Below are 72089 nucleotides of genomic sequence, written 5' to 3' on the forward strand. Positions count from 1 at the left end.
GAACGTGACTTGCCGGTGCCGAGTATTGCCTGGCTGTGAACTTTGTTGGTTCGAAATCACTATAAGAATGCTAACGCCCTCACTTTATTTCAGGCATGCAAGCAAACGCTGTTATGTTTCCTTCTTATGTTTACTGCTTACTTTTATTTCGACTGATCCGTGCTCTCGTGTAAAAACCTCCACTTGTTAAAACGAGCGGCAGCGTACGCATTTGCATTTTGCCGATTTATGAAAAGCGTAGGATCTTTATTGAAGTGAATCTTAGTCAGCGATAATTTTTAGAGTCGTTTCCGGAAGTCCACAGACGTGATGTCCCGCTAGTGACCAGAGCGTTCCTCGTCCTTCTCTGCTAATTCCGACGATTCGGTTCTGTCTCTAACCCTTAGCCCTTGAATCTCACAATTTAGGATAAGGTTGCCTATAAAAAAAAGATAAAAAGATGTCTACACGGGCTGCTGCATCGCTCAGCTAACAAAAATAATGAGATCCCAATCATATAGAGACACGTAAAAGTGAAGCTAATCAAGAATTTGACAGAGCAGGTCAATCACCAATATAAAGAGCGAAGAAAATGAAAAATTAACGACGTTTAGGGTCCTGCACAGATTCGGTTGAAGAAAGCGGGATCGATCTGGCGCAGCACGTTGAACACGAAGACCGGTGGAGGTTGGGCCAAAGCGATTGCCGGTGCAGTGTGCAACGTCCAGCTTCGGATTTCCAGGTTTGAAAGGCATCCCGCACCTCCACCACTTTGATAAGTTGATTTATTAGACGCGAAGTGTGCGGCGAGAAATCTGCCCAACGTCAGCGGAACACCGGTCTTGGCAGCAACAGCTCGTTATCGGCCCTCGCGCCCCATGTCGACGACAGTGCCCCAGTGCAGTTTGCTTGCTTCGGTCTGCTATTCTTCACAACGTACCGAACTATGCAGAAAAGCTTATTTTCAAAACATGCACAATATTACCGAAATCATTAAAAATTTGTGAACATGGCACGTTCACATTGACGACAATATGTGCCCCAATATATTACCAGACATGGAAAAGGCACAAAATTTCCAACGACAGAACTACCCGTAAATATCAACCGGATAATAAGTTGAAAACAAACACTTCGCTTGGGACTCCTTGCCGAATGAATTTTTTTCAGTATTGCTAATTTTCAAACGACATAATGCTGTAAAAAACAATTTAATTTAGCGATAGTTCATTTGCCCTCTCACCTAAAGCCTAACCATTGCGAACAGGCCAGCAGAAAGCAAGGCTAGCTTGAATGTCCAGCTTTTCGCGGTTGGCGTATGCTCTCGAAAGATTCGCGCAGTTACGCGTCCCACGGAAGATTAACGAGCGAACCAGCCGTGACATTTCCCGCAGATCAGATCCCTTACATGCCATTCTGTATGTCGAGCACGCCATTGCGCACATTATCAATTATTCCTTTATATGGTGGAGTTCTTACGCTCCCCGACTAATGACGTAGTGAAATACATGCCTAAATAATCTATGCTAATGCGAATGATATCGATTTCCCATAAATAGACACTCGCGTTGTAGTAAGCCCTGTCTTTTTCAACCGATTGTGTCGCATGACTGAGGGGCGCCTTTTACTCAAGTACTCTAAAATTTCCATTGAATTCGTTATCAGTGCAGTAGGACGACAGGTTAGCGTCGCATGCCACTTTTACCTTAACGTTCACTGAATATATAATGGTCTTGTTAGTTGCGAAGTGTCATCTAGTACCTTCCCACAGAGGCGTTTCCACATGTTTGCCTGAAATTTGTCTTCCAACTACATTTGCTCGAAAAGCCACTTAGGTAAACTTGATTCCCGGGTTGCACTGAGCACCTATCTGAATACATGTTAGCCTCCTCCTGCCGGCCGTCACCCACAGCGTCATTATATTTAAGGAGGCAACACGGACGAAAGTCGCTTTGTGAATCGTTGCCTATCGGAGCGCCAATGAATTGCATTTTGCTAACTCCCCCTCGGGGAAGCACGTACAAAAGCAGGCACTTTCCGATCGTCCTACTAAGATGTAACGAGCTTAGGTGCTACGATGGACTTTCACGCGAGCTACTGGACATTGCAAAGCCGCGCCTAAATCGATGGTACAACGCAGGGAGAAGGACTGGACTTATAGAGAATGATGTAGCACGCGGAAAACGAAAACAGCTGTGTACAGCGGCTGTTGGAGAATGGTTTTCTCCTTATCAGCCTGCAACAGGCGGGCGCGTACTCCCAAAGGAGGATGCGTTAGGACAGCGCAACGCTGATCCTGCCGAAAAGGTTGTCGGCCATTTGTGCGAAGACGTCGGCGTATACATTCGTCGCGCTAGTGGAACCGGTCTTTTGGAACCACTCAAGGCAGTCAGGCCAGGGCCCTCGAAAACGTGACTAATTTTCGCATTGGAAAAACGTACGGATTGTGGAAAAAACTAACCAACAAAGCTAGAAAAGCTTATAACAAGTCGAAGCCACTCTCACCATTAAACTATTGGAGCTGCTCAACGGTGCTAAACATGCATACTGCGTCGGCTGCGTAAAGATTTCCCGTGGGTATGCTTCACGCACACTGCAATTGTCATTGTGTTTGTGCGCAAATATGCATCCGCAGCGAGAGGTTAAAAGCAAATAGATATATAATTTCTTGACTGCACAATTAGGTGTGCTGTTTGAATGTTAAGTGCGCTAGTGTTGCTAAGTGTTCTAAATGAAAATCAACTTGGGTGTCGTACACACTCAGTATTCAAGAGAACATCATAATGTGTTTATTATTACAGCATGCCGCAATTTTTGTTGATGTGAGTCAATAAAAATTAGAGAGAGGACAAGAATAAATGAAAGGCAGCAAGCTTAACCAGGACTGAGCCCGGTTAGATACCCTCTACTTCAGAAATTGGTGGAAAATATTAGGAGCCGTATAGAAGCCCTACGACGTAGTAACAGCTCTGTGCTCTATATTGCAGGCAATGTTTTTTTCTAATAATGCCATGTGGAATGTTTCACGTGTAAATTTTAAGGGAATGTTCCTTTCTTTCTTACACAGTGCATGCACAAAGAATTACTGATATCGATACTTCAGCAGCAGCCGTATCGTAACCTCCCTCTTCGTGCTATGGATGGCTCAAAGTGTGATTTTGTACTTTTGGAACAAGCGCGTTTGAATATCGTTAGCAGATTCAGCCTAAATATTTACACTGATGCAGGCTGCATATCCTGAACAAACAGTCAAGTTTCTCTCCTAAGGAACGCTTTCATCATGGTGACATTTTTAAATAAAACCATACATTTCGCAACGAGAATGAATATGTTTCCAGGTTTCGTATGAAAACGAAGCCTTTCTAGCCTCTTTCTGCATTTTGGAGGTACAATATAACCACTGTCGGCTGCGGAACTGTACACTGCCAACAAAACATGGCGCTTCTAATCGATCAGGTGCCGCACCAATGTCCTGCCCATCGACTTATTTCCTCCTCCTCCAACCAGCCGGTGACACTCCAGCACCCTCTCTACTCCGACGGTGTTCTTCATTGCACAACGCGCATTCACCGTCCTTTCCAGTATACTGCTGTGGGGAAGGATTTTCTCGAAACACCGAAATCGCAAAGCACCATCACTTTTTCCATAGAATGATTTCGCATTAGAAAACTTGCCGCCGGTATCGTTCCTACTCAGAGTCTGCGCAAGACGTGTGCTGAGGCTCCATGAATTAATGTTGGACAATGACTGCTCCCCCCTTCCGATTGCACGCATACATACTGGCGCACGTTCTTACTGCTTTCTGGGCACGTGCAGGTAACCATCTAGTGTGAGTGTCCAGCTGCGCCAGTCACTCGCATGTGGATGAAGGGGACAAAAAACATGGACAGGTTGCCCATGTTTTAATGCTATGTTTCAATGCTATGTCAACGCCATTTCAATGCAATGTTTCAATATCCCACGAAAACGTAAAAGCATTGACAGCGATAGCAAGCTTTACGATTGCGTTTGAACTCCTGGGACGTTGTTTAACTAAACGTGTGTACGAAATGTTGGCTTGATGCAGTACGTAAGAGCACTCCTGCCGGGCTGAAGGAACAGCGCCCTGGCAGCTGACAGGTGTCTGACAATGCAGGCGGGATGAACGCCGCCAGTGGCATTGGAGGCGTCGCACCTTGGTAGTGCACGGCATGAGACGGTTGTGAAAACGTCAGCGTTAGCTAGCGGCCAGCAAATTATTAGATAACGTTAGCTTGGCGGTTACTGCCTAGACTAGAGCATACGCGCAGCCACTGAGTTTCGTATAACAGTTATGGGAGTGGACTCTGGCGCTATTCTCTACGGGAGCTGCAAGCCAGCTGGTTCAGCCAGCGTGAGAATGATGGCTAGTACATAGATTTGCCTAAACTTCGTGCTTCCGGCTTCAAACGCCTTCGTTACTTTGTAATCTCATCACTTTAAAAAAAGCACCGTGTTATAAATAATTTAATTAAAGCGTTGAAATGGTGCGAGGGCAGGATTCGAATGCAGGACGTCTAGTACAGAATCACCATATTGAAACCGTTGCGTCACAGACGCATTGATCGATAAGTGGCATAGAACACTCTTATGAATATTTCGTGGGTGAGCACCCGCGTTGAGACGCTCGGCGCGTTTCGATTTGACCACCTGGATAGACTGAACTAGTGCAATTAGTAGCGATGATGAGTGATCATAGGGTCTTCTGCACTTGTAAAGTGTAGATTGCTTTGAAATTAAGGGCATTGCAGGCACAGGAAACGTAATAAACAAAGCTACAAGAACGTCTAAAGCCACAAGCACTGAAATCAGGGAAAATGCACGTGCTAACCATTGTTGCCATAGTGACTGAACAATCGCAGCGCCATTGTTCCCTCTAGTAATTAAGGACTAAATAAGGACCGACGGAGCGTGAGTGCGCATGCATGTTACGTCACATTGGCAAGAACAAAAGCGCCTATAGTTGTACCGGTGGTTCGACGCACTCACCCACCCAACGTAACCACCTGCGGCCAATGCACTCCGACGCGCCTGGCGTCATGCGACATTTGCCCGCGCGCCGATAGCGTCAGATTATAAACTCGCCTTTAAAGTAGTACGAAACTCTACGCAAGCAAAAGTTCAGCAGGAACGTGCTTTTAAGGTGCCTGCGCACAACGCTCATGCAGGCACTGTAACGCAGAACGTTGCCCTTGCCCGGCCACCGAGGTGACTGAGCGTAGCCTTGACAGCGCGTCCACTTCGCTTCGTCGTTTTTGCAGCCGAACACACTTCCCGTCTCTGCGAACCTTCTAATCGTCTGCGCATGAATAGTGCGTGAACCGCACATGCGCCGTCATTTAGACAGCACGACGACCGCGAAACTTACTGAATCATGGCTACGGGATTCATAAAATCAGTCTAAAAGCAATCTTCAGAGGGGGTACACTACGAAGAAAAAAATAATGAGCCCTTCCACTCTGTGGTTAAGGACGAGCAGGGAAGTTTTGTGTTCTATCTCTACCGATGCCCAAAGCGATAAAAAAGGGTAATAATTGCGCCGCTTTGCAGAAAGACATTGCGAATTTTGGGTCATCATGCGCTGGAAAGAAGCTGGTCATAAACACATCAAAAAGGAAAATTGTAAGCTGCACGAGGAGGACTAAACGGGCCTTATTTTTCTCTAGCTCCCCAATCACATTCCACCTGCTTTGATTAAGACCTACGAGGTCTTCCTTGTTTCAGTGCTTGATAGTATTCTTAATTTTCCTTGAAAGACGAACACATACCGAAAGGCTATCAAAACAGCGCGGGTCGTTCCTGTCTTTAAGTCAGGGGTAAAAACCACTGCGTATAACTACAGGCCTCTTTCTCTCCTATGCGCAGCATCTAAATTATTCGAGTCAACTCTGTACTCAATAATTTCATCCTCTATTATAAATACTGTCATTTCTCCGCAACATAGTTTAGTATCGGGACGCTTCACCACTACCAACCTCGTTAGCTTCATGATGCATGCCTCTCAAGCAATGTTTAAGAAAGCACAGCTGGATATCTTTTATTTTGACCTCAGCAAGGCGTTTGGTGTTGTATTCCACAAAATACTTCTTCAAAAGTTGAACCCACTTGATTTGCGACACTCTATCGCAGTGCTGATATGAAGCTACCTGCGCGACCAGTACTGCTACGTTAGCGCAAATGGTCAGTCGTCAGCACTTTATGCGGTTCGAAGTGGAGTTCCTCAAGGGTCTGTCCTGGGTCCTCTTGTTTTCTCGCTGTTTACTAACGATGGTTCGGCAGTCATTCAAAACTCTTCAGTTTTGTTATATGCTGATGAGGCGAAACTTTTCAAAGTGGTAAAAAATGTTAACGATTGCGTCGGTCTTCAAGAGGACATTGCAAATTTTGAGTCATGGCGCGCTGGAAACAAGCTGGTCATAAATACATGAAAAACGAAAATTGGAAGCTTCACGCGGCAGACTAACAGGACCTTGTTTCCCTATAGCCGTAAAGACGTTCTCCTGCTAAGAGCTCAGGGAACAAAGGACCTTGGAGTGCACCTTGATAGCTCCCCGAGTTTCTCGCCCCACGTCGAACAGACCAGGCAGCGCGCACTTCGAACGCTCTGGAGTGTACGTCGAGTGACGAGAAACTTCAAACAACGTGGACCATTTGTAACTTTACATAAAAGCGCGTGCCTTCCACTTCTGGAGTACGCCACCGCCGTTTGAGGCGGCACTTGTAGGTCAAATTGTGAACTTCTTGAATGTGTGCAAAAAAAGGTTCACATCTGTATTTAAACATTGATTCTGTCAAAAGCCTCCCGTCTCTATAGAGCTAGCACAGACATTCACGTTACCTACCCTCACCTCTAGGCGCAACAAATTGGATGTTCTTTTTCTCCACACATTAATACATGGAAAAACTTGCTGCTTGCACTTGGTTTTCAATATGCGCTTTTACATTCCGCAAGAAAAGCACAAGAAAACAGCGCGCCTTTCAGCGTTCCGATTTCTGTGACCCTCTACCTAGAGTGCAGGTGATATATAACACCCATTAAGAGTGTCTGAATATATGCATACCTAACTTTAATATTTTCTTGAAAGGAGTTGCAGAGGACTTTCAGTAACTGAACTCATATTCCTCTCATATCTGTTGTGTGTTCCGTGATTCTGCAATCCTTTTCGGTTTCTCGACTTCTGCTTTGCATTCTCTTCAAGTACAGATCTTATGCTCTATTAAAATCTGTATTCACGAATTTATTAATTTTATTTGTGTGTGAGCGCGCGTGTGTATGTGTATGCGCGGGCGTGCACTGTTATTCCCGTGCAATGTTTTGCCGAGTGCGCAAGCACCAAGACGCTCGTGCCCAATGTGCAACTCCTAGAGGTGCGAGGAAACCATCGAGCATCTATTGTATACCTGCCCCCTCGGTACGACGTACGCCTCTCTCTGCGGAAAACTTTAAATAGACTGGACTGGGACCATGGCCACGCCCGTCACTTGCACGAAAAGTGATTCGTGCACTAGTGCGCTACTTGAAGTGCACCGGCTTAAGAGACCACTTATAGTGTCCCTGTGCGTCCCCCCACACGCCATCTGTGCTCACTCTCTCCTTCTTTTCCTCTTTCTTATTCCCCTTTCCCTCACCCCCAGTGTAGGCTAACAAACCGGCTGCTTGTCTGGTTGACCTCCGTCTCTTTACTGTCCTTGCTCTCTTTCTCTCTCTGATTATTATTATTTTTATTATTACAAACATGGCGCCATCTGTTTGCCTCCCGCAGAAACCCATATATTGACAGCAGACAGGAATTCGACTACATGTGTAACTTCAATGTGAACTACGTAAGTATGAAATAGTAGATGAAACTCTGCATAATTTTAGAGTCGTCTTAGCGGCTAATTGTCATTCAATTTGTTTCGGGATATTTTTGATAAAACAAGAGTTAGAGGCGTTATGTGTAACCGTACTCCATTCGTAGACGGTCATGCATTGACAGCAGACGGGAATTCAGTAACGTTTACAACTTCACTCTGAACTAACTAATGATCAAAAGCAAATGAAACTCGGCGTAATGATATAATCGTCTTAGCAGCCAATTTTAGTATAATTTTTTTGAAGATGCCTCATTAGATTGAGTGCTACAGAGAATTTTCGAGAAACTGGAGACGAAAACTTTTTTCGTGTCGACGCGACGCGTAGACGGACGGACATCGACAACCGTCCGGAGGGTAGCGATATACAGCTTCGCTGTAGAAATACTTGAGTGTATTTGACGCAGCAGAAGTCTTTGGCGGCGAGCGATTGCTTGTTTCAAGATAAATGTTACCTAATTCGTACGTTATCTCACCATTAACGTGTGTCGATCGTTATGCGTCGAAGGCTGCAACATGAAGATATTGTGATTTGTGACACTTGCTTGCTGTCCTGAACAATATATACGCGCACTGTCAAGGCAATGTTTATGCTTCATTGCAACGTTTCCTCATCCCGGTTTATTATTCGTAAGGAAACAAAATGGCGTTTGCATTTCATTAAAAGCTCAGCTGCGCTTCCAAGCAACTATTGGGTCATTTTCCTCTCTCTTTGTTCACTCGAAAGAAACCAAACAATAAATAAATAACGTGAAATAATCTACACTTTTTTTAAATTGTGAGCCTGAAGCTAGGGGTGCCGAGAAAGGACGAATAGATATTGCGCTTGTCCTAAATGCTGCTTAAGGATCTTGAAATATAACTTTAGGAAAGGCTAAGCAATTCTTCAACGGTGGTTTTGTGTGTGTGCGAGTAATAACATCAAACGTCCCCCAGGGGCAAGATAGGTATTAGCATCTGGTTACCGGAGCAAGTAGCAGTCATAAGCACAATATACCGAAGCACCGCTACACAATGTGAACCCGACTACTAAATCATAAAACCGACAATAATTACAAAATTGCATCTGCAAATGAACGTTTGGAGTCCCCAAATGTTGCTCTTTTTATAGAAACGGCTATATTGCAGATCCGGCCATTCACAAGGAAATAATAAAGTTGAAGCACTCACATGATCGAAGACATTATTAAATAGTGATAGGCTCTGTATTAATATAACTCTTGTGTTCTTTTTTTCAAACAATGCATTTAGTTGAACAGGCGCAAATGAGACCTAATCAGTGAGATTGTCAGCTGTCAAAATTATTGCCTTTTTAATCTGACTCGGCCGAGCAGTTCGTAATAAGTTATGAGTATAAATTGGTGTTTGTCAATCGATTGAAACTACTGTGTTAATGTACTTGCGGTATTTTTTAGCTGTGCCTCATAGCTGCCGAATATCTTAGCTTGTATTGATCGCTTCGTTTTTCATCTGTTTTATCAAAGATCTTGATTTCTTTGTAACGCTTCTTCTTTATCGGCGTTGATTTTTGCATAATTTAAAATTTTCTAAGGGGAGGTAGTTCTATTAGGGCCATGTGTTTTCACAAGCGCTGTGAGTTGCTTGAAGTAACCTTAAGGTTAGGTCGCCTTAACAACCCTTGACACCAAGGACGTTGCTCAGTGATGCAACTAAACTAAGTAGGAATGATGACAAAATAACTATTATTTTGTCTATGGCTTCTCACATTGGTGTGCATTTTGGTACCATTAATATCGCAAACAGCCTCCCATCCACATTCTAACTACTCCGCAGATTACTACTGTGTTGCGCGCTACCAGATAGCCTCATGCTATGTGCTGGAAATAAAAGCTCAATTCATTTGTTCATCTCCTGTAAAGGGTGCTCTGTTGTAAGGCAATTCGAAGAGAGGCAAAGCATCACTTGCAACTTACGAAGTTTTTCTACATATGACTACATATGTACCTTCTTATCCAACCGTACCGCAACGATACACATAGGCACAGAGCAATCCCTTTCATACGCTTTAGGTAGCTACGGCACGCCCCAAGGCTCAGTGCTGTCCCCTTTTCTTTTTAATCTTTCTATGATGCCGATGGCGCAAGCATTGCGGTCTATTCCGGATCTCAAGTTTTCACTCTACGCCGATGACATCACTCTTTGGACGACTGGCGGCTCCGACGGAGAGATTCAAGACACTCTACAAGCGCAGCAGACGCCGTCGTGGCTCATGCCGGGGCTATGAATCTCCCATGCTCCCCTCAAAAATCCGAGCTGCTACTTCTGCCATCCCACCGGGGGGCCGGAAAACACATGTCTAGCATAGAGGTAATCCTAAACCACATCCCCGTTACTAGAGTGGACAGGCTCCGGGTGCTCGGTTTACACATTCAAAGCAACCGGCTCAACACATATACCTTACATACACTCCAGATCACAGTCGATCACACCCTGCGTCTTCTAGGGCGAGTCTCCAATAAACATGGCGGACTAAAGGAGGCCGAACTTCTCCGCTTGATTCAGGCCTTCGTTATCAGTAAAATTACATTCGCAACACCATATCTACATTTCCTTAAATCAGAATCAGATAAGATCGACACTCTTTTACGCAAAATATATAAATTCGCTCTCGGGGTCCCCATACGTACCTCCACTGAAAGGCTAATGCTTACTGGAACTTTCAACACACTTTCTGAACTCACAGAAGCCCACCTCACATCCCAATATAGCAGACTGTCTAACACCGCAACAGGTCGACACATTCTACAAACTCTTTCTATCACTCCGGCAGCCATCATCAAGACTAAATACACCATTCCACATCACATACACGAGAACCTCTGCATCCCCCCACTTCCTAAAAACATGCACCCTGTGCATCACAAACAGCGCAGGAGGCAGCGAGCAAAGGCTCTCCAAAAACAATTCTCCACCTCTAAAGACGTGCTCTATGTTGATGCCGCCGAATATGCGAACAGAAATCATTACGCAATATCAGTCATTAACTCTCACGGGCAGGTCGCGGCGGCCGCCTCCATTCCTGGCTCTTCCTCGGAGGAGGCGGAGGAAGCGGCCATAGCCCTGGCCCTCACAATTCCAAATTCATCAGTTATCGTTAGTGACTCCAAAGCAGCCATACATAACTTCGGAGCGGGTAGGGTCTCTAAGCCAGCTTTTTCTCTACTCTTGGCTCATCCTTTCAATCAAACTGTGGCATTAATCTGGACTCCCGCGCATGCGGGCCTTGCCGGAAACGAGGCGGCTCATGCCAGTGCCCGAGGATTTACAGTCCGGGCTCAGGCATCAGATGCGTCGGACCTCGCCACGGAGGAGGCGCCGTTTACAGCGCGGGATCGACTTATTACTTACCACGAAATCTGCACACACTACCGATTAGACCGCTTAACCTTTCCGCCACTCATGGGCAAATCCCCGCGTAGGTGTGAAGTTCTGTGGCGACAGCTGCAGACTCGCACCTTTCCGTCCCCTTACCTCCTCCACCGCATTCATCCCGCCATTTACCTTTCTCCCTCTTGTAAATTCTGTGTCTCTCCCAGAGCAGACTTAAACCACATCATGTGGGGGTGCCCTAAGCACCCCCTTCCCCCTTTCCTCAAGCAATTAATATCTAGTGAGGAGCAGTGGGAGGCTGCCTTGCGCAGCTCCAGGCCCGAACTTCAGGAGGCCATCCTGGAGTGGGCTGAGAGGATAAAGGAGGCCTACTTCAAGTAGTTCCTCCCCCCACCCTCTATTCCATTGCCCCCTTCCCTTTAAAGAGGGATAAATAAAGTTTTTCATCATCATCATCATCTCCATGACCCAAAAATGCTGATTATGAAAACAATAATACAAAGTTTCTGCGTTCAATATATGCAATATTTTGTTTATATGATATAATTCGGGGCCACTGTCGGTATTCCTTCCCACGCATTCTATTCCAGGCAGCGTAAGTGCATGAAAGCGCCTTTCTATAATACAGATCCTCAACAATACGAAGGCCTATCCAAGGCAATATAAATTACTTTGGAAATAGTATTCTACACATCCGAAAGACTGACCAGGAAGGCGTTGGAAAAATTTTCATAGGTGACTTTATGTTATGAAAGTGATAGTCCAGGTGACAGAGCTTGTACATTTCGTGTGGCAGTTTTGTTTTTTTTTTGTAAATTTTTGGCATGTGTCGGAGGGAGAAAACATGCCTTAGCTAAAGATGCAAGTTTTATCTTTCATTATAGGCTACGTAAAAAAAATTAAGAGTTTCGCACAATAGCCATAAATCGCATATATTGCTCCGTCTGCTGTGAACTCTATTCAGGGACAATTTCTATGCAATCGTTCTTTCATGTAATATGCGTGCTTAGTGCGTTCACGCACAACGTGATATAGAAAAAAAGAACTCGCGCGAACCTTTCTTTCGCTGTTCGCATTGTCACGGTGTAGTTAGAGCGAAGAAGCAAACATTGAAAAAATTAAGCTCTTTATTATGCGAATTTGTGCCAAGAAGAATATGAGAAAAGTTTTAAGACAAACTACCGGCATGAGTACAGTCGTGGGTCATCAAATTCCAAGCTCATGGGTCAAGTGCATTGTATAAATAATTTATACATGAATCGTCGAACATTCCAGAGAAATTTTGCTTCTCGTGTGTATTTGAGAATGCACAACACGATTTGCGACGCGCGCACAATGTCATTATTCACTCCTATTTGCAATAGAATTTGCTACAAGCTTCAAGAAACATGACACTCTTTTTGGCCATCGTTGTCGCTTAAGCGATAAAGCACCATATATTGTTAAGAAGCTTCAAGAAATTTTGGATTCTTTAGTGCGTTGAGTGACAACATGATAAGACCAATAATTCTGTGAGAACGAAAACCACCAAGAAAAAAAAAGAATGTGAAGTAAAAAAATTGTGGGGTTTGACGTGCCAAAACCACTTTGTGATTATGAGGCACGCCGTAGTGGAGGACTCTGGAAATTTCGACCACCTGGGGTTCTTTAACGTGCACCTAAATCTAAGTACACCGGTGTTTTCGCATTTCGCCCCCATCGAAATGCGGAGAATGTAAAGTAATGACGCGGGGTAATACTGTAATATCTACCATGATTAAAACCGAAAAAAATGAAATAGATAAACATTTGTTTATATGAAGCTACGAAATCTGTTTGTGCCTTTAATCTCCGAGGAAAGCTGATAGAGCTAAGGAGTTTGTAGTAGTGTGGCTGTCACGCGAATTTGAAATTTTCGTGGTGAATAACCTGTTAGAAGTATTTGTTCAAAAAATGGCAGGGTACCAAATTTTAACTGACCGAACAGGAGGAGAAATAAAAATTCCACTTATCCATAAAGAGGTAAATTGGCAAGACGAACACAGGACTGAAATATTCGAACTACGCAACGATGTACAAACTTCCGAAACCTGTATCCTGCTGTATATCAAGTTCACCTGGATCTTGCCCTCAATGTAGTGCAAGTGTTAATGAGCACACGCGCGCATTCCTTTTCATATCAACACTTGAACGCACATTTGCGTGTGCAGAGTTGCGGCTGAATAATTTACGAGATGATGAAAGCTTTAAAATCAAATACAGTATGCATGCATGGAATAGACCTCGTAAAATCTTCCCACGGGCGATTCGACATGTCGTAACAATTCCAAGAATCAAACGCGCATTGCACTCTGTACAGAACAAAATAATGTACAGCTATTTCTAATCTGTTTCTATTCCATTTCCGCAATAAGCCCTTTGCGATTGGTCAAAAATGTTTTAGGGCTACTCCCATTTCGCCTGTCTTTCACACCGCCTCATGAAAACCGCGAGAGCTCCCAATCTGATAGGATGTGTACACACTGGTTATGCATGAGGAGGCTTTCTCGTTCCGAAAGTCATGGAAAGTCAGTCAGTCCCAATCACTCTGGAACTGACTGCTCGGAGCTGCCGGGAAGAACAAATTTCTTTTCGCATAATAAATCTTTTTACGTGGCAATTTTATGTTGTCGACCTTTCTCAGCACATATACGACATCGCTCTGCCAACTCTTCTCCGCTGAGCATCCGTGTTAGCGGTATATTTAACCTGCCGTTGCATGCCCTAGCGATTTTCGACCAGCCACCGCAAACTAAGCGAAGGGAACCGGGCCAGTCGCAGATACTGGTAGCGCACTTCTCATGCAGTTATGTACTTTCACTGCGATAGCTAAGCCCCACCGAAGCCCTCTGCATTTCTCCGTACTCCTCGCCTTTTGTCCTCTAATGAGAGAAAAATATTGTCAAGGTACACAATGCTATTTGCTTTGAAAGTAAACAAGTGACCTCCTTTGATTGGGTGGTTCATGCAACACTGTGGGTCATCACCCGATGCTTGCGCGGCAGTTATGTGTATGTTTCGCGTCAGGAGATTGGAATAAAAACAGATTAGTATAGCTTTGCGTCATAAGGTCCTGAAATCATAACTGCGGCAAATCCTAGAAATTTCTCAGCAGCCGAAATTCTTATGTATCTCCGAAATAAGCCAACAGCTTTCTTTCTCCTTTCTTTATATTTCTCAATTTGCGTCGCATCATGATCCAACGCTTTAATGGCCCTTCCTTGCATCTCCATCTTTCATGTCCAACATACATTGTTTATAATGTGCCCACTACGGACGCGAACGGGAAAGGAGTGACCTGGTCTTTCTCCAATAGCATTTCAGGCGAACCGCTTTCTCCGCAATCGATTTCATTGATCGACCAAATCAATTTTTTACCTCAACTGACAGGGAAGAGTTCAAGTGGGCGGGGACAGAGGATTTAAACGGCGAAAATATGACGATTGTAGGCTTCCACCTCCTGAACTGCCAATATAGGGAGTTGCGTGTAATACATTACGCTGAGGCATTCTACACGAAATACAAGATAAATTTGTTGAAGGATCTTAAGTCGTCTTTGTCGTTCTTTGTTTTCTTTAACCTGAACGAGACTGCATGAGCATTTCTCCTATGCGGAAATCTGGAAACATGCCTTTCTTTAGCGACACTAGGGCTATTTTTTACCTAGACTTCATGCAGGCTCGTACAGATCAGTGCAGTGTCGGGCAAAGGTTATGACGTCGTGTGCTGCATTTGGCTGACGGGACTGTAGCCAATCAGGACAGGTTGTGTGTCGCCTTCTGCATGAGCAGATGAAGAGTACCTGATATCACACTTTGCTTTGCTTTGCAACCACTATCTGCGTATTTGCTCTTGCCTGAGCACAAAAACGCGACGTAGCAGTTTTTTTCAGCAACATATATAGACCAAATGCAGCTAAATACGTAGCGAATGGGCAGCGCTTGATGACACCTTCTCTATGCATGTAATGCAGTGAGGAGTCTGAATACGCATCATGCGTGAGTATGACGATTTTAACTGCTTGAAACACTAGCTCACCTTCCCCTGTGAAACACGATCACTTCAACACTTCGCTGTCGTTCGTGCAGCGAACTTAACTATAGTCGTCACATATGTATACAGACAGCACTAACAGTCGCAGACGAAATGGTGCCACGCGTTTGCAACGATAGGCTGTTTGTTTGTTATTCACTGACCGCAATCACCAAACTTTGGTATTGAAAGGATACTTTTCATGCCCTTTGATTATAAAAAATGACGCCGTAGTGGGCTAGTCAGGAAATTTTAACCACCTTGGTTTTTTTAACGTGCACATAAATCTAAGAACATGGGCATTTTCGCACTTCACACCCATCGAAATGAGGTCGCCGTGGCCGTGATGCGATCCGGCGACCTCGTGCTTAGGAGCTCAACACTATAGCCACTAAGCAACCACACGGGCTCACAAGCACGTAGATAGAGCTATAGGTGCTGTCAATACAAACTTGATGATAAACGTGCTGGTTACTCAAGCTAAGACAAAAAGTCGCAGCTTCGCCCGAAAGGCGAAACATCGATTGCGACAACCAATTAGTGCACAGCTATACGACTATACGACTTGCCTTTGTGGCTTAGATGCTTTGGTGTGGCGCTGCTAAGCACGAGGTCCCCGGAATGAATTCCGGTCGTGGCCACCGCATCTTGATGGGGGCGAAGTGCAAAAACGAACGTGTCCAGTGCATTGAGGGCGTGTTAAGGATCCCCAGGCGGTCAAAATTTATCCGGAGTCCCCCACTACGGCATGCCTCATAATCATGTCGAGGTTTTGGCACGTAAAACCCTAGAATTCATTCACAGCTCCACGATGTACGGTTCTTAGTTTTATCAGATGTATGAACTTGTAAACATAGGCACACTTACACACTGGTGTCATGAAGCAAACATGAACACATCTGACTCGAAGACGGCGGAATGTCGCTGTCAAAACGCTGGCGGGAGGAAACGCGGCGGCATCTGCAGCGAGCGAAGTGACATTCGTGTTGTCTATCGCTTGAAGGAAGAGTGAGCGCCGAGAACACACAGCTCGCACAAAGCTAAGAGCCGCCGATGCACCCATAGCTTATGATCTTCGTGACAGGTTATTTCTTTAAAGCGTTTTAGTTAAAGAATCACTAATATAGGCAATAATAATTTTCTAACACAAGATAAATTAAGAAAAGTAAGAAGAATGAATAAGAAAGCTTGGAATACTTGCGAGTACGTATGTTTTATCGAGCAAGCGAGCCCTTGCCAGGATACATTTTTCAACGAATAACACTTTTCTTGAAATATTTACAAGATTACCACCAGTCATCAACAAGAGAAACCAGAAGAAAGACTGCACTGAAGGTTCGGTCTTCGTCTGCTGGTGTAAGAGGTATAATGCATGTTTACCATGCAGTCATAAGGGGCAGGATGGAACACGACATAACACGTGGAACCTAATCACGAGTAGCATGCACTTCTACGTTCGTGTGGACATTTCGTCCCAATTACTGGGCAGATGAATTAAATTTTACACTCCACAATTAGAAACTACAATATTTGCCACCACTTGCGTTGTCCCGTTGTCAAAACCTTTGGTTCAAGCCTAAAGCATTTCTTGCTCGACCGCTGTCGATTGCCGTGTCTTCATCTCCTTGCAGAAATTTGTCTTGGTTCAAGGAGCAAATTACGTCACCCATCATATCTTCCGGCTACTTGCTAGACACTCGGCAGAACCTGCAAGGCGCACTCCTTTCGGAAGTGCGCATTTAAGCTGCTATATGTAAATGCGTGCGCGCGCACGCATTTGTGTGTGTGTGTGTACGTGTGAGTGAACGCTGTCATACGCACAGAAGCTGCATACCTGCTTTATATATATATATATATATATATATATCATATTCCACTGTTTTTAGAGGGTGTCCCACGTATACTTGAGCCAAACATTAAAAATTTGCAAATGGCCCGTAGATGGACAGAACTAAGTTAATGTTGTTCGCCGTCACTTGCAGATACTCAGATGATATCTTCATTCCGCCTAATCAGATCATTAGGTTGAATCAATTAACCAACTTCTCGAATATTATAATTAAATTAAAAGTGTTAATGACAAAATTGTAGAGCAACATGAAAAATTCCCGATACAGCTTTCAGTTGCTCGATACGGGCTACATAAAAGTGTTTTTGCGAGCGTGAAAGAAGCCCGCGCATACTCGCAAAGTGCCTCGAGCGGCTAGTCACGCGACAATTCTGCGTCTATTCGCGGGCGCCATTCTTTTTTTGTTAGCGTACGAAAGGTTGCTGCCACGACAAGAAAAACACAGAAATATAAACGGAACAATTTGTCGCATTCAGTGCACTGATAAAGAGGAGCGAATGTAAGACGTTCTTGGGTAAACTGTGACATAAAAAACGTGCATATTACATTTCGTGGTGTCACCATGAAAGATGGGGTTACTACCCATCCAAGTACGTTAATAGGAGCCGTCTAGCGTCCATTCGTTCGCACTTACTTCAACCAATATATTCGTCGACGCCGATACTATGACTATTCAAGCATGTCAGAATTGACTGAGGTATAGGCTTTGTTTAAGCGACAGGAGACTCACGTATGACCAGAAATTCTTGCGACAAGTGGCACTTGGACTTATTGATTTTCATATGGCACTAGCATCGTTGCAACTTAGCGTTCTGTCACTGAAAACAAGCAGGACTTTTGACGTGTTTTACCCTAATCTGTCTGTAACTTGCTCCATAACACGGCCGCAGAAGGCGTACAATGCCAGGTTATCTGACATGAATGTTTTCGATTGAGTATCTGTGCAAAGTTGGTGCACACGATGCTCGACGTAATTGAGTTCGGCAAGCACATCTGTTTAAACGAGCCCTGAAGCACCAATCGGGCTTGGCGAAATATTGTTGGCGATAGTAGTTCCCGAATGTCAGCTCTGCCTAGCCTCGGTGGCACCGGTTAAATTTCAAGTGAGGAAAGCCTAATTACTTGCCACCTCGAGATGGAAGCATTACTTCGTATTATTTTTTTGTTTATCGCTTGAATTCTCGGTGTATTCAGAATAGCTTTCGCTTGATGGCGCGGGTTGCTGATCCAAATGATCCAACATACATGTCACGCTCGTAATGCTGCATCGGCACTGTCCCCATCAATATAGCGACGAAATCCCTTGAACGCCACCCTAAGACACCGTGTACGAAAGGTCCACAGTTTGGGCAGACGAAGGCACACTGCCGAATTAGATGTCAGGTGGTTAAGTTGAAGATGCGCCAACGCATTAGGAAAAATGCGTCCCATCACCAACAAGAGAAGCGATACTGACTCTCGCACCTCCTTCTTCCTTCACGAAGATGGGTAGTTGTCTCTTCGTGTGGTATTGTTTAACCCAGACATATAGCGTAAGGAAAGAACATACGAGACATGGCGTTTTGCACCCCGACGACAAGCGCCATCATTACACAGAAATATGGGAAACGTGGCTGTTTCCGTGAACGAGCGTCAGCGTCACTGGCATTTGGCGCTAAAAACACTTCATCGCAGATTGGGTCGAGTGCGAATGGTGCTTTGCTTGCTGTAATTACGTATGCATCAGTGAGCGCCATCCCTAATGCAGACTAATGTGGCTGTGGCGTCAGCAGCAGCTAAAGTAGAAACTGCGGCAGACGGGGCGTCAGTGTCTGCTCGCCGGCTGCGTAACTCGTCGATATAAGCGGATGAGCAGCGGGTCCCAGTTGGCATGCATGCGTTCCCAATGCATGAGGAACAGGCGCTTTAGTCTGCTAGCTTTGCTTCCTATGCTCTTATGCAAGCAACCCACGGCCTTGACCTTCCTTTCGACGTGTTGGTTAACTTTACAAAGCTAATTTTTTGTCACAGCGTCAACACTGAGAAGCATCGTTCTGTGACCTTGTAGAAGGCCTGTCACGTACTTAACGAATCTATTGAAAGTTCGATTGATGCCGCAAAACGTTCCATTTAGCCAGAAGCCTCTAAAACGCGTAAATGAGGAAGGAAAAAATAAAACTATACATTCTAGTTTCTCGGCACTCATTACAGTAAATTCTTGCCCTTCTCGTGCTTTAACCACAATGCCCTGACACAGTTGAAGTTCCGCTGCCCTGATTGCAACTTCTTGTGTGTTATAAAAAAATAATATATTATGCTTTTTAAGGAGTATGTTCCGGTGCATCTGTTATAATCATCAAATGGAACACGTGACGGAAAAGGAAATTAACCGAGGAAATGTCCAGTAGTTACGTCATTGCACGCCCTATTTTCTTACGCCATTTTTTTGTTAGCGTACGAAATATTGCTGCCACGATGAGAAAGACACAGAAAAATAATCGGAACAATTTTTTGCAATCACTGCACTGATAAATAGGAGCGATTGTAAGGCGTTTTTGGGAAAACTTTCACACAAAAAATGTGCTTATTAGATTTCTTGGGGTCACCATGAAACGTGTGATTAGTACTCATCAAATTAAGTTCGTAGGAGTCGTCTACCGCCCATCGATATACTCGACCGAACTTGCTCTTGTTGCTCTAACCGATCAAGTAAAACTCGCTATCGATGGACGCAATTATACAGCTTCAGGATTTGTAGATTTAAGCAAAGCGTTTGAGAAAAGAAATCATCACATCTTATTTCGTAAGCTTGAATCATTAGGAATTACTGGCCCAGCACTTTTGTTACTACAAAATTACTTAACAGACAGAATGCAGGTAGCAACTATTTCAGGCGTTCATTCTAAAACCATGTTCACTAATACTGGCGTACCCTAGAGTTCCATATTGGGTCCGCTTTTATTTTTATTATACGTCAATGCTCTGCCTAACTGCCTCCGTTATTTGAAATGTATACATCATGCAGATGATACTACTACCATTAACTCCGATAAATGTCTTACAACCTTAGTATCTAACTTTAATGGCGATTTACACAGCCTGCTGGAGTGGTGCCATACTAACCAGCTATAGATAAAGCCATCGAAAATTTGTTGCATTCACTTAACACCGACGAACACTTCGCTCCATTCCTCTTATTTTTCTGGGTGCAGGTCCTATCCTTGCAAGTTTTTCAAGTAATTGTCTTGGCATAGAAGTAGACAGGAATTTTAAATTTATTGAACACTTAACTAAAGTAAAACAGAAGATTACCTAGGGGATTAGGGTACTTCTAAAAGCATGAAACATATTTAACCATCAAATGTTACCATTATTATACTTTTCTTTTATTAACTCCCATATTAATTACTACGTTACTTGCTGGGGAAACACTTATGTAACCCATTTTGCTCATTGCAATTCATACAGAATTAGGCTAATAAGGATAATTACATATAGCCCTTATAACAACAACGCCTCATATCTTTTACGAACTAATCACATTCTTTCAGTCACACAACTCGTCAAATATAACCTAGGTACCTTTTTGTTCCGTCAAATCAATTACACACAATGCGACAGCTTGATACCACAATCTTCTCTCATAAATACTAATACTAGCAGGTTTGCAGTAAATAGGAACTTTATTTTACCCAAAATACATACTAATTATGGCAAACAGAGCGTCCATTTTTCATCTATTGCATTCTGGAACACTATACCATTACATATAAAACACTTAATATTCACGAATTCCAGAAACAACTAAAAGATTACATTCTGTCAAATGCTGATGCCTAGTTCGTACTCAACCATTCTTTCAGGGTGCCTTCATTTCATTTTTATTGCCATACCATTAGGTTTCTGCTTGTGCCTTACGTATACATTCGAGTTAGCAAATTATACTGTGTTCGTCACATCGCCTACGCTGTTACGTTATTAGTTGACAACGAGATTATGTTACAGTGCTTTTTTTCATGACATTTATGCACACGTAATTCTTCAGTCATGCTATTCATACTAATACCTGTAATTCTTCCATGTTAACGATTTGTTGAAACTGCTGTAATTTCTGTTTTATTACGTTTACTTTGCAAAGGAGGTCCCATTGCAATCTTTGACTTCGGGACCTCCTTCAGCATATTAACATCTTGTAATCTTTCTAATCATCTCAATAAAAACCGATTCTGATTCTGATTCGTTCGCACTTACTTCGACAGATATATTCGTCGACGCCGATACTATGACTATTCAAGCATGTCAGTTGATTTAGGTAGGTTTTGTTTGAGTGACAGCATACTCGCGCATGACAAGAAATTCTTCCGACAAGTGGCACTTGGACTGATTGATATTCATATGGTACTAGCATCGTTGCAGCTTTGGGTTCTGTCACTGAAAATAAGCAGGTCTTTTGACCTGTTTTACTCTAACCTGTCTGTAACTTGCCCCATGAAACGGCCGCAGCAGGCGCACAATGTCAGTTTATCTGTCATGACTATTTTCAATTATCTGTGCAAAGTTGGCGCACATGATGCTCGACGTAATTGAGTTCGGCAAGCACATCTGTTTAAACGAGCCCTGAACCACCAATCGGGCTTGGCGAAATACCATAGTCCGCGGGTAGCATACGCCGCTGTGAACTGTGAACTCCTCGGCCAAGTTTTGCTGTCGTACGGGGTGCGTGGAGCTCGCAAGCGGATCGTGAAGTCACTGTTCTCTCAAAACGCTCTCTCTTCAAGAAAAGCCTGCATCCTTACTCTATTAACGAGTCAGGCTTACGCTTTATTTCGTAATAAAGCGCATTCCCATACGCGACTGCTATTGGTAGCTGCGGTCGACTACATTGTGTAGATACCGCGGCCGCCGTAGGGTGCCGCCACGGGTCCACTGGCTAATCGCACGGCGGCTCGCTGAGTAAAACAGCGTTTGGCGTATGTTTATAGCGCGTTGTAGGCACCAAAGGTGGAAGTCGTGGCATCTACGTTAACATCCAAAATGAAATTTGAACTGCGCGCCACGGTGACAATTAGAAGGCGGGGCGTTGTGAGCATGCCCCAAAGTGCCGTAGCCTTCGCAGTGCAAGAAGGCATTGAAGAATGAACGGGAGCTCAACGGAGGCCGTGTTCGATTGCCAACAACTACGCATCTGTTTAACGCATGGAAGTACTTTTTTGCGGCAAAGTATTTCTCAAATAGCCCATTTTGAATTCAAATGCCTTTCTCCACTTCGATCAAAAGTGGTTCAGGGCCCCTTTGAGCTTGTTATACAAACTATTCCTTGTATATTTACTTTAGCATGCGATATTGAGGGAAATGTTGTATGTTTTCATAGTTTAATATTTTCTTGCTCGTGTATGCAGTAGTGACTTGTAACTAAGGATTTCACAGCTTTTGGCAGAGAGTGAAATTAAAGAAAAAGCAATAAACACTAAACAAAAGCCGTATTCAATAAATATTAATGTACAAATAAGTTTAATATCTTTCTATGATAAATTATACAATCATTGACATAACTTCTAGCACATACTTAGGATGGTATATAATATATCGGAAGCTTAATGCATCAGTTCTTTGTTCGTTATGGAATTAACTTTGCCACCAGTGTTTGGCATTACATGTTATTGGTCTTATTGCGCATCGCTTAGTAGATACCTGCATCCTGTGCGCCTTAAGGGCTATGCTGTACAAGCGCCCTTGTTTCCGCAGTACATTTGACTTTCCTTAGTATTATTATTATCATCTTTATTAAGAAGGATAATATCTTTCTTTAGAATTTGACAGCACCTACACACCTGCAACGTATGTGACGCTTGCCGTCAACTGCACTGCTAAATGTGAGGGAATTTATTTTATTTCTGTTGGTGCTTTTCGCAATTATGAATTTAGTCGATGGTTCTTTCCGCACCTTCGTAAAAAAATTACGACAAGCCATGTGAATATCAGTCACAAACTACTGTGCGATATCGTTTGGATTTATAGCGTTTTCCGGGAATAATGTTTTTGTCTTTATACGTTATTTAAATGTTACTTGTTTCCTAGATTCTCTTGCCGTTCAGCTTATTGCTAAGTAATAGAAAGCGAGTTCAAAGAGAAATAAGTGGCAGTCGCACATTTTTAAAATTAAGGTATAGTAGAGATATGCGCCTCTGTTTGTAGCGCTTCCCTGCTAGTTATCCTAAACGAAGTTTGCAAAGTGTTAATTATGTCTGACGTAATTTCCTTCCCACCTAATTGAAACCTGAGCTAGAAGCATAATTTCAGCTGCAAGTTGTACTTAAAGAGACGTGCTCTTCTTTTCCGAAATCTGAAATGTTTTCTTGATTCAGCAGCAAATAATTTCTTAAAACGATAAATTTGCCAGTATTGTTTCTAAGCTGTGTAACCAATTAAAATTTTGCAAAGGGCGTTCAGCTAAAGAGGGATCACAGTTTTTATCATATTTTCTGTTTTGTCGCATGAGCTAACTTTAGTTGATGCCAGCATGGCACAAATGGGCAACTGTGTTATGTCATTATCTAAGCATAAAGTAGTGTGGAAATGGGCTCGTACTTGACGATGCTGTCAACTTCTCCGTGAACAGCCCGATGTCTACGAATACCTTCAGTGCCAATAAAATTAATACCATCGTCCGACAAGTTCATCGGATGTATGGAGTAGCAAAATCTTGGTTCTCTATTTTACCTGTATATATAAGGGCTTTTCTTCTGGAAAGTGAAAGGCTGTTTAGGTAATTTTTTCAAATAATTTCTTTACACATTGCGATTGTTCATAAAGGTCGCACTGCAACGCGTGGCTTTGCACCAGATGTGTTGATCAGAAAATTCACATACGCTAGCAGCGCACTTTTTTCCCCCTACACCGAGTAGTAGCCACTATTACTTTCTTCAGCACTTTTCTAAAAGTATTAGTATGACTAATACTTTAGTATTAGTCATACTAAAAGTATTAGTATGACTAATACTAATACTTTGAAAAGTATTAGTATTAGTAGTACTTTTCTAAGTATTAGTAGTTACTATGAAAACTAACTAAAACCTATATTCATATGTAATCCGTACGTGTGCCAATTTCCATACCACGAATAGGAAAATGGTCTTCCTTTATTCGGCACAGTAGATTTACTTTCTTTATGTCGGTGACGGTGTACTGGAAATTTTCCTGTAACCGACGAGAACAAGAGGAGCGTGGTTCATTGCATTTATCGCGTCCCACTCAAAGCTTCTGACAAGCAACGTGCCAAGCAATATGTGCAGGTATTCGATATGTTCGTTAACTCCGAGGAATCCTGAGTAGCAAAATTTCTGGCGTAATCGGTCGCTATCATCTCGCTCAAGGCACACGCAATTGTATCGATGTTCTCAAGCTGTACGCATCGTCGCCCACTGCTGCTTCATGAGAAATAATGTGCTTGCCTTTGTCATTCATGCAACATCGGTCTTCTCAAGAATCACTAGTAGCGAGTGGGCTAAGAGACAGAATAGAGGATAGTGAGGAATACACGCGAAAGCACAGTTACCACTTGGGGTGAACGCCGCTGTGGTTGTGGCGCTGTGCTGCACAAAAGAAGGCCATGGCATCAACTACTGGTAGCAACGGCTCACTTTCCCTACTGGCCCCCCCGGTATGCGAAAACACTTACATAAATTAATTTGGATGCAGGTGAAAAAAGATGACAAAATGACAAAAAGAATCATGGCAGAAATATACTGTATCAAATGGTAAGTTGTGCCAGTTGGTTAGTTTTCAACACAGCACGGTGTTATCGTTTTTACCTTCCTTTTGTTCGTGTCTTGTGTTGCACTGTTACGAACCTATACAATCAGGGGAGAAACCTACCGTGATGGTTATCCATGTCATGCAAAGAGAGAGAGAGAAAGCATGGACAGGACAGGCAGGGATGGAAACCAGAAGAGCATCTGGTTTGCTACCCTACACTGGGGGAAAGGCGAATAGAAAGGGGAAAAGGGGAGAAAGTGAGCACTGAGTGCGTGTGGGTGGGACACTATGCACAGGGACACTATAAACGGTCTCTTAAGCCGGTGGACTTCAACTATTGCACTAATGCACGATTCGCTTTTCGTGCCAGTGACGGGTGTGGCCACGGTCCGAGTATCTCTGACTCGGTGAACGGTCTTAAGTCCAGTCGGTGTAAGGTTTCCCGCAGAGAGAGGCGTTGTACGTTGTAACGGGGGCAGGTACACAATAGGTGCTCGATGGTCTGCTCGCACACACAGGAATCGCACATCGGGCTCTCGGCCATTCCCAAACGATAGGAGTACGAGTTCGTGAACGCTACTCCCAGCCACAAGCGGTACAGCAAGGTTGCTTCGCCGCGGGAAAGGCTAGATGGCAGTTGTAGCCGTAGCATGGGGTCCAGTTTATATAATCGGCAATTGAAGGCACTTGAACTCCATAGACCTTGAGACTTTTTGAGTGCATGTAGGCGAAGTTCCCTGGCAGCGTCCGACCTCGCCAAATGTATTGAACGCGTCTGGGTATCTTCGTGGGCAGACCGGGCAGCCTTGTCAGCTAGGCTGTTGCCGACGATGCCGCAGTGAGCAGGAATCCATTGAAATATGCACGCAAAGCATCTCTGAAAGGTATAGACGTGAACGTGCACGAACGTTTACACAGACAAGGGCATGTGGCAAGTCCATTGTGTACGTCTTGTGGCTGCTACGAGACACTTCAGCACCTTATGTTTGAGTGTCCCGCTTTCAGTGCGCAGCGCATGTCGCTAGTGAGAAACTATCATCTCCTTGGCCTGCGGTGTGCGGCACTCGAGGAATGTTTATACCCGAGTGGTTGTGCATCTAAACGTGATCAGGCCCATCGCGCCCTACTAACCTTTCTAGAGTTAACTAACTTAGGTTCAAGTTCGTAGCGCGAACATTAAACATTCTGTAGTAGCGTAACCTTCAGTGACCGGCCCTACTGTGTGTGATCAGTACTGTACCCTAACGCTTCTTCCTTCGAAGATGGGATGTGGCGGGTTCAAACACCTTGTAGTGTATATTGATAACCGACTACCGGTGAAACAGTGAGTGCGTGCAGCTGTACTTAGCATCTCATCGTGGAGTGCACAATTAGCCGCATAGCGAAGTAGCCATGGATGTGATTGATAATTGTGGAGGCTGTTCGACGCGGCGTCACTTTAATTCCGGCTGCAGAGTCGAAACTGGGCAGAACAACGTGCGTAGTGTACTGTGTTTTACTTTAGTCTTCAGATTTGTCCTGTTGCTCTTCCTTTCCTCTCTCCTCCCCTCCTTCCTATGTTTTTTTTTTTTTGTTGATATGATATAAGGAGATGTTAGCGCGCAATTTAAGGCGTCGGCTACTGCTTATCTCTTGGGTGGTTCCGTCACACATCATTCAGGGTTCAAGGTTACATATCAAATAACAAATAATCTTTTCACACAAGCACCAGGACTTATCACGCAACATTTCCACAGGAAGACTATGACGTAAGGAACACATGGTACATACAATATACAAGGTAAATGTCTCCACACTTATGTAGACTAAAGTCTCAAAAGTACAAACGATACTGCCGCCTAGTAACACATTGTCTAGTCAGCGGATGGTACATACATCGTGTAAATCTATTATCTATCTTCCATTTCTGTGTTGCTGTCACCTCCCTTCAGAAGAGTAGGCAGGCGTTGTGCCCCTTCCGGTGGCAGTTGCCAGCCTGCTCGTCACTTTCCCTTTCTATTAAACTATGTATATGTGTATATGTGTTCAAAACAAATAATAATAATAATAATAATAATAATAATAATAATAATAATAATAAATGTTTGCAAGAGGTGGTGGCGACTATAGTCTGATGACGGTGTGACGATCACTTCTTGCGATTATGAGATGGCGACGATTGTAGTGACGACGGCGGCCTGACGACATTGGTATGACGACGAATGTATGACGACCACGGTGTGTCGCTGATGGCATGACGACAAAGGGATGATGAAAGAAGAGCCAAGGCGATGATACGAGGACAAAGGTATCACGACAACCAGTTGTCAACAGTGTAATCGTTACGACAAAATGACAACGATGGAACCACCATGATGGCATGACGGACGACTTTGTGATGATGACGTAATGTCGAAAATGGCATGATGACGATGTAATGATGGCGACGCTTTAACGACGATGGCTAGGAGACGGCGTGACGTGGATATGACAACGCAGCGACAGCAACGGGGAAAGAAGGGTGTAAAGATGGCGATGACATGAAAACAAAATTATAATCACAATTTCATGAAGGGAATGAAATGACGATGACGGGATGACAACGAAAGCATGACAACGGTGGGATGTTGGTACTGGAGTGCCCGTCTCCGCTTACATGCAGCAGCTGCCATGGCAGGCTGCCTTAATTCGTACTGTACCTGGTGTTCATTTGCACTATAAGCTAATGCTTTTTCGAGCTGCGCTATATATTTTCTGGAGACAGAATTGGTGCGTCCTTGAACATGACCTTGCTCCGGCCTTGGCGCTTACTAGGAGAAGAAATGCTTCGCATTTAGTAATGTGCAGCCCTCCACTGCGCTTATTTTCATAGAGTTTTAAAGAACGGTAAAAACACTTATTGAATTCCTAATTCTTATGGTGCTTTGTGGCAATAAACCGAATAAATAAATTAATAAAGGAAGCACACACAATTTTTATCCAATTTTTCAAACTGTTGGCAATTACGAATTGTCAAGTAGTTTCTAGTCACTTTTATTCTAACACCAACACTTTCCTACCTTTGTTCTGAAAAATGAAGCTCTTTACATTTCATTTTCCTCAGCGTGCTAAATCTATCTGCGGTGAAACTTTCCTTTGCAGAGTGCAGACAAAATTTATAGTTTCCTGCCGTGTGGCCTAAAAGTGTGTTTATTCTATGCTCAGTTCACTTGGCTGTGAGCTTGTCGTGAGGCTTAGCAGGGAAGAAGGTCACATTTTTAATATCTTCTCAGTTATCGTTCAACAGGCGCACAACAACATTATCCCCACAAAACAATTTTATGCATACTAACCCCCCTGCCTTTCCTTCTTCCCTTCGCACTCTCTCTCTCTCTCTCTCTCTCTCTATGCTTACAAATACATTCAACGTTTTAAAAGCCGAAGGCTACAGAAGAATGCCTAGCCGAAGCCGTGAAAAAGAAAAAGCGCGGTAGATCATACAAAAAGAGTGCTCTCTTTCTGTCACGAAGACAGCCGGGTTGACGAGAACGTAATGGAAAAAAGTCAGGAGGGTTACGGTGCCTGAAAAACTTCAACAGAGCGTAAAATTTACTGTTGCTCCTATCGGAAGTAGGAACACCACAAAAAAAAAAGAAAAACACGTTGGGGTTGTTTTGCGACAAAAAAGGAAAGGCACAAATCAAGTCAAAAGAAACAAGTAGTGACGAACAGGCTTCAAGTCATCAGAGTGTGAGTGCTGCTGTACCCGTCATTTGTCGGCGCTGCTAGAAAAAGAATTTGCTTTTTGGTGTTATTTTTTTTTGTAAGAAACTTTCTAAGCGAACCTTAATATATTCCTCCCTAAAGTGGAAATGAATTTGCTCTTAGGATGTTCCGGACAGTTCGACTGTTCCTGACAGGCAATTTACCGCTGCAACTATTGTTATGAAAAAAGAAGAAAACGCCATTACACGCATTTTCAACAAAAAAAAATTACTTGATTGAATCTGCTACGTTTTCAAGCGTTGCGGTATCGTAAAATGTTAACAGTAAGATTCCCTGATCAGCTGTCTGCTATAGGTCCTGATTGGTTTCTACATAAAATAAGCACCTCAATCATGGCAGTGCGTTATTGGGTCGGTTAACAATTTTGTAAAATTTTCAGCTGTATAGTGAGAACTCGTCAGTCATATTCGGCTGTCAACTGGTTACCATTTCAGAGTATCCTTTACCAGTTATATTGGTATTATTTAGTATTGAACAAATAAGGAAGACAGAATTCTGTCTTCCTTATCTTCTTCGTTCATTAATAGCACTTCTCGTTCAAAAAAAATAAATTATGGGGTTTTACGTGCCAAAAGCACGATCTGATTACGAGGTAGGCCGTAGTAGGGGACTCCGGAAATTTCGCCCACCTGGGGTTCTTTAACGTGCACCTAAATCTAAGTAAACGGGGGTTTTCGCATTTCGCCCCCATCGAAATATGAAAATACCGCCACCTCCATGCTTAGCAGCCCAACACCACAGCCACTAAGCAACCCCAGCGGGTAGCACTTCGCACTGCTATTAGCGCAAAGTGCAGAACAGAGTAACGGGAATTGTTGATAAGAAGTATGCAATCGTCAGTTAACACTCGAGAAAAAACACAGCGCATAATACACGGCTTGGCACCTCTTGTTGTTGAGCCATATTTGCATACTAACATGCAATGTTATAATGCAGACATTTGCTGTTGTATGGGAGCAGCGCTACCTGCGAAACGTCAAGCTTAAATGATGTCATTCAGCACGATTTTTCAATGTGTGGCATATTTGTAGAATATTCAACCCTACTGCATACTACCTGCTACTGTTTTAGATCGGGAAAACAATTGACAGCTTCGCTAACGCCTTCATACGTGTACAAACGACACACTAAGTGTTACCCTACAGAGCTGAAAGACGTTGCTGCTCTGTATTAGGTCGCCGGTCTCACTTTCGATTATCTCGACCAACTCCCGTGCTCCTAGCCACATAGCAGGAGCACATGACTTCGCCTTCAGCGTATAGAAGAGTAGGTATACCGGCTGACATAACCTTGGCGCTAGTTCTTTCTAATCGTATAGCATCAAGTTCGCGCTGCTGCTTGTAACCCAGTATTCAATCAGCCAGTGATAATTCAATTATGAAGCAATCAATCGAAACTTTCAATTTTCAAAAGTAACAGAAGTTTCTTACAAACATAACCTTCGAAGATGTTTGCCGTTCTGAACAATGCATACATCTAAGACAGCGAAGCTGTACAACGTAGTTCTCCCACCTTTCAGAAGTCATCGGGGTATGTTTTGCCCCTGGCCAATCGGGGTATGTTTTGCCCCTGGCCAAAATCTACCCAATATTTAGCAAACGCATTTATATTCAACCCTTTCCGTATGTTAAAGGGCCCCTCACCAGGTCTCGCCATATTGAGCTGACAAGCGCAGTGCGTAAAAAGCGTGCTAACTACCGTGCTTGCAAAAAATTACGCCGCTACGCGCGCACTCCGGAAAGATCTGAAATCTCAATCCGTACGCCGTTTTCCTTTTCCCTCGCGGTAACCCTGCTTCAAGCCGGACGGGAACTTAGTCGTGTCCCTGTGCGTAGGTAGTCGTGTCCGCAGTGTGACGTCGCTGATGGTGACACGTGACTTAGCGAATTATTCAAGGCAACATCTGTGTATCTGTGTGATCTCCTGCTTGAATTGACGAATTGAAGTTTAGAGAAATAATAAAACGCACAAACAGAATGTCTGCGTGATGTTTTTTTTTTGTTTTTTTTTACTTTGCGCCGAAGCAGGAGAGATGTACGTAGTTACGCTTCGTCTTCTTGTTACAAAGGTCGTGCAGTCAAGTGCGCAGGTACCGAAACTATGCCATTTTCTACCGTGTTTAAACGCGTGATCACGCTCTGCAATCCGCTTGTTCTGCCTCAGTATTCGTGTAGCACTAAATTATACCGCTAGTCATGTGTCCTTGTGCACACTGCGCAAAAGCGTGCGCTGCGCGAAACGAGACATCACAACAGCTCGCGCGCAACGCCGTCAGCGAAAGTACGCAGCGCCGAAAATAAAAAGCGAGGAAGCAAGAATGAAGGCGGGGCCCATGACGTAAGCGTCACGCGATCTTCGAGGTCCGGTATGGGAGAACGCAGGGAAGTAATTTCACTTGCGAAGGCTAGACGGCGCGAGTGGAGAGAGTGTCTCACTCTGCAGTGGAGCTAACCTTCTGAAATCATGGGTTCGCGGCACTGAAATATTTCTATCGGCTAATAATGAGCCGATCTGAAAAAGTTTTGCGTCAGAACGCTCCCTGGAGGACACGTAACAACTTCCAGCATATAACCAAAGCTTATTATGGGGCCTCATGAGGGACATATTAAAGGTTTTGCGAGTTTTGTACAGAGATCTCTAGACCTCTGTTTTTCTTTAAACTTATTAAAGAAAACCGCATCACGGGCGAACGGGCTCATAACGACGGATAATAATACTGACCTTAAGCAAAGAGAGAGGCAAGAGAGATCTCAGTCCAAGGCATATATAGGCCGTTTTATCCAGGGCGCTGCCTTTGTAGGATTACAGCGCCGTCTATCGTGCGGCGGCATGCTGGTATGTAGGAGTGCGCTTGGAGAGTGCGCAGGGAATGTGCTGACTATGATTGGCCAATTTTCGCGTTTTCTGAGAGGCCTTAACAGCTCTTTGCGATTGAAAAACAATTTGGCATGTCCCTACTAAGCTTTTAGCTTCTATATAGCCGCAATATCGAACGACGGCGGGAGTAGAGACGCTGTCGCAGCTCTGCCCACTATCGAAATAGGAAACGAGTCAAGACATTCTCGGTACGTAACATACGTGCAACGTGTTATTATTGTATGTATAGCCTTGAACTCGCTGTAGGTATTCTCAGGTGTCAACAATCAGAGGCGCCTCCGACTGCCACGGACCAGCGCACACATCCCAATCCGGCTAACTAGCGAATCACTGAGGAAACACGTTTTGCTAGCGTTCGTGCTCCTAAAATTTTCGCGGTGCGATTTTCTAAGCTCTGTTTACCTAGCACCGGCCATCAAGCTTTGAGAAATAAAGGACTACAAAGTAACTCGACATTCCCAAGGGCCGTTAACATGAAATACTCGATAAAACGACCTGATGACTGTGGACACGAATATGGAATACGATCAATCAGATGTTCGCGACGCGCGGAAAGAATATGCGCAATCTTTGGTCTCGAGTGGTGCCTATGCAATGTCACCTCGCCTACTCTGTAGAGCTAAAAAACGAACAACTACTCCCCGCGGCCACAACTTTATTTTCTGCACACAGTGCGGGACGCGCGTCATCGGCAAGAAAGCTTGCAGGCAAGATTCGGAAATACGGGAGAGCCCACGTGAACTATGGGCGGCCTTAACCCGGTATGCATTGATTTGGTTACAGAACGAAAAAAGAACACACTATCATTTCCTTCGTCTACACGTACCGTTTCCATATTACGTCCCCGGTTAAATTCCACGAGAACGTTTGTTGCCAAGTGCGATAATGTTAGAACACATTTGAACGTAGTAACACTAAAAGACATCTTTTTTGCCGCAATTGAGCCCTCACAAAAGGAAGACGCATAAAGACAACACGGGCGGCAGTGTTGTCTTTATGTGTCTTTCTTTTATGAGTGTTCAATTGCGGCAAAAACATGTCTTTTAGCAAGCACCAACTAGGCCCACAAGCAGTTCCGTTTCAGCATAGTAACTTTAGCGTGCGTGCACGAAGAAATAGTTGAAATACGCACATTTTGTTCATATTCTAATTTGATTATGTGGGCTGAGTTCGTTGCCGTGCACTCACCGGAAGCAAAACCTTCTGAACATACACGCCACGAAGTTGACAGCAAGTGCTTTCTGCCTATGCTGGCAATCCAAAGAGGACGCTTGTCTGTAAACGCAGCGGCGCAGTGAAAGGAATCGCCGCGGCTGAAGTTGCACTTCACATTCGAATCCGGAAGGTAATTTTCCAGGCAAATGCAGCACAGTGATGGTCCGTTGAGTCATCTGACATCGCAACAATGCAAGACGGAAAAGGTTAAAATCGCACAAATTCGCAATGATACGCCGCTGTCGTTCTAAGCTGCCGCTGAGACAAACGGCGACCCGCAAATACAGGGTGAGGAGGAGAGCGGCGTGGAGTGCTGGTTCGAGACTACGTTCCTCTTCGCCGATACAATTGTCTACAGTACGCGACAACCTAAGGGGAGGAGGAAAGAGAAAAGTAGAAGGCAGGGAGGTTAACCAGAATAGCGTCCGGTTGGCTACCCTACACCGGGGAATGGGAAAGGGGAAAACAAAGATCACAGGGAGAGAGAGGAGGGAAGGAAAGAAGAAAATTGCGGCGAGTTCGCTGACGCGTGTGGTCTTACAGAAATCGCGTTAATAGTCACAGATGGTCGCACAAACCTGTCGTCCTTATAAGAAACACAAAAGCGCCTTCACCGCTTTATGGGCCGACGGGCGATGGGGGCGGTGTTCTAGCAGCACCTGCACAGAAAGCGGCCGATTGTCGAGTTTTTGGAAAGCTTTGGCCAGTTCTTGTCTCTCTGAGGCATATCTTGGACAGTGGCACAGCAGGTGGTCGATGTTTTCTTCGGTGCCACAGACCTCGCAAGCTGCACTGTCAGTCATTCCAATTAATGTAGAGTATGCCTTTGTGAAGGCCACTCCTAACCAAAGGCGGCAGAGAGGCGGCGACAACCTAAGAATCGCAAGGAAGCTCTTCTCACAAAAACGCAGTGCACCCAACTTTCACCCCTGGAAATGCGCCGAGCCTGGTGGAGTTCGCCCCCAGCATAATGACCCTGTTCCAATTACGAAACTGCTCACCTAATTGGAAAATTAAAAGTAGTTATTTCTAGCTGAAGTATTAGCAATGGTTCAGCGGTATCAAGATCACTCATAAAATTTACCCCTTAACGTTCACGTTTCACCATGCAACAAGTGACACCAAGACCGATCTGGGGGTAACGAGAAAAAAAAATATTTTTGAAATCATAAAACCGCTCTACGTCAGGCAAATAATCGAAGCTAATTGGCTCGCGCATCTATGCAAATTGTTTTAGAGTTGGGCAGTGTGCATAAACCACTTCGGTTGTCAGCGACAGCAAGCGCAATAGCTTTTGTAAGTGAGCGTCTGTCCTGTCCACTCCGTTTCTTCTCGCCCATATTTCGGCTCAACGACACTACATAATGCACCAACTGGCCCAAAAGTCTACGCTTCTAAGCGCAATATCAACGTTGCGTTTGTCGATATGGGTCCCTTCTAGTTGTCATCCAAGAAAGAGCCGAAGAAACACCGGCACGAGAAAATAAAATTAGAAATTTCAAGCTAAAACACCATACAGGGAACGTTGTCTATATTAAAGGAAGTATACGCAACGTAACTTTCATTAATGCGTCAGCCTTAGCAGCGCCAAAGAAGGAAAAAGCGCATGTATGAGAAATGTGGAAAGCCAGTCACGTGTTAGATATAAAGAAGGGATGCGAGAGCTTAGCATAGCGTTCTTGTGACTGTGTGACGGTGGTCTGCTGCGGACCAGCATCATTTGCACTTCGATTCTCAAAGAGGCAGAAGTTGTGTCGAAGGAGCCACCGAGCAACACTTCGCAATGTGCTGAACGCGGTTTAAATCCCGGATCCGAGGCCTCAAAGAGGTGCTACATAATGTTCTCGTGCTTTCAGCGCCAAATCGCTACTGAAATTATTTCATATGTGCTGGTGATTATTTATTATTATTATTTGTTTTGAACACATATACACATATACACAGGTATCAGGAAAGGGAAAGCGAGGAGCAGGCTGGCAACTGCCACCGGAAGGGGCACAACGCCTGCCTACTCCTCTGAAGGGTGGTGACAGAAACACAGAAATGGAAGCTAGGAAGACCAAAGTAGAACACTGCAACAGGTCAAATCTAAAGACTAAAGTAGAACTCTGCAGGCGTAGTTAAAGTGACGCCGCGTCGAACAGCCTCCACAATTATCAACCGCATCCATGGCTAGTTCGCTATGCGGCTAATTGTGTTCTCCACGATGAGACGCCAAGTAAAGCTGCACGTAATCACCGTTTCACCGGTAGTCGGTTCACAATGTACACTATAAGGTGTTTGAACCCGCCACCTCCCATCTTCGAAGGAAGAAGAGTTAGGGTACAGTACTGATCATACACAGTAGAGTCAGTCACTTAAAGTCACGCTACTACAGAATGTTGAATGTTCATGCTGCAAACGTGAACAACGTGAAACAAACGTGAAACGAACACAGTAGAGTCGGTCACTGAAGGTCACGCTACTACAGAATGTTGAATGTTCATGCTACAAACGTGAACCTAAGTTAGTTAGTTCTATAAAGGTTAGTAGGGCGCGATGGGCCTGATCACGTTTAGATGCACAGCCACTGGGGTATAAACGTTCCTCGAGTGTCGTACACCGCAGGCCAAGGAGATGATAGTTTCTCACTAGCGACATGCGCTGCGCACTGAAAGCGGGACACTCAAATATAAGGTGCTGAAGTGTCTCGTAGCAGCCACAAGACGTACACAATGGACTTTCCGCACGCCCTTGTCTGTATAAACGTTCGCGCACGTTCACGCAACCAACCCTCAGCTTGAGCAGTTGTGCTCTAGCGCGACGAGGCAAGCCTCGACCACGAACACGGGGCGGGAACGTTCCATTTGTGACGCGCTGATCTGGATGCTGCTTTAGTAGGTGGCGACGAATCAGTAGACGAGCGTCATCAAGCTTGCACGAAATTTCTGGGCAGTCACAGTTGTTATGAACGCAACTTGAAGCGAGCCGATCAGCCTCTTCATTTGCGGCGATTCCTACGTGTGAAGGTATCCATTGAGCAACGAGAGATACCGCACGTGATGTAATTTTGCTCGCAGAGTCATTAATGCTGCGCACAAGTGGACAATCAAGCTCACTGCGTTGTAACCTGCTAAGGGCAGCACGGGAGTCCGTAAAGATGACAACTTTCGATGTAATTAACTCCTCTTGCACGTATTTCAGTGCAACAATAATCGCTGCTAGTTCCGCAGTTGTTGACGAAGTTGCATGAGGTATTTGAAAGATACGTCGTAGTTTAGTTGAAGGGCAGTAAAAAGCTGCAGAGGCGCCTTGACCGTCGTTGTGTACAGATGCATCTGTGAAAACTTGAAGATAATCTGGAAACTTTTCGAACAAGTGAGACTGAGCCAATTGGAATATTGCCGAAACAGCCATATCAGACTTTTTGTGGATGTCAGGAATTGTGAGGAAAATGGGGAATACGTGTTTCGTGATACCTTTTGGAGGTGGCGACGTATCTGAAGCAGCATGTTCAGAAATCGTAGTGATATCCATAAATAATGCCGCCATTTTTCCCATGCGAGATAATGGGCGGTGAATCAGACGATCAAGGAGCGGTTGACAATTCGATGTGCGGTGCAGACGCTCAATATGATGTAGAGCTCTCTGATCTGCTTGCAGCCTCAGGGGTAACTGATGCGCTTCAGTAAGCAATGCAATAGATTGCGCCTCACGAGGTAAACCAAGCATTAGTCGAAGGCCAATGCGATGATCTCGCTCCAGTTGGGCCATCAAACTAGGTGGTATGTTCAAAATTGGTAATGCGTACAGCATGCCTGAGAGTACAGATGACTGGTACACCTGAAGAGCCGTTGTTTGGTCGCAACCAGCACCTCGGGCAGTCAAGGCGGCCACATACTTAAGAAGGGAGTGAGATTTGCGTCGTACAGATTTAACGGCAGGACGCCATGAGATGCGATCATCCACAATTAACCCCAAATAACGGTGTTGACGCACCCAGTTTATAGGCGTTTCGTCAAGATACAGTCGGCTCATTGTTCGACGAGTGCGTTGTTTAGGGTGATATGCTATTGCAGCCGACTTAGCAGGTGATATGAGCAGGCCAACTTCACCCAAGTACTCCGAAGTAGCGTTGAGAGCTCTTTGCAAGCTTGCACGAAGCCGCGGACCAAGGTGCGAAGGGCCGCTTATCCACAGAGCAATGTCATCTGCGTAGACAGCTATGCTCACAGGGAAGTCAGTGTCTCGAGGCAAACGACTTGGAAGCGCGGCGAGAACCGCGTTAAACAAAAGCGGCGATAATACGCTGCCCTGTGGAACACCGCACTTCACATTTCGGTATTCACTAGCTACTCCTCCGACACGCACTTTCATCCGGCGCTCCGATAGAAAATTATGCACAAACTGGAGCAGACGGCCCGAAATTCCCGCGGTTGCAAGAGCGAAAATAATCGCCTTATGCGGAACTGTATCGAAAGCTTGCTGTACGTCTAGGAAGAGCATGTAGGCGGAATGCTTGTTTTCTTTAGCAAATTCGAGTGCTGAGACAAGGTCTGATATGCTGTCCAGAGCCGAACGGCGGCGACGAAAGCCACTCATGACATCAGGGAAAAAATTCAGCTCCTCTAGCCTGACATCTAAGCGAAACAAGACCATTCGCTCCATTAACTTGATGATGTTTGAAGTTAAGGATATTGGTCGGTAGGACTTGAGGTGCCTTGCCGGACGCCCGGGCTTTAAAATTGGTATTACCACGGACGATTTCCACTCAGCAGGGATTACACCGGTCCTCCATACTTCATTATACTCGTCCAACATACGGTCATGGAAACTCTTATCAACGTTCCGCAATGCTTGGTACGTCACACCATCTGCGCCTGGAGCAGTGAGGCGTTTGGAGAGGCTCAGCGCGTGTCGCAGCTCCTCAAGAGTGAAATCTGCCTCGTCCATCTGGCAAGCTGGACCGCAGGAAGCGGTTACGGTGCTGTGACTTGTCAAAGAAGGAAGCTCGCTAATTGTGGTGTCACTGGATGCAGAAGAGACGAAAATGTCTGCAAATGCCTCTGCTATTACTTTTGGTGACTGGCCAGTCGCTATGCTCAATGTAGCCGTAGGATTCTTGCAGATTTCAGGAGTGCGGAGAGCCTTCAGTATGCGCCATACATTTCCAAGACCACTTCCAGTATGCAACGAACTACACAAAGCTTCCCAGCTCATGCGACGAAGCTGTTTTGTATGTCGCCGTATGGCTGCATCAAGGCGATTGTATATAGTCCAGTCGGTGCGTCGTTTAGAGCGCTGTGCCCGTCTATAAGCGCGCCGTTGACATGCGCGGAGCCGCAAAAGCTTTAGATCGGGATTTGGTTTGCCGATACTCCGTCTTCGTTGTACTGTAGCTTTTTGTAAGCACTCACTCATAAGTTTAAATAGGCTGTCTTGAGATGGTACCTCTGAGATCAGCTGTCGGAACTTGTCCCAGTTAGTAACTGTATAAACGACACCCTGGCCACCCGCAGTATGTGTTGGTGTTAACCAAATGGGTAGGTGGTCTGAGCCCCACGGGTCGGGTTCACATGACCAGGCTAAGCACACATCTCTCGTTGTTATCGCAAGGTCTATAGTGGAATGCTCCTTTCCTCTACCAATAAATGTAGGTGAACCGTCATTCAGTATTTGGAGATCGTTCTTGATAATGAACTCGTTAATCTCTGCCCCACGATTGTCTTGGGGACGGCTACACCATCGTGGATGGTGGGCATTAAAGTCTCCGCATAACACAAACGACGCACCACACCGAGACACTAAGCACTCAAGTAGCGAGGTATCGGAAGAACGTGTAGGCCTGTTGTATATGCTTGCCACCGTCGTATACACACCTCTGAGGCTCACAGTAACAGCTACACACTCAAACTCATCGTCACAGATGCCGTCTGTGTCAATAACCGCGAAGTCCAAGTCAGCGCGAACGTACACTGATGCTTTTGAAGCATTGCGCGTATGCGCCGCCTCCACACACTGGAAAGAGCCACAAGCTGGTTCCGCGCATCGAGTGTTACTGTGGACACCCACGAAGCCTGGCAATCGATATTCGTCTTTCCTTACGTTGGTTTCCTGAAGCGCTATAACGTCTGGTGGAGTCTTCATAGCGACTAGTCGAAGGGCTAAATCAGCGTATCGCGGTTGCATCGACCTGACATCCCATTGCAGCACAAAGGGGCGCGGCTGCTGACAACTGTTAGAATTGTTTCCGGTAAAATGTCTAGCGAAGGCCGTCGAGGACAGGAACGAGTGCCTCCAAAAGTTGCTCTGCTGCTGACGCTGCTGGTGTCTGGCGACCGGCGATTAGAGATCGGATGACGTTGACAAGCATCTTTAGAAGATTGACAAGTTGCACATCGTCGTTGGCTGATACCGGTTTAGGTACTGTGTTTGCAGGGCTTTCCACTGTGGTCGAAGTCTTTGTAGATACTTGTTCCGGTGGTTTCGATGGATGCGCTGGCCACGATGTGTCTGAGAGGCAGAAGGTCCGCCCCCCTACTTTCTGATGTGTTGTTTCTTTGTCACACTTTGAACGCGCTACTTTTCCAGTCGCTGGGGCAGCACTACGGCGACGGGAGCTCTCATCTCCTGCTGCCTTCTTTATGGCTTTTTCTTTCAGTGCCTTTAGTTCATTCTTCAATGAGCGACATCCTTTATCCGTTGCCAAATGTTCACCATTACAGTTAGGGCACCGATATGCCTGACTTTCACAGGAATCTACATGGTGATTCCCACCGAATTTGGCACAGACTAGATCTCTGGTGCAAAAGCCCTGAACATGACCAATCTTGAAACATTTATGGCATTGCAAAGGCCGTGGTACGAAAGGTCGAACAGGATAGCGCACAAGTCCAGCCTTTATATGACTAGGCAGCTTTCCAGAGGCGAAAAGTATCTTCATGCACTTTGACGTGCCCAGCCTTCGAACGCTAATTATTTTGCGTGGTGGCGTGCAAACGATCATGTTCTTAAAAACGTCGTCTTTGAGATCCAAGTCCACATCAGATACGACACCAGCCACTATATTTGTACCCTGTGGTATGTAGGGACGTGTGCGAACCCCACAGATTTCAGACAAACCAAGTAGAGTTTGCACCATCTTATCATCAGTCGTGTCAACGGCAATGACATTTTTCCAGGGGTTCACGCGAACCTCTTGGATTAGTCCAGGGGCAAGTTTGAAGAAGAAATCATTAAGTTTCTGTCGAGAGATAGCATTCAGGCTTACCATCGCGTCGATGGGAATGAAAGCTACTGTCGTAGTCTTGATGGTGCTGTATATGATAGTCCCTTCACTTGAGGACGACGCCGGAGACGTCCGTCGTGGGCGGCGGTGCTTGACAGGTATGAAAGCATCCGAATCTTCCGATCTTGAGTCAGAAAGCTCGGAATCAGTAGCGTCGGATCCTACTGCCGAACTGAGCCGCTTCCGAGCCGCGGGTGGTCTATGCTGACCGCCAGACGCGTCCAAGACCATATCTTCCATGGCAGGCTCCGCGGGGAGGATCTCCCAGCAGAGTAGAAGACTTCAGGGTTCAGCACAAACGTCGTCGCCTGTTACTGATGCACGAAAATAATGTAAACAGAGAAAAACTGCAGCACCAGGAGAAAAACCAGCAACCGAGCACAGTAACTTCGTCGTCCTGGTGATTACATTTCAAACCAAATACAGGACTTTGGTGGAGGTTGCGTTGCTAGTGGTTTCCTATGACATACTTTTGATACAGCCCACAGGTCCCCAGAGCAACCTCCACCGACGGCTTTTACGGTCGTCGCAACTACCCGTTGAGAAAGTCTGCTTAACAGCTTTGCAGCAAAATGCTGTCTTAACAACCGTCTAACAGATATTTCGAGCCGGCGAAACAACAGTTGTTTCGATCTTCATGTGGGTCTTGCAGTAAATTGCAATGAGGGGAGTGGATGGCGACGAAATTTTAAAATATGTCATTGTGACTTATTCGGATTGTAGTTTTGCTAGGCGCTGCTACTGCTTCATTACCTCGACGACAGGCGTCGTATTAAACATCTGAGCATTATGCATTATGTCTGAGTATTTTACCCAGCCACATGCTGGCTGCCCGCTGCTAGGTGACGCAAGCAGAACGACGTCGCCTCGAGGGGCGTGGCGTTGCGATCGCTACAGCCTCCCGGTTACGGTTTCACGTGCTTTGGTACCCGAGTTTCATCAGGCTTTAATCCCGCGGGTGATCGCATCTTTCCATATCCAAAAATTCAGATGGCTTGTACGCGGAGATCCGGCTTCAATTTCCCAATTACGATGAACCCACTGAAACTAAAACTCAGGAGTTAGACGAGTTTTACTAATTAGCGACAAAGTTTCATTTAATGCATAGGGTACACAATCTGTGGACCATCAGCGCTCGACCCATCGTTTCTTACTTTTCTTCCTTAGTATTTATTTTCGTGTTAGCACAACAATGCATTCATTGGGCTGTTAGAGGTACAGAATGGGTGCCAAGTGAAGGGAAGCGCAGTCGACGGTAGCAGCTAGGTAACTAGGGGGGGGATCAAGCTGGAAAATTTGCACGCGAAAGTTGAAATCAGCCAGCACAATACTGGGGTCATTTCAGATCGCAAGGAACGGCCTTAGTCGTGCAATGGATGTAAAAATAGGCGCATGATGATGATGAATTATAATGTATCACCCGTCAACTCAAGATCACCACCCCTGACCGAATGTGTCCGAAGGAATTGCCCTTGTATTTCAACACGGCTCAATTACGATGAGCCCACGGAACCTAAAATTTACAAGTCAGACGAGTTTTGTTAATTAGCGACTAATTATCACGTTTCGCCCGTCACCTCACGATTGCCGCTACTGGCGGCATGTATCTGAAGGAGCCGTCCTATTATTTGAAAACAGTTATTTTTAAATATTACTTGATGTGTTTATAGACGCACCCTGTGAACTACTCAGATTTAATTATATATGTGCCACGGGTTAGTGTGCCTATACAGCTTCAATTCTTTCTTCAACGAGCGTCATATAAGGTGTTTTCTTTTTAGCTGCACCAACTTTTTCAAATTGTCTGTGGCATATAGCCCAATGCTAACCCTACATCTAAATTACTCAATGAGGCGGCCATTACTTCGAGAAATCAAAATACTTAATTGAATAATTAACGTAATTATGCTAATTATATTATATTTATTTACTTTACAGCATATATTTCAGCCTGTGATTTATAGCCGGTGAATTCGTAAGGCGTACCCACTTAGAACTAATTCTCTGGACTGCACTAGTTTCGAGATATTAATTTTCAGTGCCCGACAAAATGCATTGGCGTTCCAGTTACGTTTGTGCTTCAATGCATGAAACTGCGTTTTTCTTGTAAAAATAACAAAAGAATGCAAAATCCTGAACTAGCAGTCACTATATTTTAACTTTTCTTAAGTGCAATGAACCTCATGGTTTTGCCGGGAAAAACGATTTCTCCTTTCCAATGCATTTCGGTGGGTACCCCAGAGCAAAAGCTTCCTCTTGACACTAGCAAAGGATGCTCTGGAAGTATGTGCGAATGATGTATAAAAGTGTTGACTCGCAATGGGCGCTATTTCATGAGTGCAATACTAAGGTCCAGGAAGGTCAAGCACTCGGGCTGAGCTTCGCATGCACGCACGCGCGCGCGCGCGCCTAGCGGTAGCCTTGTTGTGAACATTGACAGAATGGTCACAGAACCTTGACGGCTGCAGCCTTTGTTGAGATATTGCGAGTATCGAAAAGGCTGCAGAAACGGCTTCATTACCATCACAAAAAGATGACCTTAGCGCTGACTGAGTCATTTGTTTCTTTATTGTGCGTTTCTCGTTTGCATCGCCTATCATTATCCGAAAAAAAGCTACAGCGAACTTGGTGAAAGTGGCTTGAATACATTAGCGTTTTCTTTTGCGAGCCTCCTTTCATCGAAGATGGGCGCATAGCGTGCGCCACCGCCAGCGAGGGTTTTATTACCGTAATTTATCTTCGCAGACTAAAACACTTGGTTGCTTTCTGTTGCCTACAGCATTAATTGCAATAGATGCGTTGGAGAATATAGCAGATTGGCAGACGAAACAAATTAAAAGCTCTTGTGTACACTTTCTTGTATGAAATTGTAGCAAATATGAATTCAATGGTGGTAACATAGAATGGAAATTTGTACTCATATTTTTTTCTTACACTGAGTCCACTTGAAGCACACACAAAAAAGAATTGCGCTTCAGTGTACTTGAAAAATTGGTAACGCAGAAAAAATGACAACCATTCCACTCTGTGGAGATGGAATGGCAGCGAAAGCTGATGACAGTCGAAGCTCTCAAACGAAAAGCAAAGAGCTTTCGCTGCCATTCCATCGAAAACGAGAATCACGAGCCGGGGCAGTCATTCCACTCTATGAAGATGGAATGGCAGCGAAAGCTGATGACAGTCGAAGCTCTCAAACGAAAAGCAAAGAGCTTTCGCTGCCATTTCATTTCACAGGGTGGAATGACTGCCCCGGCTCGTGATTCTCGTTTTCGTTCAGCACCGCGGGGACGTTCTTCGTCGGTGGCGACTCGGCGCCGGCACCGTTTAAATTCTCGTTGCTGTTCCCTCCGGCGCTCTTGGTACGCATGTTGTTCTTCGGTTGTACAAACTATACGTGTCCGCCTTATCAATAACGCAGCCGTTTTTAGCGCCGATACCTCTTCTGCTTATATACTGCGATAACTTTGACGTCACCCTATTTTTCAAGGCGAACGTTCTAACCTGTTCCGCATTTTGACACCTGGCGCTCTACCTCGCACTGCACCCGTATGTGGCCACACACAAAGCAAACAATGAAACCATTGTTTATGGGCTTCTTAGAAATCGCCAAGTTCGTTTCTGTTGCCGGACGCCGAAAAAACTACGGAAGGTTAGTCATATACAGCTCTCGCTGTAAAAACACACACGAAAGCTGTATGTTCTTAAACGTAACCTTAGGTTGTTATATCATGCACGAGTACTTTTCTTCCTTTATTCCGGCTGCCACTACCGGTGCATGCATACGGGAAAAAAAGGTAAGCGTTGGGCGCACATCTGAAATGCAGTTACACAGGCCCGTGGCCTAGTACGTATCCCATAACCCACCTCAGGATTAAAATTTTGCCCATTTTTAAGTACTTCTCTACCTGTCTAGGGCGAATATAATCTATTATAATTCCGTAGTTCACGTGCCAAAACTACCATTTAATAAGGACGGTCGCCATTTTTAAGACCTGGGATTCGTTACTGTGTACCTAAGTCCAAGTAAGGCCAGCATTGTCGCATTTCGCCAAATGCGCAACGCCATATCAACTGTGCTACACTGCGGGCAGCCGGTTTAGCGTAGACATTAAGGAGAAAGTGAACGACGTAATGCAGAGGCAACAGCGAGCTGTGAAACAAGACGAATCACATAATGATTTGCCTCCTTGTAAATTGCGAACACAAAGCCTCTCCTCATAGCTGTGTGTTCTTGTGGGGCAGAATGTTGTAGTATAAGCAAGAAACTGGAAGGGAATCTAACCATTGGGAGAGAAGCTCAATTTTAACAGTGAAGGAAATGGCAGGACGGAACATCGGCTTTTATACAAACATACACGCTCCCCGCTGTCGACAACCCCCCTCACGCCAGCGTTGTGACAGGGAAGGCTCGCAGCCACCGAGTTAACTGGGTTGACGTGTCTGTTTGACCACGTAAACCAGACGTTTCTAGTTAGTATAGCAATGTTCTAAGAATATGTACTGCCCACAAATCTATACATGCTCTACTTCGTCTATTATTTCAATAATTTGCTGTCACTGTCAGCGGTACGCCCTTCTGGTGAAGCTGCAATATTTCGGCGTTGCTGGACTCGGCGGCGCTGCATCAACGGAGCATGCTAATCCACCAATTTTTGCCACGCAGGGGTCTCTTCACGTGCTTGTCAATGTATTGTTTCCTGTCCTGGCGACGAATTCTTTAGGTGTCCGTCAACCATATTTTACCTGGAGCGTCGACGACAACCACCGGTCTCTCACCCGGTGGTTGCCTCGGTCCCCCCGATTGTCGGAACCGTTCCAGTAACGAGCTGCTTGCCAGAACTGTGCCTCTTTACAGCAGGCACCATCACTCGACTTGCCATTGGACTACTTATGGTCACCAACATCAATTGACGCGCCAGTTATGAGAAAGCAGACGCGGCAGGAGACATTTTATGGTGTCGGTGGCTGTGCGTCATCAACAAAGCATGCTAATCCACTAATCTTCGTCCTGCAGGTTAGTAAACCGTGCAGTCTATTTACTGAAGGAATGACTAAATATTTTCTCCTCCACCTGCCAAGTCCACACTGCTGTCTTTCCATTGCCGTTTAGCGTTACGGTATTATTGGCTCTTCGCTGTTGCTGTCGGGTGACGTCGGGACTAACCGTGTGCCTGAACCTCAAGCCGTACTAAATGAGCTTAAACTATCCAGAGGCCCATAACAGATGGTTGCCCAGATTCAAGATACCAAGTCTCAGTCGCTAACAGGTGAAAAAGCTATATCCGATCGGAGCAAACGCATTCGTTCTTAAGACTGACCTAGAGAAACATTAAAAAAGCTAACCTCCAAGCGTTCCGATTTACAAAGCGTGAAAAAGAGGATGCTGCTTGCACAGCAGCTTGGTGTAGAGCCTAGGGGGGCGTATTGATGATGCTTAAAACCATTCATGCTGTAACAACCTATTTTTTTCTTTCTGGTATTCCTGTGTCTTCCGGGTCAGAGCCGTTTTGCGCAATCGGAAGGCGTAAACCCTGACAACTGTCGCAAACATCTCAACGTCACCCTTGATCGGAAAGAAATCGGACGTGCGCGTCGCCTGGGTAGCTGTGCAGCTAACTGTAACCACTATAAAAAAAGTGAAAGTTTATGTTTCACAAAATAAAAGAGCTAGTATTTTCCAACGACAGCAAGTTTAAAGGAAGAAGCTTCAGCGCTGGCGAAAGCATTGCACGTCGTGTTAAATATGCCCGCAGACACCCAGTTGCATTCGCGGAAAGCAAATCAGTGCCATTTTTTGTGCTCTTTGAAGCAGTGTTTATAGGTAAGAAATGTAATGTGTTCGACGAGCACTCGCATTGTGAGAAAGAGACGCAATAGAAGTTGCCTAGTTACAAGAAATCAGCCTGCCCTGCCATCTCAACAAGAGCCGAGCTTTGCTTGTATGCAATCTTTGCCAACGTAGGCAGCTTTCTTCCGAAATGCGATATTCTGTCCAGCCTCCTTTTTTCTACTAACATTAACTTGCTGATAATAACTGGAGCTTGACTGACTAGCGATATTACTGATACTAGAGTTCACCGATATTACCGATATACCTGCCTCAGTTTCAATTTAACATACCTTGTATTGCCGCCTAAGTAGGTTACAACAGAAATTTATAATATTCTGGACCGCATATTAACCAGTCATCCCGACACTATATTTTCGATAACTTCTCTGCAAAAGGTAGGGGACCACAAAGTAATATACGCGACCTTCGACTTTCAGTCCATGAGACAAAAAATAAAACACAACAATGCAATATGCCTATATCGTAAGAGAAGCCAAGAAGCTATCAATAATGATTACACGTTTTGTTTCCAACCTTCGAAACGCAATTTACGGTCACTCCATTCAAGAAAACTGGACACTACTTAGAATACAATTAACTAACTCGTAAATAACTATCTGCCGAGAATCACCTTCCGTTCGAATCAAAACAAGGCATGGCTCACAAAAGCACTAAAGAGCGTACAAAACAAGAAAAAAATGTCACTTCCGAGGATCCAAGCGTATAGCGAGTCCCGACGCACGGTCAAAATACTACGGGTTTGAGGACACTTGTTTGGAGTGCTGTTCCCGCTGTTAAACATTCTTTTTTGAACATCGACCTACCGCAGCGACTTACTCGAAACTCTTGACAGTTTTTTGCGCGTTTTAAGTCCTCAAGGGTGTCGCACCATCACCGTCACAAATACAGAAGGCGAAACAAGCGCGGAAGCCTAGTGCGTAGATATCTTCAACACCGCAACCTTTTCTGTGTTTACTATAGACGCTACTACCCCATACTTTCTCGCAACCAACATAACATAACATTGCGTATGCCTTCCAATGTGTTCTCGGCAGATGGCATATTGTCATTAATTGAAAAAAAAAAAACTATTTCTTCAGGTGTAAACGAAATTAAGTTAAAGCTCCTAATGAATACAAAATATACATGTTCCAGATGTATCCCACAATCTTTCTCACAGTCGTTGCCTACATGTACTTTATCAGATCATTGGAGAGTGGAAAGGGTCGTTCCAGTCTTCAAGAAAAGTAGCAAAGGCTTCCTCTTGAACAATCGCGCCATTTAATTAACTAGTATCCTCTGCAAAATCATGGAAAGTGTCATATATTCACACACCACTAACTTGTTTGACTCGATAAACATTAGTTTACCCATCTCAGCACGGTTTTCGTAAGGGACTCGTGTGAAACATAGCTAGTACTCTTCCTTCATGACCTGCACGTTAAACTTCGTAATAACCTTCAAATTTATGTTATCTTTTTACTCTACTATAAAGATTTTGACACAACTCCTTATCACTGCTCACTACTGAAATTACCTCGATTGAACTTGCTCTCAGGCAGTAAAATAATAAAACAATTCCTAATTAGCAGTTCCTAGTTCGTCTTTGTCAATATTCACTCGTCCAAACCCGTTACTGTTACTGCAGGCGTCCCTCAGAGCTCAGTCTTGGGACCGCTATTTTTCCTGATGTTCGTTAACGATATTTCACTGCATGTATCTTGTCCAATCCGCATTTTCACTGATGGCATGCTGTGTGATTTACCGTGCTGTGACTAACATTTCTGATCATGCATCTCTTCATAATGACTTTAACAACGTACCAAAGGGAGGCGATCTATGGAAAATGACATTGAACCCTAACTTATGCAAGCTTCTTTTATTTTCCCGCCATCGTGGTTTCTTCTCTTTACTTACACGATCGCAGACTTGCCAGTGGAATCAGTTTTAATGTACAAGTACTTACGTGCAACTTTGTCCCACAACTTTTCCGGGAATACGCATGCGACTAACGTAATTCTATCACAAAAAAAGCCTTAGACTTCATGAAACGTCACCTTCGTCATGTTCCCCAACGCATCAAATTACTCGCGTACAAGTTATATGAATGACCTCTACGTGAATACGCGACTCCTACCTGGAACCCGCACCAAACATATATCACCAATGCACTCGAATCGGCACAGAATCGTGCGACTAGGTTTATTCACTATTTGTACTCGTATGACATCAATATTTCATAGTTAAAAGGAGAATCCCGCTTGACATCTCTCGTTTTTCGTCACCGCATCACCACGCTCTCTTTTTATCACACATTATTTCACACCTAGCTGAGTCACCCTCTTTACATCATGCCACTTTCATCACGCATATCACAGTGCACCGGTCATCAACTGCAAGTTGTCCGTCCTCGCACACGAGTCGTCACGTTTCAAACTTCATTTTTTTTTTCTCGCACAGCTAAAGACGGCAACAACCTTCCCTGCAATGCTACCGCCATCACATGGCATTCAAACTTTTAAAATCTCCTGTCATGCTTCTTCTCACCTTGATACACAGAAGCGGCATGTTGCATATGCGTGCGCGTGTGCCTGCTTGTGTGGGTGTGTGTGGAGTGTTTTGAAAACAGAGTAATACTGCCAATTCCGGTGCCACAACATTGAAACGAAAAAAGAAAGGAGGAACATAGCAATTACGGGCACACGCCTGCGAGCCTATTTCACTTGCAGTGACAGCTTCAAAGTACAAAAAAAAAAAACAGACAGACACTTAGCTTGAAATTATAAGGAACCTCACAAAGCACAGCAAGGTCCTTCTAGCTTCCGTCTAGCGTGTGCAACTGAGGGTTTCGCTAACAATTTGCCACTAATTGCAGCGCACCCGCTGCTTGTTCATGGTCCTACGTATGGCGGGCAAGAGCACTTCGACATGAGTGCCTCACATACCAGGAAGTCTCTACTAGGCGAAACAGCGGCGTGTTCAAAGCAGGCCTTAGGCCAACCTGTATGCACCCCTCTCAATTTTCTAGCGTAGGTCGTTCCCTGGTCCACATAAGGGCTATTCCCTTATTACCAACAGCGCTTCTTTGACTTTCGGGCAAACTATGGGACCGTCGAAACTTGCGCGCTAAGTTCGCCTAACTCGTCGCATTAGATAATGAAAAAAAAAAGGACTCCCCAAATTCTCGGGTAAAGCTACCTGTCTAAAAGGTAATAAAATCTAATATATATTTTTTTATTTTACCTTCGAATAAATAGGTTCATACGTCATATACAAAAGTTTTCTCATTATTGACAACATTTCTGAGGGATTAATTGTGAATTTACCTCAAGGTGTACCTATAGAATTCGACGATTTCCTTCGGATACCGCACATTTTACTCACGTTTATCGGATCTAAACAAAGGGAATTTATAGCTTTCAAGGTGCCTTTGTGCCAGTTTTTGAAGAGATCATCATCATCATCATCATCATCATCATCATCATCACCATCATCATCAGCCTAGTTACGCCCACTGCAGGGCAAAGGCCTCTCCCATACTTCTCCAACTACCCCGGTCATGTACTAATTGTGGCTATGTTGTCCCTGCAAACGTCTTAATGTCATCCGCCCACCTAAATTTCGGCCGCCCCCTACTACGCTTCCCTTCTCTTGGAATCCAGTCCGTAACCCTTAATGACCATCGGTTATCTTCCCTCCTCATTACATGTCCGGCCCATGCCCATTTCTTTTTCTTGATTTCAACTAAGATGTCATTTACCTGCGTTTGTTCCCTCACCCAATCTGCTCTTTTCTTATCCCTTAACGTTACACCTATCATTCTTCTTTCCATAGCTCGTTGCGTCGTCCTCAATTTCAGCAGAACCCTTTTCGTAAGCCTCCAGGTTTCTGCCCCGTAGGTGAGTACTGGTAAGACACAGCTGTTATACACTTTCCTCTTGAGGGATAGTGATAACCTGCGGTTCATGATTTGAGAATGCCTGCCAAACGCACCCAAGCCCATTCTTATTCTTTTGGTTATTTCAGTCTCATGATCCGGATCCGTGGTCACTACCTGCCCTAAGTAGATGTATTCCCTTACCACTTCCAGTGCCTCGCTACCTATCGTAAACTGCTGTTCTCTTCCGAGACTGTTAAACATTACTTTAGTTTTCTGTAGATTAATTTTCAGACCCACCCTTCTGCTTTGCCTCTCCAGGTCAGTGAGCATGCTTTGCAATTGGTCTCCTGAGTTACTAAGCAAGGCAATATCAGCGAATCGCAAGTTGTTAAGGTATTCTCCATCAACTTTTATCCCCAATTCTTCCCACTCCAGGTCTCTGAATACCTCCTGTAAACATGCTGTGAATAGCATTGGAGATATCGTATCTCCCTGTCTGACGCCTTTCTTTATTGGGATTTTGTTGCTTTTTTTGCGGAGGATTACGGTGGCTGTGGAACCGCTATAGATATCTTCCAGTATCTTTACACATGGCTCATCTACACCCTGATTCCGTAGTGCCTTCATGACTGCTGAGGTTTCGACTGAATCAAATGCTTTTTCGTAATCAATGAAGGCTATATATAAGGGTTGGTTATATTCCGCACATTTCTCTATCACCTGATTGATAGTGTGAATATGGTCTATTGTTGAATGGCCTTTACGGAATCCTGCGTAGTCCTTTGGTTGACAGAAATCTAAGGTATTCCTGATTCTATTTGCGATTACCTTAGTAAATACTTTGTAGGCAACGGACAGTAAGCTGATCGGTCTATAATTTTTCAAGTCTTTGGCGTCCCCTTTCTTATGGATTAGGATTATGTTAGCGTTCTTCCAAGATTCCGGTACGTTCGAGGTCATGAGGCATTGTGTATATAGGGCGGCCAATCTTTCTAGGACAGTGTTCCCACCATCCTTCAACAAATCTGCTGTTACCTGATCCTCCCCAGCTGCCTTGCCCCTTTGCATAGCTCCCAAGGCGTTCTTTACCTCTTCCGGTGTTACTTGTGGGATTTCAAGATCCTCTAGCCTATTCTCTCTCACGTTATCGTCGTGGCTGTTACTGGTACTGTATAAGTCTCTATAAAACTCTTCAGCTACTTGAACTATCTCATCCATATTAGTAACGATATTACCGGCTTTGTCTCTTAACGCACACATCTGATTGTTGCCTATTCCTAGTTTCTTCTTCACTGCTTTTAGGCTTCCTCCGTTCCTGAGAGCCTGTTCAATTCTATCCATATTATAGTTCCTTATGTCCGCTGTCTTACGCTTGTTGATTAACTTAGAAAGTTCTGCCAGTTCTATTCTAGCTGTAGGGTTAGAGGCTTTCATACATTGGCGTTTCTTGATCAGATCTTTCGTCTCCTGCGATAGCTTACTGGTTTCCTGTTTAACGGCGTTACAACCGACTTCTATTGCGCACTCCTTAATGATGCCCATAAGATTGTCGTTCATTGCTTCAACACTATGGTCCTCTTCCTCAGTTAAAGCCGAATACCTGTTCTGTAGCTTGATCCGGAATTCCTCTAGTTTCCCTCTTACCGCTAACTCATTGATTGGCTTCTTATGTACCAGTTTCTTCCGTTCCCTCCTCAAGTCAAGGCTAATTCGAGTTCTTACCATCCTATGGTCACTGCAGCGCACCTTGCCGAGCACGTCTACATCTTGTATGATGCCAGGATTCGCGCAGAGTATGAAGTCGATTTCATTTCTAGTCTTACCATTCGGGCTCCTCCACGTCCACTTTCGGCCAACCCGCTTGCGGAAAAAGGTATTCATTATCCGCATATTATTCTGTTCTGCAAACTCTACTAATAACTCTCCTCTGCTATTCCTAGAGCCTATGCCATTTTCCCCCACTGACTTGTCTCCGGCCTGCTTCTTGCCTACCCTGGCATTGAAATCGCCCATCAGTATACTGTATTTTGTTTTGACTTTATTGAAGAGATAGCTTCTTTTTGATTAAAATGTAAAAAGATCTGCGAGTGTCGTAACACTGGTCCAGAGGTAAAATTTAGTGTTTAGCAACCTGTATTTACAGCTGGTGAATCCTTCCAATACTGCATCTTGTTTGTTGAGTGTATCATCGCTACGAACCAAATGTTGCGCCATGGTTGCCAGACGTTTCCATGAATCAAAAGATGGCTTCTTGGTCTGACCCTTACTTTCTTTAAAGCAGCAGGGAATGTTTACCTGCTTCGTGCAATATCGGGTAAAGTGAAGCTATGCGCGCCTATTTGTAAAGCTTATAGCCCGCAGCTAAATATAGCAGTCTCAGCTGCATTGATGTAGATAGTGCATTTTTCTGAAAGCAGGCAGTATTACAGTGCGGGACGGATTACATCACTCGCTCAGACGCTCTCTTGGAAAATGCAAAATACTTTTTTTCTTCCTGCAGTATGGCAAACGCCTACAGCAATACATTTACTGAACACGGGCAAATTATTTACATGAAAGTGTATTACCATAATGCCGTGTCAGTGGTTCCCGAAGACATACCACTTATCCAGAACGGATACATTCGAGCATAACTCAAAGCAAAATGGGCTCATTAAAGAGACCCTTACCAGGCCACATAGAAAAGTTCGGTTATTCGTTGGAAATTGTTACGTGCGCACTAGGGAGCATTCTACGGCAAGAATTCTTTTCAAATTAGTTCGTTAATAGCCCAGACAGAAATATTTCAGTGCCGCGAACCCATGATTTCAGGAGGCAAGCGTCCCTGCGTCCCCATAGTTAGTTCTAACCTCAGGAGTTTTGCTATAGACATATCGGAGTTCATAAACAGCATCAGGCCGTGCAATTGAACAAAAGCTAAGGTTAGGTTTGCTGTGGATCAAACAATGAACCTCTATTGCCTTTCGAAGTGTTACTAACTTATATATGTTTAGAAGGCCCAGTGATCGCCAGTATTCTCGTGTACTCGAAGTGTAGGGAACATTGAGAATTGCTCTGATTGCTTTGTTTTTTAAGATAAATAAGGAGTTTAGGTTTGTAGACGTTGTTCTACCCCATACAAATAAGCAGTAGTGGAGAAGTGACTGGATAAGGGTAAAATACAGTTATTTCTTTAGCCAGGTTGGTAGAAGAAGCCTTAATTTATGCATTAGTCCGACTGAGCGTGATATCTTGGAACGCAAGTAATTAATGTGCTCAGTCCAGATTAACTGCTTACTTCAGACCACACCAAGAAAACGTGTAGACCTCACACATTCAGTGTTTTCTCCTCGAAACTGAGGACAGGCTCGAAGGTTGGAATTTTATTTTTAGGTTTAAACACTATTAATTTCTTTTTTCACATTTGGCTGAAGCTCATTGGCATGTATCCATAATGATAGTTCAGACAAAGATTTGTTTGCATTTGCTATAGTGTTCAAGAAGTCATTACCGGAGAAAAATATGTTAGTGTCATCTGCATACAGAATGCATAGAGAAATTCTGACTCTAAGACCCCAGAATTCAAGGCGATATGTGAAGAACTCCTCTTTTTATATTGCCACGCATTATCCTATACTATTGATTTGCCATTTTGTTATGGCTTTTCTCTTTCCATTCCTTCTTTCTGTTTTCCATGCGAATGTTTCTCAATAGTAGGGAGCTGTTCTCCCTTCTTCCCGTCCGGTGAAGGTTGTCAGCCTGTATCATATTTTATTTTTCTCTTTTAATTGTATATTCTTGTAACGTTTCAGCTCGCATCGACGATCATCATAAGGTTGGTGCTCCTTCATGCCACACCAACCATTTTTTTTTCGTCAATTAATTCATCCCCAGAAGGTAAGCAACTTAGAATCACCTTCCCCGATCTGTCGTCGAATTATCTGATAATTTCAAGGTCAAAGCTGCTTTAACTAACCCGGTGTTGTCATAAACACAAGAAGTTGTAGCATTGTCATTCCTTATATTGTTGCTTAGCCCATGTTCTTTTTCCTTTTTGATCCCACCAAACTTTGTTTTGTAGGCATGTATTACTGTTTACAGCGTCATTTCTTTTGTTCTGTTTCTTTGGTGATATGGTCTCGTTATGCTTTGTATGCTCAGCGGTGGTTTTTTGTTTTTTTATCCTTTTACTGTGCGCTAATTATTGTTAATTTCTTTCATTGTATTGATGTAACCCCTCCTTTTTCTTTTGAGTGTTGTACAAATTTATTGCTGCTCTTATTTTTGTTCTCCAGTTTATTGAATGTATAAACGTACATTTATACATTCCCCTCTGTAATGCCCTCGGGCCCTCAGGGTAATGAAATAAATAAATAAATAAATAAATAAATAAATAAATAAATACATTTTCAATGTAAATGTTAGAACACTTTGCCGCTTCCTATAAATAAGCCTATAAGATATTAGACTATCCTGCGCAATGTCACAGACAGCACACAGGTGGTCCCGTCCACACTTATGTTTAATGCCTTGAGTCCAGCTGCAACGGAATGGGTTATTTTGAGTATCTCACGGGCAGCACTTGTGTCGCTTGTCAACGTAAACGCGAGATCTATATGCCACTCCACTAGAGTACTAGACGTTAAAACACATTACTCAAGCCGATCACGCAGACCATAGAGCAATCTTACCAGAAATTGAGCCGATTATGCAGTAGAGCGACAGGCACATCAAAATAAGTTGATGACAAGACTTCGAAAGAGTATGTGATGTGCTGGTCCATTTATTAGGCACGTCTGCCCACTATAGTAACAAAAAAAATAAAGGTCGATGAAATTCCTAGAACATTTCGTATTTGTCTCATAGACCCGTTTAGCGAGTTTCATAAACCTAGGGAGCTGCAACAGACTTTTGAGAACGTTAAGGGTGATTCAACCTTTATAGCTGGGTACCGCGTGAAAAAAAAATCTATATCGCTTCGGCCATGCTTGAGCTTTCACTGCGAATGTCATAGCACAAATGAAGACGAGCAACATCTTTTATAGTATTCAGACACTGTAAATTACGAAGGAGCCTGATGTTCAAACAAATTCGTATTTATGACAGAAAAATGACCTCAAAGAAATTTTATGCCTACGTTCTGCAAGCGCTCCTCCAAAAACGAGAAAACGACTGGTCATAGTTGTTGCTTTAAAACAGTTTTTAGGTAAATCATATTTCTGTCAGTCTTACTATAGAAAATGAAAGCAGCCTTCTGATTGGTCAGAATGACAACTTAATATATATTTTTCATTTGGAAAGATAGATATGCGAAATGTCTTTCTCATGACGTTTTGTGTTTCGAGTATATCTTGTGCTTGTGTTATGTGTAATGCGTATGCCTTGTATTTGTGCGGATATGCAACTTTTTATATGTCCCTGCACTTGTGAGAAAAGGAGCAGCTTGCATCGTCTCCATGTGCAAAATCTATTTATTCTAATCAACAAAGAAAAAAATTCAGATCAACGTAACTTGCTTAAATCAATGTGAAACGAAGCATCACTGAAGCGGTAAATAAATGCTATACAAGTAAGTACGACGCGTACTGTTGTGTTCAAGTTCCTCCCCCCTAACGCCTAATCTCACGAAATATTTATGTTTATGGAATCCAGATGTGGACAGTCCAGCAAGCCCGTGAGGCGGCGTTGAGGCAGGGCCTTGACGTTCCCCCGTGGGAGACCTGAGCCCGGGTCGCGTTAAACTTTGCCGCACGTACAAGAAAGTTGTATCCATCCATCCATACATGGCCGAAACACGTCCCAAGTTTGTTATCATGCAGCTTTTATGCTTAGGCACTACAGCGTTCACAAGCTATGCTGAAAAGCAAAAACCAGTCCAAGCAGACGCTCCCTGCGAGACATCGCCAAAGCCATGTCACGAGGAGGGATACGGTGTGTCAGAATGCGATGTCAAATGAGCAATGTTAGTGACAGATGCATGCCCAGACAAAGCATGGCACACACGTAAACACATTTATAGATTGTGTGGTACGTGACCGTGCTGGGACATTGACCAATAACGGGCGCATACTAAAAGGCCAACTCAAAGGAATTGATATCGAGAAAAGTAAATGAGCCGCTGAAACTCATGCGCTATTCCACTAGATCTTCGTGACTTGAGATACATGTCAGCCGACAACGTAATCGCGGCTTTTATTCACGATTATTTCTTTCGCTATGCAGAACAGAGGTGCGCTCATAGCGCTACTTGGTCAGTCAGCATTTAGGGCTAATTTAAGATAAGCTGGTTGGCTCGAGTGTGCAACTGGCTCGCATGTATTGCTCAAGCATTATATATATATATATATATATATATATATATATATATATATATTCCCAAAACAGTGCCACGGCAGCCTCGCAGGAATATTAGTTGTCTGCTTCTCTATTCCACTCGTCTGTAAACACTTATTGGTGACGCTGTGCAATATCTCCTATTGTCCCTTCCTTCAAATGATTGAAAATAGGAATTTCGTAGGCATGTTTCGTGATAATGAAGAAAACTTGCAGTGTAGTTAAGCATGAATTGGCATGCATGACGACTCTGCTCTCTTTGTACCTTACCCGCAATTGTACATCAAGTATGTTCGAAGTTTGGAGATAAAAGGAAAATTCTCAAAAGAAGAACGCTCTGGATTTTCAAACTTTTGTTGCAGGGTCCTTCTCAGCATAGCACATATACTCTTCGGAATACTTTTTGCCCTCAAAGATACTCGGACCGTGGCCACACCCGTCACTGGCTCGAAAAGCGATTCGTGCACTAGTGCGGTACTTGAAGTGCACGGGCTTAAGAGACCGTTTATAGTGTCCTTTTGTATGGTGTCCCTCCCACACGTACTCAGTGCTTACTCTCTCCCTTTCTTCCTCTTTCTATTCCCCTTTCCCCCACCCCCAGTGTAGGGTAGCAAACCGGATGCTGTTCTGGTTGACCTCTCTGCCTTTCCTACTCTTCTTTTCTCTCTTGCCCTCCGCGTGCGTGCGCGAGCTCACCGCGGCGTTCCTCCCCCTCCCCTCCCTCGCTCTATCTTATCTTTCTATTCCCTCTTTCCCGTCCTGCAGAGTAGGGCAGCCAACCAGACCTATTTCTGGTTAACATCCCTGCCTTCTCTCTTTATTTCCTCCTCCTCCTTACAAATTTTTGAAGCTTCGAACCCTTGTAACCTCGGCAACCTAATGCAGTTGCCAGAATCATCCCACAATTTAAGCGAATAAAAAGAGCGAGATAACAAGCGCGAACTTACCGCAGTGGTTTCGAGTATATCTTATAGCGACTCCCGTTGACCCCTTTCTGGGTCATAGCTTGATGGGCTTGCTACCTGTTATTTTTGGGAGCGTGATGGGTCAAAAATACATGTCCCAGGCGATTGTCGAATCCGTGTTTTCGCCAAAACGCTTTGAATGAAGCACCAAACGTTCTGTTATAGTGCTCAGTGAAACGATAAATTTTTTAATTTTTTTTTTGCCTGTGTCAAGTCAAGTTTATTGCAACAGTCATGTTAAAGTTACACGGTAACAGTATTACAGCAGGAGGTCCCATAGTTTTGAAAAAAACTGCCAGGTGGATCTCCTATAGTTATATGAATAGGGTTATTATACAAAAACAGCAAAGTACGGTCCTGTGAAAAATAAGAATAATAAGGCAATTTGATTATCTATAACAGGAAATTGTATACACAAGTTATTTGAGATGATAAGTATGGAAAAACACAAGAAAAATAATCTAGCGCGTATGAAGAAGCAGAATAACGAATAATAACAGAAATAATCAACCCGTCATGAGAGACCAAACTGGTTTCATTGTCAATAATGTTAATTACTCATACAAAAACAAGAGGTATGCAGCAAAATGACATACATATAGATAGTTAAGAAATTAAGATGACTCGGTTAATTCCTGTATGAAATATTTCTTGGTGCGCGCGGAGAATGTATGAATGTTGTGTGGCGATTTCATTTTGAAAGGTAATGAATTCTGTATTGCTATGCCAGAGTAGAGGGCTGTGAACGTTCCGTAATTCGACCTTATGGCAGGTAAAAGAAGATTATTGAGCAGGCAAAACCGGGTACTGTTGTTGTTAGTAATGTGTTCAAGATCGATACATTCAATGAAGATGTCGTGTGTGATGAGCCTATATGCAAATATGTATAGCTTCTGACGGAATAATTGTAACGGGAGAATGCTAAGTTTAGGAAACAATGACCTGCAGGAAAAATCGAATGGGCTGAAACTCATTAGTCTCATAGCTTGGTTCTCAAGTCGCTGCAGACGTTCAATATGCGTAGAATACGTATTAGCTAATGACGATCCACAATACGAAAGGTGGGTATGAATCAGTGAAATCCAAAGATCGTACGAAGTGAGGTGGAAAATAAGTTCTTGTCTTGGCGATAATGTGGATTCCAAGTACAATCTTTTTTCACGAGTGATCGGTCGTTCCCATGAAATTTTAGTTCAGTATCTAAGGTGACACCGAAGAACCGTGCTTCGTTCAAAACCTGTATGTCGTAATCACCAATGTGAACAGAAGGTCGGACGTCGATTGAATTTTGTTGGGAATAGAACACCACAAATGTGGTTTTAGTTGTATTAATGTGGAGACAATTATTTTGGCACCATGAAGTAATATTGTTTAGGTCAGTGTTAGGGTTAGACTGGAGTGTGACATTCGATTTAATGGATATAAAGATGGCCATGTCATCAGCGTAAAGTATGCTCTTGGTCTTAGCAATAATAGTGGGTAGGTCATTAATAAACATCAAAAATAAAAGTGGGCTTAAAATTGATCTCTGCGGGACTCCTACATTAATTAGCTTGGATGATGAGAGATGACGGTTAACCTGCACCATGTGAGACCGGTTGCCATGTGAGACCGGTTATGTAGACCAGACATACCAAATGATTCGAGTTTAAGAAGTAGTATGCGATGGTTTATCGTGTCGAATGCCTTCGTCAGATCAATGAATACAGAACCCAGAATTAGACCGCTGTCAATAGCTTGCTTAAAATTAAATTAAAATAAAGCTATGGGGTTTTGCGTGCCAAAACCACTTTCTGATTATGAAGGACGCCGTAGTGGGGGTCTCCGGGAATTTCGACCACCTGTGGTTCTTTAACGTGCACCTAAATCTAAGTACACGGGTGTTTTCGCATTTCGCCCTCACTGAAATGCGGCCGCCGTGGCCGGGATACGATCCCGCGACCTCGTGCTCAGCAGCCTAACACCATAACCACTGAGCAACCACCGCGGGTAATAGCTTGCTTGATTTCTTTAGTTAAAGTAAGTAGTGCCAGTTCAGTTCAATATCCTTGGCGAAATCCGAGATGCATAGGATACAAAAGATTAAATTTCTTTAAGTAGCGCATTAATCAAGTGTGGAAAATCTTTTAAATCACTTTGCCAAAAAAAGGGAGGATACAAATTGGCCTGTAATTACCCATTGAAGTTTGATCACCTTTTTTGAAAACAGGAACTATTCTACCAGCTTTAACACAGCTCGGAAACATCCCTGCAGGGAACAGTTTCTTAATGATTAGTGCCAGAAATGACGAATTTCATGCGAAATGTTATTTTACAAGAATCAATGTGATCTAAGCCAGCGCTTGTAGACTTCAGTGATGTGATAACCTGGTGAACTTCATCTGCAGGCGTCGAATGCGGATAAAAGGAATGGCTACACCGAGGTATATCAGGTAAAGGACACGCCGGCTGCTACGTATCCGTAGATGCGCAAAAGTGCTCACTGAATGCATTAGCTATTCTAAGAGGATCAAAATACATTTCGTCACCTTGCTTTATTTTTATTGCGGTCTCTGAGCAATCTTTTTTGTTCAGACACTCTTTAATGATTTTCCAGCAGCAGGTCGTGTTGCTTGTGCTTTTTACGATAGGATCCTGGTAATAATTGCGCTTAGCGCGCCCTGATAAAGAAGATAACGTTGCAGAATATTTCTGAAAGCGGAATTTTGATGTAAGGTTAAAAGGCTACGGCTTTATTTTTCTTACGAGGATTATTCTTTTTATTATTGGACTTTAACAGTGAGTTCGTAAACCATGGATTTCTGGGTGAACGAAACCACGTCGTCAGAGTAATGTAAGTGGTGCAGTTTTCTATGCACGTAGCTATTGTTTCCTAGAACGATACAAAAGCTTTTTCTGCGCAATCCTCATTAATCACCATGTCCAGTCTATTGCAGGAATTAACTGCACAAATTTGACGGAGTCAAATCTCCGCTTTGAATATGGCTGTGTTTTTAGTGTTTTTCATACGTGCCTTTTCGCAGTGAGCGTAAGTCGTTCAAATATTTCCGTTTCTCTAATGACAATTCGAGCGAGAGTACAAAGGGGGCTTTACAGAATGGAAATGTCATACTGAATGGTTTAAAACTGTATATCTATAAGTTCCTTCCAAAACTAAAGTAGCTGTCACCATAACTCATTCCATGCATTCTACAAAACGGGTGGTGCTGACCTATATACTGTGAGTACGACTTGCCATGAACAAAACTGCAAAGGCAATTACAGTGCTTCTATAAGTTATTGACTAGCGTAACTCAAAGCTTGAAAAACCTGTTGCAGAAGAAAATGTTCTAAATGTCATCACGATGGACTTGATTTTTAAACACTCAGTGCTCACTGCAACCAAATGACCTCAAGCGCTTGTCTATTGTGACGCCGGTGCGAAAAGCCAGACTACGCAGCACACGTGGTACAGGGTTGGGAACCTCCATTACTGGGTGCCGCCGTGCCACCTATGCCGGGGTCTAGACTCGTCACGAAAACATCCAGTAAAGATCCGCGTCGTAAAGGTGACAGTAGAGACTGCAGTGCCGCCTTCGAATCGCAGAATATCGTCCACTTGTGTGGCGGTTCATCACCAATGTGATGAAGGGCAGTAAAGAGCACTGCAAGCTCTGCTGTCGTCAATGTCGCGTGGGTCGTCCTAAATTTGATTGCTGTAGCTTTCTCTGGTATGATGATTGCCGCCGCGGAGCTGCTTGGAAGGACAGATCCATCAGTGTAAATATGCGTAGCGTCATGGTAGTTCTCGCACAAATATAGTAGCGTGAGCTGTCTAAGGGCTGGTGATTACAGACCAGCTTTTTTCGAGATACCAGGTATTGTGAGGTTGATTTTTGGCTGAGCGAGGTCCCATGGAGGAATCGAAGGTATCGCAGCCGGAGTGAAACATGCTGGCAATGATTCATAATATGTGGTTATCGTTTTGCTGAAAGATGTGTGTGGTCTGTCCGCCGTTAGGGAGGCCAAGTGGTGACGGGGAGTCCTGGCCAGATGCCTTATATGGGTCCTGAGTACTTCAATTTCAATGTGGGTCCTGACAAGGTGGTCTCCAGCGATTGCTATCGTAGCCACTGTTGAAGCACTCTGAGGCGGTCCGCACGTGGACTGCACGAACAACTAATATTCCATATTACAGAGACGTTACATTATATAAGTGATGCAGGCCATAAAATAACCTTCCAGTGGCTTCCAAGTCACTTCGGTATTATCGGCAATGAACGGGCAGATGAAGCTACCCACTCAGCCCATACTGAGGAGCACCAAGTCCCAATTTCTCTTTCTAGAATTGACGCAGCACGGAAGCTCCGCCTACTTGCTCGGCAGTGCACTGCATCCAAAGGGAATGAGCCAAATTTAAGAAATACACGACTGTACTCACCTGATCCCACATTAAGTATTGGAGCGCCATCACAGCTTCGCCGTAGAGACGCCACGCTTTTATATCGACTTTGGTTGGGCGTTGCCTTTACTAAAGCCTATGCATTCCGCATAGGGATAACCGACACCGCAACCTGTGACCACTGCGGCCACGAAGAATCAATTGGCCATATATTGTGCGCCTGCCCGCCGTACAGTCCACAGCGGGAATGCCTTCGCCACGAGCTTGACCAGCTGGACGACCAACCGCTATCAGGGAAAAGAATTTTACACCATCGAAAGGACCTACCGTCACAGAAGAAGGCGGTACAAGCACTATAGCGCTTTTTGCGATCTACCGGCCTGTGTGAACGACTTTAACTGGAACGTCCCTCGTGCGTGTGTGCCTCCGCGTGTGCGTTTTTTTTTTTTAACGTTTTCCTCTCTGTCCTCTTTTGTAACCCCTATCTCCCAACCTCAGTGTAGGGTAGCGAACCGCAGACGGATATCTGGTTGACCTCCCTGCCTTTCCTCTTTATCTCTCTCTCTCTCTCTCTCTCCAGTAAGGATGGCAATGTAGTTCATCTTATAGCGCGCTGTTCTTCTACATATGCAGGAAGTCAATTCAGTTTACCCGATGTGACAAGAGCAATTACTTCTCTCCGTCTCTTCGTAGGCGTCAAGGTTATTCCTGCTAACAAGGACGCCCTCAACCTTGTCGTTATCGTCCGGTAGGTTGTATAACTTGACCAGCAGCTTCATTGTATGACATGGAATTCAGTCGTCTTTGCAGTGTCGCCATGTTTCGCTAAGAAAAAGACGCCTTCGTGACCAAGCCTAAAGCACACCAGAAATGTATTTTATGTGCGCTGTCCATTTCAAATAAACAGGCAAAGGGAATCTATCTGAAACAAATGTACTGAACTTCCGAGAGAACTGTGTCGTGTATTTGTGTATCTCCGCAAGTGCTTTGTTTGATTCGTCCTTATTACCCAACAGCAAATGAACAAAAAACAAGAATAACAGCTTAGCTGGGTGAAATCATAAAACAAAAGCGAAGCGCATACATAACACGAAAGTCAGCGCCATAGCACAACACTCTCGGGAAAGAACAAGTCATCAAAAACGAACAAACCCCACGTCACGGATGCGAAGACAAATGCTCACTGCGCCGGAGTAAATAAATCTTGACCTGTCTTCGCAGATACAACAAACTTCCCGTACTGTTTGTTTCAATGCGTGCCACAACTCCGGACTGTTCCGCCGGAGGCGTAACACGTCGCCTTGTTCCTACACGAGACACGTTGATTCTTATACGATCCACGCACATTGACGTGTTCATTGTTGGTCACATTCAATTTAAATAATACTACTTACGCATATATGAAGCATATATGAAGCAGCCGAAGCTTGATGTGGGTGAGTTGGTTTAACATATGTACTTGAAGAAAAACACACTTGAAGCCTGTCTGTCATGCATGTTCTTTTAGTCCTCGTCTTTGTAGCACTGTTTCTTTTCTTCAAGTATATATGTCGACAAAGCACAGTTGACATCTACGTATAGCGAAGCTTTCTTGGTATCACTTGGCTCATCAACAATGTGCGTGTGTATGTCAGGTGTAGGTCTCGCGCTGCGAATATTGTTACTAAAGAGCAGCATGTTATACGAAGAAATGATTTCATTTTGGGTGAAAATGGATGGATATTTTATATACGTATATACGACAGCTTTTTCGTAGCCTCAGCAATTGCTTCATTGTTTCTAGAAACAGATTCAGCTAAATCTAACCGCAAGTGCCTCTGGAGATACTACATTTCAGATACTTCACCGCCATACACAGCACATGTGGTGGTGGCTAAATGCAGACTTTGCGAACACGCGTAATCTCTACTGATTGCAACGGTTCAGCTTGGCGATATGGCCAAATCCGATACGCGCCAAACGGCTTAACGCGCTGGGTTGGCCGCGAGAAATTCATAAGGGTGTTCTATGCTGCTTGTCGATGCATGCGTTCATGGCCTAATGGTTTGACTGTCAGGCTTTCTGCTAGAGACCCTGTGTTCCATTCCGGCATTCAGACAATTTTATTGATGTGTGTTTGAATATTTATACCACAGTGCTATGTCGAAAGTGATGACTTCATGAAGCCATTTAAGCCAGAAGGACGAACTTAGGCAACTCCTTGTATTGACGGTCAATCTCATGCTGGCTCCACCGCCTCGCTTGCAGCTCTTCTGGGCACTAGCGGGGCACTAGCAGAGTACCCGCTTCGTGTTAGTTCTTTGCGCAAGTAGCTGACTCCGCTGCATAGTTTCTACATGTGCCATTACCCTCGTCAAACGCGTCGGGCGTTTCAGACCAGATACGTGCGGAAAAAAAAAATTGGAGGCTTATCAAGTTTAAGCCCAGTGGATGCGAAGCATCCACTGGGCTTAACCTTAGCGTATCCTTAGCGTTTGGAGGCATCTTGACCGCATACACGCCCGGCGCAAAGACACTGGCGCGGTTGCGGGCACAGAGACTGACGCGACGGCGGGCGCGCGCCGCTTCATCCCTCGCGTGACGTCACATATCACCTGATGCAGCGATGGTGGCGCCGCCGCGTCGCGCGCGACGGCGCGAACCGAAGCGTGGAGGCCTCCGCCGGGCGACGTCCGACGGCGCGATATGAGGCCCCATCTGCAGCCGGTGTGACTTCATCACGTGACGTCACATCATGTGATCTCACTTCAGGGTCAATGGTGGCCACCGCCGGGAGGCGACCGACGGCGCGATATGAGGCCCCATCTGCAGCCGGTGTGACGTCATCACGTGACGTCATGTCACGTGACCCACTTGAAGGTCACTTGAAGGTCAATGGTGGCCACCGCCGGGCGTCGCGCGAAGGCCCGAAACCTACGTTAATATGCTTCGCATAAAAGAGCCCCGAAATCGCCAAGAAAGCTTCGCCTTGAAAGTAACAGCGCCGTGCCTTTCAATCTGCTGCTTTTGTGTGACGGTCGACGAGCTCCTTTAGGCAACATTTTTGTGGAAGCAAAGCTGGTAGTCTCCTCGGTCGGTGTCCTCGTCTTTACACAGCAATTATTTTAACGCAATAGCGTAAAGGGTCCCATGTAGCTAAAAATGCGATGTTGGCGTCGGATATCGCTTGACGAAAAATCGGTCCGAATCACAACCACGCAGGCCCTCCGCGTGGCTCGCGGAGGACCTGCGACTGAATACTCACTGAATACTAACTAACTGAATACCTCCAAGAAAAGTAAGTCAGAAAAATTGCAAAGTACAATCCAAATAAAGCCTGCAGACATGATAGCGTCGTAGTTTAATTTGAATGTACCAGAAAACGTAATTCTGTTACGCGGAAACTCAAACACAAACCTCTTTACGGGGCGGCGCAGCCCACTCGGTTTCCTGCAACACCATCATCGCGCTCGGCTCCACGCATCCGCAAGAAAGCGGCGGTTGCCGGGAAGCGTGACAAAGCAGTCAGAGATCTTTAAAATTAAAGTATAAACCCCATGCAAGCGATCTTGCACGCGACAGCGACAAGCGACGCGATGGAGATGGCTGTCGCGTTCGCTCGTCGCCTACAAGTTTTATCCCATGCGAGCGATGACTTCGAGCGACGTCTCCCCAGTTTTGCCGGTATGAGGGCAGCAATATAGGCGCCGAAACTAGCGTGACGCGTGCTTTATTAGCTTAAGTTGATGTGTTTTACTGTAAAAAGCAGCATAAAATATTTCTGAAAGTCTTGCAGTAGGTTCTTATCCTTGCAAGTATAAAAATTCAGTCTTTTGCTCGTTCCGTGAGACAATCGGAAGTAATTGAGTTATGTACATCCAGTTCCGGCTTCGCGCTATTGGCTAGTCGCTCATAACACTTCCGGGCGACGAGCGACGAATTCTAGATTTGCAGAACCGAGCGATCGCGCGACAAGACCGAGCGATCTGTTCACGCGACGGCCCGATCCGTCGCTGGAAGCCGGCGCTCGTCGCTGTCGCGCACAAAATCGCGCTTCCACTCTTGAAGGCGAAGCTTAAGTGTCCTCCAAATTTTTTTAACTCAGCTCTTTCTCCTGCTACATTACCCTTCGCTTACATTACCCTCAATTTTTCTTCATTGCGATAACAATTAGATGGGCCCTCGAGGCGAATTTGCGCTGTCGGGTCTCCGTGAGGTACCGTAACATCCAAGTGCCATAGGAGTGAGGCGGCGTGCCGTATGCTGTATAGGTACGAGAAGCATGCGAGTGTGAGCCGAGAAAGATGGTGGCTTGGTGCGGCAACCTGTTCTCGTGTTCGCAAGGCAGGAAGGCAGGGATTGTGACCGCCGACTTTTCACGCGCGCAAAGCGGGAGTGGGGAGATGTGCATGGACTAGGAACGGGGTCGTGCTAGGGAGCACCGTAGCGTGCGTCTCCGCTTCTACTCCGACCGCTCGCTGCTACTGCCGTTCTTCAGCACGCCAGCGTTCTGAGAGCAAGTGCCCGCAGTCATCTCACAGAAATTGCCCGGAGTCATTGAGTGAGATGTGTTCATGCTTGCTTGTGCGCATGTGGCACCTTGCTTGCTAATTTAACTAGTAAGCGAATATTTGCTGCACTTTATACAGCTAATAAAACTACTAACTATACTGAGTTCAGCTGTCTAATAATTTGCTATCACAATCAATGCTTCTCCTGTTGAGCAAAACTCTGACCTTTTTTTCTTAAACTATCATTGCTAAAACACCAATTGATCGTAACAAGGTTGGACTTTCGGACACATGGTAGAAAAACGTGCTGCCAAGTTGTGTGCATTAGTTGATGGAAAGCCACAACCGCGTCGATGCAGTTCATACAAGAATTGAACACCTTGAATTACCTTCTGTCAAACACTTCAGATCCCAAATGCATCAACAAAGTCAACAAAAGAAAGCAAAAAGATGTTATATCGAGATGATTCGCTATGTATGATGGGTGTGTGCATGGAGATTATATGTTTCATATGACACGATTAATAATAAGAAAAGCGGCACATACCGAGTGCCACATACCCAGTGACCCAAGGTAGGGGTCCAAGAGGTTCATTGAAGATCACCACGTACCTAGTGGCCCGTACCCCGGGAGCGAAACTGGTGTAACACATGTTCATTGATGAACAACACACACTGGACATGTGCCGTCACGGTCAATTGGTGATCGTGGCACTATTACCCAAGTGATCAACATGTCTGCATAAAGCTGTGCACTGTGCACCATTGTGCACTCGTGGTGACATATGCTTGAAATTAACGCAAATGACCCCTTCTAAGGGACGGATATCTACACTGCTTAGTATATCGGCCATGCACCTTACTCCGCTGTCGTTCAAGATAAATGAACGCTGAGTACGAGCTACAGCGCGAAAGTGAGTGGTTGTATGGTAACTGTTAAACATTACTTTAGTTCTCTGCAGATTAATTTTTAGACCCACCCTTCTGCTTTGCCTCTCCAGGTCAGTGAGCATGCATGCACGTTGTAACTCAAGCTAAGCACGATAGTACCCAGCTATTTTCCACACTTCATTTGCTTACATTTGCCGTAAAGGCTACTCAACAATAGACCATATTCACACTATCAGTCAGGTGATAGAGAAATGTGCGGAATATAAAAAACTCTTATATGTAGCTTTCATTGATTACGAGAAAGCGGTTGATTCAGTCGAAACCTCGGCAGTCATTGAGACATTACGGAATCAGGGTGTAGACGAGCCGTATGTAAGAATACTGAAAGATATCAATATAGCCGCTACACAGCCAGCGTAGTCCTCCATAAAGAAAGCAACAAAATCCCAATAAAGAAAGGAGTCAGGCAGGGGGATACGATCTCTCCAATGCTATTAACAACGTGTTTACAGGAAATATTCAGAGACCTGAATTGGGACGAATTGGGGATAAGAGTTAATGGAGAATTCCTTAGTAACTTGCGATTCACTGATGGTATTGCCTTGCTTAGTAACTCAGGGGATCAATTGCAATGCATGCTCACTGACCTGGAGAGGCAAAGCAGAAGGGTGGGTCTAAAAATTAATCTGCAGAGAACTAAAGTAATGTTTAACAGTCTCGGAAGAGAACAGCAATTTACGACAGGTAGCGAGGCACTGGAAGTGGTAAAGGAATACATCTACTTAGGGCAGGTAGTGACCGCGGATGCGAATCTTGAGACTGAAATAATCAGAAGAATAAGAATGGGCTGGGGTGCGTTTGGTAGGCATTCTCAGATCATGAACAGCAGGTTGCCATTATCCCTCAAGCGAAAAGTGTATAACAGCTGTGTCTTACCAGTACTCACCTACGGGTACAGAAACCTGGAGGCTTACGAAAAGGGTTGTACCTAAATTGAGGACGACGCAACGAGCTATGGAAAGAAGAATTATGGGTGTAACGTTAAAGGATAAGAAAAGAGCAGATTGGGTGAGGGAGCAAACGCGAGTTAATGTCATCTTAGTTGAAATCGAGAAAAAGAAATGGGCATGGGCAGGACATGCAATGAGGAGGGAAGATAACCGACGGTCATTAAGGGTTACGGACTGGTTTCCAAGGGAAGGGAAGCGTAGCAGGGGGCGGCAGAAAGTTAGGTGGGCGGGTGAGATTAAGAAGTTTGCAGGGACGACATGGCCACAATTAGTACATGACCGGGGTTGTTGGAGAAGTATGGGAGAAGCCTTTGCCCTGCAGTGGGCGTAGACAGGCTGATGATGATGATGATGCCTCCATAAGCACACTTTACGAGATAAATACGTGACTGCGTTTACAAGTAAAACGTTTGCTGAAAAAAATCATTTTCCATAGCGAGCAAGCTCTTGGCTGCACACAGTATTCTTTTTGTATGCACTGGCTATGTTCGCGCACTCAGCAGTTGCAACTCCGCGCTTCAATCTTAGATGACAAAGGGTCATTTCTTGGAAAGCCACTGGCCTCAACTGAGCGTTCACGATATTGCGTACAATAACCGCATGCAGGCTTCGGTTACGCCCCTCTTGTGTGGGTCCACTCATGCAGAAATGTTTTGGCGGCGTTACAAAAAAAAAAAAAAAAAAAGAGACCGCTAGGCAGGCGGTGAGGACGCGCCACTTTCTCAGATCGATGGTAGCATCATAAAGGGATATAAAAAAGACAGCGATTGCAGTTAGCTCTGTTGCCCAAGCATCGATATGGACGTCGGGTTTCAGTGCAATGAACTTTATCGCGGCAACAACGTCACGATGAGGTTAGCGCTTGAAAGGAAATACAGCTTGCAACATCCAGGGGCTTTGGCCGGCTGCATAAGCAAGCGCTGTAACTTTGCCTATCAGGTCGTCCGGGTTCCTTTTTCTGTTAACCCCCGGACTTGTCATGATAGCGACAGAAGAACAAAGAGCGCCAGGAACCAGGCGCCAGTTGTGCCTGGTTTTGCAACCATTCTGAAGATGCGAATGACCCATGTATATGTGAAAATCTTCAACAAGAATCTCATTGTCCACGCAACGGTGCAGTGCTTCTTGACTTGCAAGAATGCATTATTTTTGTGATTGTTCTACTGCATTGACAGAAAATCAATGTTAAGAAACTGCAAGAATGGTTAGAGCTAAAGAAAAATGCCTTGGAAGATTTACAGCGCAGGACGTTCTGAAGATCTGAATAATCAATGCAGCAGGAGTTATTTTATAACGTGAAAGTCTAATGGCACAGCAATATTCATTAACGACATTAGGAGAAATCCGGGGAAAAAATTCACCGGTGAATACCACACTTCCTAATTCGAAATTTGAGTGCAGCTCTATACATGTTTTCATTTCGCGTTATATGGAGGCAAAGATGTTGAAAGACATGTAGCAGATTCGGCAATTGTCGAAAATCTGATCTGCGCTTGAAGGGCATCGGCTCTTATTCACGACTCGTCGAAGGTTTCAGTGTAATCGCTGGTGCCGCGTGGCTTCCAGAAAGTACTACACCATTGGCGTCGCACATACAAACAGATTACAAAAGGATCGCAAACCATGACAATCGGAACAAGCACGAACGAGACCAAACCAAGCAAACCAAACAAGCGCGACTGAGAGCTGACGCGAGGAGACGGTAATACGAAACGAGTGGTCCGGCCGAGACCAGATCCGAGTACGCATCGAGCGGTCGGGCGTGTCCGCATGCCACCGGTTTCCCGCGCGCACGTCACTGAAGCGGCCGCTCTCATTGGTGTCCGCCGTTTGCTTTTCGCGTCTTTCATCGCCTGCTCCGCGTTTGCTCTTTCATCTTTCGCTGTGCTCGTTCGCTAGGTTACGCCGCCGCCGACGCCGACGCTCGCCGCAGAATTGGGCGACCAAGAGCTGTGTTCTAGAAACAAAACACTGGTCAGATGTATGCGTCCCGCCCAGAACAAATATATATAGCGATATCTGGAGAAGCTTGAGGTGTTCAACAACAAAAGCCGTTTGGGTTTACAGTCTCGGTATGCAGAGTGCATGCAATTTCATTCTTGGTCATGCCCGTATAGAGTAGCAGGATAGGTCTGCGGCCACGCAAAGTTTTCCAACATTTATTGAAGTCTCTCCCACCCCCACCCGAATTCTCTCTCTCTGCCTCAGAAAATGAAAAAAAAAAAGTAAGCTTTAGCTCGGAAGCTCTTGTCCAAATACACTGGAATAAAGAAATCGCTTTTCTCGGCAACTCCTGTAGCAAACTTCACGAAGTTTGTTGTAGTTAAAAAAGGAAGTAATGAAAATGATATAACAATTCTGGAAAAAACATATAGTAGTACAGATCTAAAGCGAACAAAATTCCTGTATGACATATGGCCCTTAAGTAAACCACCACTTTGTGAGTAGGACTTCTTCAATACCCTTGTAAACATTGTAAAAGTTCACTCAAGATATTAGTTATTACAACGAATGTTTCCGCTTTCAGCTTTCTAACGCATGCTCTTTAGAGAACTACGACATCTTCTTTGCGAAGCATAACAAAATTCGAAACTTTGTGCTTTTATTTCTTTTTAATATCACCCATGTTTGCCAGCACTTTTCAAACAATTCAATCCCTAAATCGAAACTAGAGCTGAAATCAAACTAGAACTCTCAATCGTCTTTCAAGCATATCGCTTATCCGGGATGACGGCACTTCCTTCCCGCGTGCCACCGTGAAGGATGCTGACGCACTGTGAAGCTGATGCCTAGTGCCGCAGCCGCTCACTTTGCCACGGTCCCCGCGCACTGTTTTTTTCTAGGTCGAAGAAGGGTTTAGAGCGCTGAAATACGTTAGCGAATGAGCGCAGTCACGTGGTTTTATGTCATGTTTCGCGGGCTTTCATTAAACGCCGAAAACAATCACCCCGCAGCATGTACGTTGCCGCAAAAGATTGGATCAGTCTTTTCTGCATCACTTCAATAACACAACAAAACGCACTTGGCCTTCAAGTGAATATTGAAAAGTTTGTATAATTGATCTGAGTGCACTTATTAAGCGGTATATAAAAATACACTAAGCAGAGGCAAATGACGGCAAAGCATGTGCCGTTGGTTGGATTCAGCTGTGGTTAACCACTTTCTTTAAATCCGTGGTTCAAGTTACGGGAAACACCCTAATATATATGTCCGAGAAGAAAGGAAACCGAGGGGCAGACTTTTATTAGTGATATTATAAGAAACCAACAAACAAAAACAGCAAGGATAGCATAAGCGCGATTACTTGTACCTAATAATTGAAATAAACAACTGATAAGTGATTGGAAATGAAAGTGGATGAAAAGACAACTGGCCGCAGGTGGAGTACAAAGCCACGTCTTCGTATTACGCGTCCGATGCTCTTACGAACTCAGCTACCACGGCGCCACTTTCCCATCCACTTTTATTTTCATTAATTTATCATTTGTTTATTGCAAGTATTAAGTACAATTGCCCTAAGCTATCCTTAGTGTCATTGATTGTTGGCTTCTTATAGCTGGCCAGGCGAAGAGAGTTCTGTTCTCGGAAATGTTAGCATAAGTAAACTAAGTTTTCGTTTACTGCGACTCCTCCATTGTGCCATCATTTCTTCAAACAAATAACAACTGGCGCACTGACTTCTTACATTCTCCTGGAGTGTATATATATATATATATATATATATATATATATTGAAATACCATGGTCGAGACGACGCTTTATTCCAACAAGGAAAAATGGCGCCGATGCAAAACGAACACGAGCCGATCATTGATGATGACTTTGTACAGATGAAGATGAAGTGCGCATAATTGCTTACACTAATTTCCCCCGTGGACGGAAGCGGCCAGCCTGGCCGCACATTAGACAGTGGAACGGAGATGAAAGGGCTTCAGGCGAGAAACGTGCACGATTTCTGTTCCGCGGCAGCGTCAGTCGGTTGGGGCCTCAACAGGTGTAACGCGATAGTTCACCGGCGAGGTCTGCTCTATGACTTTGTAGGGGCCAAGATATGGAGACTCAAGCTTCTCACATAAACCGGGTGTTCGTGCAAGGGTCCATAGGAGCACATCGTCACCAGGGCGGTAGGAAACGACGCGATGAGAGGCACCGTACCGACGTTTGCAATCGTCTTGGTTGGCTGCAGTGTTCATACGGGCGCGACGACGACATTGGGCAAGACGAGACACAAACTGGTCGCAAATGAATGGTGAAGCGTTGACGGGGCCAGAGAAGGAAGAAACGTCGAGTGATGAGGTTGGGTGGCGGCCGTATACTAAGAAAAACGGAGAGTATCCGGTGGTCCGTTGAACAGACGTGTTGTACGCAAAACGAACACGAGCCGATGATTGA

This window comes from Dermacentor andersoni, chromosome 4 (genome assembly GCF_023375885.2).
Source record: "Dermacentor andersoni chromosome 4, qqDerAnde1_hic_scaffold, whole genome shotgun sequence".
NCBI lineage: Eukaryota > Metazoa > Arthropoda > Arachnida > Ixodida > Ixodidae > Dermacentor > Dermacentor andersoni.